The sequence below is a fragment of the Molossus molossus genome, unplaced genomic scaffold (genome assembly GCF_014108415.1).
Source record: "Molossus molossus isolate mMolMol1 unplaced genomic scaffold, mMolMol1.p scaffold_m16_p_15, whole genome shotgun sequence".
Taxonomy (NCBI): Eukaryota; Metazoa; Chordata; class Mammalia; order Chiroptera; family Molossidae; genus Molossus; species Molossus molossus.
The window spans coordinates 6773426-6845514 of NW_023425350.1; positions in this window are offsets into that span (position 1 = coordinate 6773426).

The window sequence follows — 72089 nt, forward strand, 5'->3', positions numbered from 1 at the left end:
CCAGCCCGCAAATGTTTACTTTGGGAAAAAATCTGACTAGTTAATGCCCATCGTGTGTGTGTGCTGATAACCTCTGGCCGTGCACTTGAGCCAGGAAGGAGCTCCAACTGCTTTTCTGGGAGGCTGTTATTTGAGGTTAATCTTCCCTCCTGTATGTTCTTCCCCTGTTTTCTATTACCTGGAAATTCTTCTGAAAATACCTGGAGAAATCATCATTTCCATGACAAATTATTCCCCATAAAAGGGAGCATAATTCCTCGTTCACGTGTCCATATTTACAATGTGGTTTCATAGCAGAACACACATATTATTTCTCAACAAAAATCTGTCTGCTTTGCATTTGTACAATTAGCAAGGGCTGAAAAGAACCCGGATAATTTCTTACTTCTGCGGATTTTGAATTATGAGCATATCAGTATTTTATTATCCTCTTCTGTAACATTGACAGCAGGTTCGAAAAGCATGGCTGCGTAGAGCCCATTCTAGGATGTTCTTACTCAGCAAGTATACGCTTTTCCCCAGGGCTCCTTCCCCGGGTGATTTACAATTACAATTTGAAAATACTACCAACAACTTTTTAGCTCTTAAATAATACTTTTTTTTTTGAAAGAAAGAATAAGATGGTCAACTGCCATAAATATCTTTGGTCCAAAATGCTAAGAAAAAGAGTAGTGGTGGAAATGATAGCTCATCATTTTTTAATGACGAGGTCAGTTTCTAACTTACATGAGAATAAAGAATAATAAGCATAGTTTTATAACCCGCTTCATTTTCAATCCAAGAAGAACTGTTACTTCTGCATTTTAATCAAGCAAAGCTCCCAAATATGCATTTGTCTTAGGAAACTTTGAATGACAGAGCTAGAAAATCAACTCAAATGAGGTTTTCATTAATTTATTTTTTGTTTTAATTTTTTTTCTTTATTGATATTAGAGAGAGAGATGGAAACATTGATGAGACAGAACATTGACTGGGCACCTCCTGCATGCCCCCACTGGGGATTTGGCCCACAACCTGGGCATGTGCCCTGACTGGGAATTGAACCAGGGACCTATTGGTGCAGGGGTCGACGCTCCACCACTGAGCTACACTGGTCAGGCCTCATTTATTTATTTTTAAAATGGGAATTGGGCTACTCGAGCCTGGATTTCAGACTCCACATCACCCTTTCCCCCGAAAGGACCCAGGACTGTGGTTCGGGGTGGGATGAAACCTAGACCATCTTATTATTTCAGGAGCTGTCAGACAGAGGGAGTTCATGCCAAAAAGATTTAGGAACCAGTTCCCGGAAAATAAAACAGTAAGAAAGAAATAAAATGGAATGAAATAGAAAACATAACATTTTAAATAAATGAATCCATGATGATAGTGTTCAATAAATGGCTGGTCACCTTTTGAGTTTGCAAAAAAGGTAACTTGTATTTTTAAAAAGAGAAAAAGGGACAAAGTTCCCTTCTCCTCATTCAAGTCTAAACTTCAGCTCCTCTCCTACAGAAGCCTGGCCTAACATACCAGGTTGAATTTACTTCGCCTTTTATATGCTTTCATCGAATCTTGAAACACTTCTATTATAGCACAAGAAAGACTCGTGTATCCTGTTGTATATGTGACTATTTATTCATTAAAGCATGAGTGATTTGAGAGTGAGAACTGTGTTTTCTTCTACATTTTTAAGGCCTGGCACCATGAAATCCAGTATGTTTTCAATGTATAAATCAAAGAATAAATCAAGGAGTCTATGACTCAGTCGGGGGAGATGAGCTATAGATACAAAAATGAATCTTTCATTTATTTATTCATGTATTTATTTAATACCTTTCTCTCCGTGCAGAACGTTGTACATGGCAAAGAGAATGCAAGAATGTGTAGCACAGCCCAGGCCAGGTAGCTCAGTGGGTTGGAGCATCATCCCATAGAACAAAAATGTTGTGGGTTCAATTCCCACTCAGGGCACATCCCTGGGATTTGGGTTCAGTTCCCTGTTGGAACACTTATAGGAGGCAACCATTGATGTTTCTCTCTCACATCAATGTTTCTCTCTCGCTCGCTTTCCCTTCTTCTCTCTAAAAATCAATAAATATAACATTGTGTGAGAATTAAACAAAAAGAATGAGTATCTTATGGTGCCTGACCAGAGGAGTTCACTTTTTTTGGAGTTGCCGATACTTGAAGACTGTATTTCAGATCCTAAGACAATATTGATCTTATCACTTGCCATTGTGCTACATGCAACTAAGTAATATAAAATACTGCCAATACTGACACATCGCACTTATTTTATAGAATTCTTACTTTATTCTCCTTCAGTTTTTTTTAGACATTCAAAACTAATTTGGATAAATTACCATTAAAATGTCTTTACATTTGAAGTTTAATTCTTTTGAATCCCTTTTCAACTCCTAGTTGTCCATCCTGTTTATTCAATCAGCATCCTCCTCTGTGCTCAACAGGAGTATTGACTGGTGTTGCTGAATTTCTTGAAATAATTCATAAAGAACGAAAGGCCGTTCAGCCAGACCTGCAATGCTTACTCCTGTTTTTTTAACATTGTCCAAAACGTTTGATGTGCTGCCTCCCTCATCCCCTCTTGCAGGCAATGTGGTCAGTTTAGTGCTGGGGGTAAAAACCTCTCTACATTGCGGTTCTGACAGTACCCTTTAACCCTCGACACGCTGTTAAAGTGAGGCACGCACATGTTACAGTACTTACACCATGGTGATGTCTACTTAACAGCAAGCGGGCCGTTGATTAAAAGACACAGCTGGAGTTCAGAGATGGTAAAATGCAAAAATAAGTCAATAAAGAGATTTCATGTTAGAATTGACAAAATACAATACAGTCTATCACAAGGTGAGCTACAGTCATCGTAAGCACAGTGCATTGCAGGAACACAGAGGATCACTTCAGTAGCTTTGCTACATGAACCCAGGAAGCCTGCACAGAAGCAATGCAATGGTGACGGTTAGAGCTGAATTTTTGAAGTTTGAATAAAAAGGAATGTGGTTGATTGGGACTTAATAGATGCTGTCATAACGATGCCAGCCCTAGAAATAGATGACAACTCCAGTGTCCAGGCCTCTCGTGAAGTTCACACAGAACAGGTAAAACTTATAAACATTTTATGAAAATAATCTCATCTTTAGGTAGGATGTGCATATATTAAATATTGACTACTGAAGATATTAAGAATTAATGTTATTTTTCACAAAATGAATGTTTTATGACTAAGAATATTGTACCAAGGTGCATAGTTGTTTGAAAAATATATTTAATAGTTAATGGTATCAGTGAAAGTAACTGTTCAAATTAGAAACAAATTCTAGTTGGAAATGTATAAAAAAACAAGCTTTAAAAATGTTTCAGTGGAGCCCGGCCAGTGTGGTTGAGCATCGACCCTGCACCAAGAGGTTGCCAGTTCGATTCCCGGTCAGGGCACATGCCCAGGTTGTGGGCCAAATCCCTGGTGGGGGGCATGCAGGAGGTAGCCAATTGATGTTCTCTCTCATCAATGTTTCTCTCTCTCTCTCCCTCTCCCTTCCTCTCTCTCTAAAAGTCAATAAAGAACATTTTATAAAGTTTTTAATGGAAAATAATTATTAGAGATCTTATTTGGTGAATATAATTAAAGGCAAAATTGATCTTCAAATGCATATATATATAATTCACACTGCTACTGGTTCTGCAAAATAATAATAATAGTAATAATACTAATAATAGCAATAACAATACTAACAGCAATGACCATTTATTGGATGTTTCATACATGCCAGGCACTGTTGCAAGAATTTACATGTATTTAGCTCATTCAGTCCTCACAGAAACCCTGTGTGGCAGCCACTCCTCCTACCCTGATAGTAAGATGGAGAACTGGGGTGGAGCCAGCTTGTCGAACCCCAGAGAAGAGTTTCTTCGACACCACTGCACTACTTGTTTAGGAAGCTGGAGGTCAGGCAACTGACCGATGGGCAGAACAACAGGCTCTGACAGGGGCAGCATGCATGACCCAAGGTAAACATGGACTTTCATGTCAGGTGACTATGTAAAAATTGTGGCTCATCACCTATATTTACATGATTTGGGGCAATTCCCCTAATCTGGTAGAACCTTGGGCAATTTCCTTAACCTAATGGAATCTTAGTTTCTTCATATAAAATATAGGGTATAACGTCTGTCTTGCAGAAATATTTGGATCACTGGAAACAATGTTTCTATGAAGTGTGTAAGGAGAAAAATCAAATGATCGCTGGTAAGTTGTGATAAATTCCCCAAAGAAGGAGAATCCACACTTGAGGTTAGCCGAGGAGCAGTTGGAGGGAACACAACAGAAGAAACAGTTGCCAAAAAGATGTAGGTTTTATCCGGACTCTACCACGCCCTCATCTATGTGACCTTGAGCAAGGTTCTCCAACAACTTGAGTCAGTTTTGTCCTCTTTAAATTGAGATAATAATGCCTGCCTCTGAATCGTAGGATGAATAAGGGAACCTGAATAAAACACCAAGCACAGAAAACTACAACTATGAATATCAGTCACTGTTCTAATTTTCCACTGTTCTTCCCAGTAAATTTAGTCCAGGAGATTACAATTAAGACTTTCCACTACCGCCCAGCCTGTATGGCTCAGTGGACTGAGCATCATCCCATGGACTGAGGGGTCCTGGTTTGAGTCCTGACTGGGGCACATGCCCAGGTTGTAGGCTCGATCCCCAGTAGGGGGCATGCAGGAGGCAGCCGATGCTTCTCTCTGACATCGATGTCTCTGTCTCTCTCTCTGAAAAACAATATAAACATATTTTAAAAAAAGAAGACTTTCCACTGCTGAATACCAACCAATTTGAAGGAATGGTGGTATTGTTCATGGATATGAGTCAAAGTTGTTCGTGGATTTGACCTTCAGCAAAGATGAGCGATTTCGAGGAAGTGTACACCGCCTTGTGTCACCAGGGTAGGGAGGCGTGTGCAGAGACACGCCTCTACCTGTGAGGACAGGGGCCCAACTCCCAGTGGAGGCATCTGTCCATCACTTCTGGACAACGTTAGAGTACCTGTCTGAACAGGAACAGTATCCCTGTGCTTCCAGTTACGTGTGATACAAAACCAGTAAAGGAATTACGACAGTATGACCCCACTCAATGATATTAACATTTTCTCTTAGAGTGTTCTTTTATTTCAAATATTTTTCACATTTTAATAAATGTAAGCCTCAAACCTGCCCTATAGATTACACATGCGAAGGATCATGACAATTCTTGGACCAAAGACCAAACTGCCTTCCAGTAATTAAAGACGGTCCCCAAGCTGGAACATCCATTCCGGGGCAGGGATTGAACCCCTGAAGTAGGCTGTTTGTCCCCCACAGTCCAGGTCTCAGTACCCAGCCCGAGGAAGGTTTGTTCACTTCAAAAACACAGAATGTATTAACATACAACTTTTCTATCTCTTTAACATTCTTGAGCTGTCTCTCTGGGAGAAACTTTTGCTAAAATCTTGCCTAGCACTTTAATTAATAAATGACTTAATAGAAAGCAAAAATGCATCTGTTTGCACATCTTCAATTTAGGAAACTTCTAACAAGAAAAACATGAAAGGTCGAAGACTCAGTCTCAGAGAACAAGGGACTTTCAGTCTCCGGGGGCGTCTGGGATAGGGGAATAAACACGTCAATTTGCCAAATCCTTTACACTGTTCCAATTCTTCACATGAGGAAGAAAACCAGGGACCCTTGCCGTCAGTACATCCCTTTGATTTTGTTTGAAATGTGCACAATCCCTGGTGGCAGTGCCACTTATATAGTCAGGAGAGAATAAATCCCACAGAGCTCATTGCTTATAGTTTATGACTTGTCCCCCAAGAACAGCAGCAAAGGAAGTCACAAGTGCATGCACACACACACACACACACACACACACACACACACAATGTGTTTGGTAAAAAAACATGCTGTGTGCTTTATGGGCAACAGAAATATTTGGAAGGGAGGGCTGAGTGGGAGTAAACTAATAAAAACAGAAACAACCAATTGTCACAAACCACAGACCAGCGAGAACTTCAAGAGAAGTTCAAATTCTCGTCGGGGTAAAGCTTGACTCCGTCAAGGAATAACGGGGGTTGGATGTGAGGACGAGTTAGAAGTGTATAAAGATCCTACCTCAAGGTGAAGTTTCTAGCCTTTTAGAAGATACCAAGATAAAGGCATTGCCCCAGTTCGTGCTCATTTCACACGATGGCAAGCCCTGGTTGCTGTCTGCGTATCCCAACGTGAAAGGTGCCTTCTCAGTTGGAATGAACAGTGGACTGGCCAGGAAGGAGGAGGCTCGTGGACCTGGGGCCAGTGCAGAGCACAGAGCACCCTGCTCAGAGGGGGCCCACACCCAGGGACCAGTGCTCTGTGGTGGCCATCTGGAAATGGTGGATACTTTTGTCTTTGACTTTGTATTTTGTAAAGTCAAGTCTGATAACACAATGAGCAACGTACTGGGAGTGTGGATCCTACACTCCCGTAAGGTCCCAGGTCTCCTCACATCCCTGCTTCCTATGCTCGGGTCCTCTGACCCCAGCAGGAGCCTCGGCACAGGCACTAGGGGGGTGAGGGTCAAGTACATGCATCGGGGGCCGGCCTATGGCCACCAGTGATCACCTGTGCTCACATAACAGGTCCCTGTACCCAAGGGGGTGCAACATTGAAGAGCAAATGAAAGTTTCTATGCTGTACGAAGAAGATTGAAGATGAAAGGGAGAAAACTTTTTTCTTGCATTCTGAATAAGATCCCTGCACGTTCATTTGGTACTAAGCCCCCCCAATCGTGGAGCTGATCCGGGGCCCACCCCATCCTACTGGCAGGAGGAAAGGGGAAGTCTGGCTCCAGCCTCCTCCAAACACATTTCTGTGTGATTTCCACCACTTTCTCTCCTCCCTTCGACGCCATAATGTCCTGATGCGTCTCTGAGGCCCAAGAGTCAGGGCATTACATCTCCTAATGTAGTTTGCTTCTGGAATTTTACATCTATGATATTTTGCTCTTGTCCAAAATTCCATTTTTATATTCTGTTAAAAAATGTGACTTTCTTGCCCTGGCCGGTTTGGCTCAGCGGTTAGAGCGTCAGCCTGCGGTCCTGAGAGACCCGGGTTCGGTTCCCGCTAAGGGCGCGTACCTTGGTTGCAGTTTGTCCCCGGCCCTGGTTGGTTGTGCGGGTGGCAGCCACTCGATGTGTCCCTTCACGTCGATGTTTCTCTCTCTCTCCCCCCCTCCTCTCTCTCCCTCCCACTCTATCTGTACAAAAAATGGAAAAATATCCTCGGGTGAGGATTAAAAAAAAAAAAAAAAAAAAAATGTGACTTTCTTTTCTGTCTTCAACATGTTTTATTCTTTTTTTTCTTTTATCCTTACTCGAGGACATTTTTTGTTCAGGTAGAGTGGGAGGGAGAGAATGGAAGAGAGAGAGAGAGAGAGAGAGAGAGAGAGAGAGAGAGAGAGAGAGAAACATCGACACGAAAGGGACACATTGAGTGGCTGCCTCCCGCAAGACCAACCAGGGTCGGGGACAATCTGCAACCGACGTAAGCACCCTTAGCGGGAACCGAACCCGGGCCTCTCTGAACCACAGGCCGACGCTCTAACTGCTGAGCCAAACCGGCCAGGGCAACATGTTTTATTCTTCAGCTCAACTCCTCACCAGGGAGAACAGTAGTTTTGTTTTTAACTGCTTTTGGTATATTAGAAGTTGAAGCCCTGTCTTGAAAAAATTACATTGAGAATTATCAATGTTTGTTACTGTTTTCAAAGAAAACCAAACATGGTAACAGTGAAGAAGTCCTAACTCCGGGCCGGGCTCCGTCCTGGGTGCATTCTGAACTTGGACTCCACAGACTCACAATGTCTTAATGAGGTAGGTACTGTTATTAACTCTGTTTTGTAGATGAGGAATTTGAGGCAGAAGGAAGCTGATTAGTAGCCCTCAGCCAACAAATTGACAAGTAATCCAGCCAGAATTCAGATCCAAACACCTTGGGACCCAGCTCCACGCACTTACCACCTGGCACGTTACAGTGGCAAGTACTGGAGTTACTGCTCATAGGGTCTTTATCACCCCTGCTTCATGAAAACTGACAGTCACAATATTCACTTTTCTACTGAGGGCTCACTGTGCCAAGCACTGGGCCATGGGGTTGGTGTTTGATGATTTAAGTTTCAAAACAACTCGCTGAGGAAGGTATCATCCCTAGGGCAACATGGGTACGTTGAAGTTTGAAAGGGATGAGGACTCGGACTCATCCATGAGGCTACCCAGTGTGGCAGCGTCTACGTCAAGTCCAAGTCTGCACGAGGCAATGCCCGGGTGCTGAAGAGGATGGCACCTGCCACCGCACCCGGCAGGCATCCGGACCGCACACGGTGCCCACCCGCTCGCTCCTGGAGCCCATGGTGCGCCTCTCTGCCCAGGTCCACACTCTGTGATGTCACGCTGTTACCTTAAAATTAAAGTCACAGGCACATTCACACGACAATCAACAAAGGCTACAAATCCTGGCTTTTGCTCCTTCCTCTTTGCTGACCTCCAGCAAATTATTTAAGCATTTCCCGATGTACTGTTTTATTTCTGCTTCGTAAGCCGCTCCCCACTGGACAACGAGGTTGATCTCCATCGACTTCTCGGCTGACCTGTCGGGGCGACCCTGCACCTCCACTGCCCCCCATTTCTGTCTACTCTCCACACGTCAGCCAGGACCATACGTTTCCTGGTTTATTTCAGTTTGAAAGTTAAAAATAAAGTGTACTGGAGTGCAGCGTTTAATGTGAAACATCCATGTGGTTATCCCCTAGCACGGAGATTCTTAAGAAATGCTGATCGTGGAAGTGCCCCCGATAAACCCTGCAGTGCCTCTCCGTCCCCCCAAGTGGGAAGAGGCTCAGTGTGGCGGCGAGTCTCCTGGGCACCAGCCTCATCTCCTGGCCAGATCCTCCCCTCTGGCCTTCTGCACCAGGGCAGCCAAGAGGTCAGAGCTCGGGTCTGCAGCCCGACGGGGCACATGGGCCGGAAGTCTTAGCTCTGCTGGGGTTCAGATGTGCGACTTGCCTTTGTGATCTCAATCGTTCAATCTCTCCCCACTCAGAAGCGGGGAAGAGCTTCGAAGGCGGCTGGGAAGCGTAAATAAACAAATGCCTGTGACTGGACCTAAAGCGAGGCCCCTAGGGAAAGCTATGCACATGTAAGCCACTGTCACTGCGGCCTTTAATATGATTAGCACTGTCACTGAAAATGGCTTTTCTTCCTTTGTTTCATCATTGAGAACTGGGGGGGGAGGAATAATCACATACCCTCTGAAAGGCATATGGTTCTAGCAAAATGAGTTAATTACCAGGCTTTTGAAAGACAGGAGACCTATTTCTTGGACATAATAGAAACGAAGACCGCGGCACAAATGTCCTGCTTCCCTGTCCGTCTCCCACGTCTGCTGCCAGGCCGGTGATGTGTCGGGGTGGGAGGGTGTCCAGAGAAACAAAGGAAAACCGACCTTCACGAAACAACATCATGTCACGGATGTAACCCTCGGGATCCCATACTAGTGCACGCCTTTGGACCCCAGCTCTGAGCAGAACACCCTGTATTCCTGCCTTCAGCTTACAATTCGGAAGTAGGTGGGTCAACCAGAAGGCTAAGAATGCCAAGCCAGAGGGCGAAAGGCAAAGTCAGCCCTGGCCAGTTTGGCCCAGCAGTTAGAGCACCGGCCCAAGAACCCAAGGGTCAAGGGTTCTTCCATTCCCAGCACGTACCTGGTTACCTGGATTGCAGGTGCAATCCCAGGCCCTGGTCAGTGTGGAAGGCAACCAATCAATGTGTCTCTCCCACATTGATGTTTTTCTCTTTCTCTCTCCCTCCACCTCCCTTCCATGTTGTCTAACAATCAGTGGAAAAATATCCTCAGGTGAGGATTAACAGAGAGACAGAGAGAGAGAGAGAGAGAGAGAGACAGAGAGAGACAGAGAGAGAGAGACAGAGAGAGAGGAAGGAAGGAAGGAAGGAAGGAAGGAAGGAAGGAAGGAAGGAAGGAAGGAAGGAAGGAAGGAAGGAAAGAAGGAAAGAAAGAAGGAAAGAAAGAAGGAAAGAAAGAAGGAAAGAAAGAAAGAAAGAAAGAAAGAAAGAAAGAAAGAAAGAAAGAAAGAAAGAAAGAAAGGCAAAGTCATAGTACAGAATGTCTCAAAAAACTTACTTTTCTGTATAAGGAGGAGATTTAATTTTTCTTACCTACTTAGAGTATTTTACTCAAAGACCACATATTATTAGTATGTAAAAACAGCATATTTAAAACTTTCAAAAACTTTATGTAGTGTTATCACATTGTTTTTTCAAAAATGTGATTATTTATAGGTAGTTTGTAGTTGGAAATACAAAATATGACCTTATTTCTCTTCTATAAAAAATAACTACAAGCTTTTGGAGACATGTTTTAAATAGAAAATAATTGGTTTCAATGAGCATTTGACATACTTTGGCAATTTTTTCAAATATTAATATTCAAACATAAACTAAGACTTGTCAGAAGACATGGCATATGAGTGTTGTAATTATCTTTAAGATTTTTTTTTAATCCTCACTTGAGGACATTTTTCCATTTTTTGTTCAGAGTGGGAGGAAGAGAGAGGAAGAGAGAGAGAAACATCAACGTGAAAGGGACACATCGAGTGGTTGCCACCCGCATGACTCGACCAGGGCCGGGGACAAACTGCAACCGAAGTACATGCCCTTAGTGGGAACCGAACCCTCATCTCTCTGGACTGCAGGCTGATGCTCTAACCACTGAGCCAAACTGGCCAGGGCCATCTTTAAGATTTTTTTTTTTTTTTTTTTATCCTCATCCGAGGACATTTTTTCATTTTTTGTACAGATAGAGTGGGAGGGAGAGAGAGGAAGAGAGAGAGAGAGAAACATCGACGTGAAAGGGACACATCGAGTGGCTGCCACCCGCACAACCCAACCAGGGCCGGGGACAAACTGCAACCGAGGTACATGCCCTTAGCGGGAACCGAACCCGGGTCTCTCCGGACCGCAGGCGGACGCTCTAACCGCTGAGCCAAACCGGCCAGGGCCATCTTTAAGATTTTAATTGAACTATTTAACATCAATAACTGAATGTTTTTCTATATTTGTAGGGTAATTTGATTATAAACTCTGAAGACAATCAAATAGGTTTGCCCTCTGGCTCTCTTCTTACTGGTCAAGTAGGATTGCTCCCACCTTGTCAATTGACCACACCTTTCCCTGAGAATTGATTTGTTTTGGAGTGCACTGAGTTTCTTCCAAGCAGAAAAATATATTCTCTCAAACTTTTGTGAGGCTAGTTAAATATTATTTATTTATTTATTTATTTATTTATTTGTTGTTTTACTTTTGTTGTTTATTTACTAGCTCTGCATTCAGATTATGATCTCTTTCTAAAGGAATTGTCAAAGTTAGATAGCTGATTAACATGAGCAGACAGACAGGGCCAGTGCGCAGTCAACGCTGTGTGCAGAGTATTCCACGTGGCAGAAGGGAGCCATTTCTAACGTAACTGATGGTGAGGATGAGGGCCTTCAGGTCGACGGTCTTCTTCAAACAACGCCGCCTTTGGAAAATCACTTAGACATTAGCATTGGTTTTCTTATCTATTTCATGGATATTCATTCTGCCCTTACTCTGCCTGGATACAGACGCATCATTACTCCCTCTTCTTTCAGTTATTCAAGTGTCATATTGAATCTGATGCCACGAAGGAGTCTCTAGGATACTGGGTTGAATTATACACGCCAACATGAGAATGCATTTAGTTGTCATCTAGTTGATTCCCTATGGAGAAACTGAGGTGCAGAAATAATTGTGATTGGCCAAAGGCTCTCAGCAAATTGCGGCCAAAACTATGACCAGAGCACCAGATCTCTTTACCAGGAAGAAGCAAAGCTGCAAAGATTGTGCTGTATTGAAATGGATCTTTTCAAATTGTAGGATTTGGGATGAATTGCCAATTACACTAGTCAAAGAAGTAACTAGGTAGCAGTATGTAAGCGACACTTTGAAAGTGATACCCAAGTGACAATGAAATGCCTTCCGAACTCTTAAGTTAGTGTGCTGTTGGATCTCATACACAGTGAAGGACACACTAGAGCTCCCACATCTCCCCAAAACTGGAAGAGACACATTAGCTCAATCACAAAGCTAAATAAATCAATCAATACTTATATATATCTTAATCAGTTTTAAGAAAGCTGAACAAATAACGTATCTACACAAAAGAGGATCTTTAGCAGAGGACATAAAATGAGGGAGAGAAAACACTCACGTTGGGCATTCAGCACTGTCCTGATGAAGAGCCCTCATTTACTTGGTTTCTACAGTAGTCGGGCTGAGTTGTAGAACTGAATGATGCAACAGGTCATTTGATTGGCCTGCCTTGAGCCATTAACCCCATCCATTTGTTTCTTCTTGATCTACTTCTGTACTCATCCAACATCCTTGTGATCATCCTTGTTCAGGTTTGGCATCCTGCGTAGCTTTTCTACATGGTGAGGTTCTTCTAAGAACGGTGATTACTTCCTCAGTGGGAACTAGTAAGTGTCCTCTGGTTAAATAAATTATGAATCTGGTTTAGCAGGAGTCTGACTGTTTCAATCCAATTACTGAGAAAAGTTGGCTTCTAGAGATGTTTTACTAGCTGAGTATGTCACAGAGTAAAGGCATAAGATCAGGCCAGAGAAAACCAAAGATCTTCTCAGGATAATTATAATAATGACCTAAGAATGATGTCTGAGATTGCTCTCCTGAGCAGCAAGGACAGAGGTGGTGTGGACCAGGAACTCATAGAAAAATGTGCCCCTCACCCATGACATAAAGTTTTGGAGCAGAATTTAGGAAAACAACATTCCAGGAGAAATAAAGGTCAGAATCAAGAAAATGAGTTAAAAAAAGAAAAGAAAAAAGAAACAAAAGATAAGAGCAGGTGAAAAGAAGCAGAGCCTCTGTTTAAAAATAAATTATAGAAAATCAAATGTAGTATAAAAAAGAACATATACATAGTGGTTAAGAATATAGACACGTGTTTAACTAAGTCAAAGTGGAGCAGATGGCAGCCGAGAAACACCAGACTACAAACAAGCACAGATACAAAACTGGGTCAGTAGGAAATTGTACCCATTTGAAAGGATTACAATATAACCCAAGAAACCGGTTTCGGGCCTCAAGGCTGGGACTCAGCAAAGCGATGATCAGTGAAGAGGATGAATGACAGACATGGCATTGTTTTGTGTTCAGCTGGGTCTTGGAAGCTTCTGCTGTTCAAATCGCCATTTCACAGAAGAAGGGTCCAACCAAGAGACAGGAAATAATTTGCCCAATGTCAAGGAAATGGTTTGAGGAATGTAAAAAAATTGGATGTGTTAGAGAAATACTAAAGAGTAATTCATCCATTCATTCCACACATAGAAAAAAGAAAACAATAGTATGACGGATCAAGTCCCTCCCTCCCAAACAATGTTTTCCCAGTGTGATGACAGGGAAAACAAAGATGTAGTCATTTGAAGAAGTAATATGACTTACTTATTATGAAATCTAGATGCCATTTATTGGGGTGGGGTGAGGTTGGGATGGAGCACAGCTCTGTCATTTCCCTTGCTTTTTTGTCATGCGTTACCATTCATACCATCATCAGCAAACGGGTCTCGGAGCTGCCTGGAGTCGAAAGCCTGCGAAGGTGAGATTGGGTGATACCACGTGGTTTCAGCAACAGAAAATTCTGGTGGAAATACCGCGTGCGTGTTCTGTGAGGCAGGCAGGCTGCTTCTGAAGGTGCTGAAGGGTTTGGAGGACGTAAGTGACAAGCTTGAGACTTTAAACTTTTTGTTCTCAGCATGGATTGAAAAACAGACCCTTCCTGTGACAATTCTGCTATAGGGCAAATAGTTCAAGGAAGCCAATCCAAAGTCTTACCTAGCAAGTGGCTGAATCACAAGGGAAGGCGAATGCGTAATGTCCCCCCAGGTCTCTTGTGCTATGACTAGGAATAAGTGGAACTGAAGATCAGTACTGGGATTGTGAATACTCAGATCCTAGGAGGAAACAAACACAAACACACACACAAAAGGAGCCCCTGCACACACACCTCCTCCCACATCTAAATAGATTTGCTCCCCTTGTCTAAGGATCCCAACAATGATCTGACCAGAGGTGAGTGTCTCATACAGGCAAGTTAAATCTCCTTAAGACCCAGCTACCCACCTCCTATTGCTTTATTATTATTTTTTTTCTTTATTGATTTTACAGAGAGAGGAAGGGAGAGGTAGAGAGAGAGATGGAAACATCGATGAGAGAGAACATCGATTGGCTGCCTCCTGCATGCCCCCCACTGGAGATTTGGCCCACAACCTGGGCATGTGCCCTGACTGGGAATTGAACTGGTAACCTCTGGTGCAGGGGTCGACACTCAACCACTGTGCCACACTGGCTGGGCCTTCCTATTGCTTTAAAACCCACGTGAGGCTCAAATCCCAGCAGATTTCAAGGAGCGTAAATAGTCTGAGAAGAGTGATCATCTATAGAAAAAATATTGCAAAATGCTGCAAACTCATACAGGTAGAAGAAACCGAGTAATATCCGTCTGAATGGATTCTAAGGGTATTTGATGACGGAGAAATATAAATTTGGACCATGTGAGCATATTAATAAAGGCCAACTAACCAGACATTCTGTATTCAAAGTTAATGAAGGCAGCTTGAACAAGACTGAGATTCAACGGCGACCTTGCTTCCTTAATGTTAATTTAAGCCCTGGAATAGAGAGGGTAATAACTATTTATGGTATCAGATGGGTACTACATTTATCAGGGTGATCATTTTGTAAGTTACACAAATGTCTAATCACTGGGTTGTACCCCTGAAACTAAAATACTATTGAATGTCAACTGTAATTAAAAAATAAAAATATTAAAAAAAAATCTATTTTAAAAAAAGAGTAGTTTGTAGTTCTTCTTCCAACTGAGCTAGACCAATGCATCATCCTTAGTCCCAGTCACCTATAGCAGCCTCAGGCAGTCAGAAGACGACCTTGGGAAATGTGGGTGCCATTGTTCTAATCATAGCTTTCCTACCTCTGGATTGTTTTAGGAGTATTCTGCTCTCTTTGCAAATTGTGTTGAATTTTGGACAACCTTGCTCTAGACAGATGCTTACTAGATCAACATTCCCTGATGAAGAGGCTTAATTTTATTAACATCCATATTCTACCAGAGGTCTGAGAAATATTTGTTTTCTCTCGGCGAGTTTCCCCATGTTGAGGAAATTATTACAGAAATTTGCAGACATGATTGATCATCTGTGGTATGGATTTAGGAGATTGTCATTTATTATATTTATTATCTTACGTTTTGTTTTGGGTGTGTTTTAATTATGCCGAATACAGTAATGATGGATTTATTCCACAATCTTTAATTCCATGATGTTTTAATAGTACAACTAAGGCTCAATGAGATTAAATAGTTTGGCCAAATTCATAGGGTAAAATAAAAGGTAAACTGCAATTAAAAACATGCCTGTCTAAATTCATAGCATTTTTTATTAAATCACATACTTTCCCTCTTCTAGGAGGGGAACAAGGGTTTATAAGCCAATATTTGACAAGGCCGGGGAGGGGCACAAAACTGTGCAATGGAAAAGAAAACCCTCCAGTTATCACTAGACTTGCATTAGGGGTGTGACTTAAATCTTCATGGAATAGGGTTCAGAAGAAGGGAAGTATTTGGAAGTAAAGTAATGCTAATGACGCCTTGAAATAGAATATAATTACTTTTAATATTAAACTCTGGCTTACTTGCTTATTTGTTTGGTGACATGCTTCTATGCTTCATGCTCTCTCTTTTGTTCCGAACAGAATTGCACAAGGAAGCAATCAACTCTCAAAGCGATCAGCTACATATGCAAGTCCACATTCATTAGTGACTACCGTCTGCATGACGTGCAATCAACTCTCAAAGCGATCAGCTACATATGCAAGTCCACATTCATTAGTGACTACCGTCTGCATGACGTGCAATCTTCTCTCAAAGCGATCAGCTACATATGCAAGTCCACATTCATTAGTGACGACTGTCTGCGTGACGTGAGGCAGCGTGGAGGTGAAGGGAAATGGTGCCACGGGAGACCAGCGGACCACCTTCTAGCTCCGCGGACCACAGGCAAGTGGAACATTCTAAAACGTCTCTTTTGTTGTCTGTGAAACGAACATCACCCTCTGCGGGGTTGTGGCGATGAATCACGTTTGGTGTGCAGCCTTAACACAACATTCATCTAAGAGTGAGCTAAATGTACAATTTGGGGCAATCCAACCTTTTGGAACCAGTTTCGTCACCAGCAAAACAGGAACGATTCCATTCGTTCGTCGAGCATTGTTGTGACAGCTAGAAGCAGTACAGCCAGTACCCCACGGACCAAGGGTTCGTGTGTGAAACTGATGAAACTGCTCATCACGGTCTCATCCCACTCACACATCTTTAGCAGAAAGTAAGTAGAACAAGATATAAATTCAACTGAGAGTCTTGCTTTTGTATCAAGTACATTTTCTAAAGATGAGGCTTAAATGCGCTTCCCAAAGCAGTTCAGACAGACAGAGGTCTTGCTGAGGATAAACGCGAAATGTATCACGCATTAGATGAGAAAGGATTCAGTTGTCCATGTCCCCACAATGTGAAAAGTTCTGAGATACGTCTGTACGGGTACAGAGAATGAGAAGGCCCTTCTTTGCCTTTTATAAATCGCTGGGAGATGTTTTCCATGTAAAAGGGACATTTTTATAACATTGATGACAGGCAATATGGCAAAATAAATCAAAAGCCTGTACCTTTACACCTAACAATCTTTAGTTAATCAGTAAGAAAATAATCAAGGCTTTATGTACAGATTCCCTTCAGGGTTACTCACTAAAATTATTATAAAATTTAAAATGGTATAAACCAAAGAACAAAACGAATACAAATGAGTCCATACAGAGATAAACAAAAGATTGAATTAACAAGTAAGTGGGGAGAACAGAAAGAATCCCTATGTAGGAGAATCCCAAATAATTTATGTAGGCAATCTGTTCTAAGAAAGTAGAGTTTAATCCCCACAATGTAAGTGTGGGCTGTACGGTGAGAGTGATTGTTTTCCAGAAATGTAATATGGGAAGGGAAGAAAAAAAAGGTCACTTTACAATTAAAAACCCTGACTAACAGTTTCTCAAGAATGATGCTAAAGGTTCACCAAGCAGTGATAAAGCATATGGCTAGTTATGTCCCCTTGACATAAAGTGATAAGAATAACACTTTAGGACTTCCGGTGGCGTAGGTAAACGGTATCGTGTCTCCCACAACCACAGCACAGTTACAACTAGACTCCAGCACCACCAGCACTCAGGGCCGCCTGCCGCCCAGCTGAGCGGAAGGCCCGCGGCCACGGATTAGAGCAGCAGCCGCATGGGGACTGGGGGGGGGAGGGGACGGGCTGGGCCCACACCCACGGGTGGCGGATAAAATCAGGGGATACCTCGGCTGGGAAGGTCCTCCCTGAGGACTGAGGGGTCCCTGTCCCACACCACGTGCCCCGCTCAGGGTCCCAGTGCCAGGAAGAGAGTCCCCATCACTTCTGGCTGGAAAACCAGCGGGAACTGAGGCTCAGGGAGGCTGAGGCGGCTGGAGCCCCAGGCAGCTCCCTAAAGGGCCCACGCACGGACTTATCGGACTCTCTCCCTCTGAGCTTGGAGGGGAGGCAGCTCGAGGGGCGCCAGAGACATACAGGGAAGAACTGAGCTGTTTGGCACTGGATCGAGAGCTGGAGAGGGGGCTTTCTCGGGGACAGACGTGCTGTCAGAGGCCTTTGTTCCTTTGGTGAGCCCTTCCAGGGGGCGGCAGACAGTCACCATATCTGGGACTCCAGCAACCTGGCTCACACTGGTAGCCCCGCCCTGGTGACTCCCTGAGGCCCCGCCCCACCCAACTTTCAGGCCCACCCAAGCTGTTGCCACTTGCTTAAACATAGGATTGGCCGGTCTTGGATCCTGCTTCAGGTTTTCCTAAATTCTTTCATACAAGCAGCATCTGGTCTCAGCGAGCTTCATACCTCTTGTTAAGTAATACACAGAAACAAACACAGGGATGCAGCCAAAATGAGGAGACAAAGAAACAGGTCCCAAATGAAAGAACAGAACAAAACCCCAAGAAAAGAACTAAGCGAAATGGAGATAAGCAACCTAACAGATGCTGAGTTCAAAATATGGCTTATAAGGATGCTCATTGAACTTAGTGAGAACCTCGTGAACTTAGTGAGAGCCTCAAGAGCATAAAAAAGGACCAGTCAGAAATCATAGATGCAGAGTTAGAGTTGAAGGAGGCATTAACTGAAATAAAGAATAATTTACACAGCTTCAATAATAGAGTACGTAAATCCAAGGAGCAAACCATCGATTTGGAATATAAGGAAGCAAAAAATGCCCAATCAGAACAGCAAAAAGAAAAAAGAATTAAAAAAAATGAGGATAGTGTAAGGAGCCTCTGGGACAACTTAAGGTGTGCCAACATTCGCATCTTGGGGGTGCCAGAAGGAGAAGAGCGAGAACAAGAAATCGAAAACCTGTTTGAAACAATATTGGCAGAAAACTTTCCTAACTTGGTGAAAGAAACAGACATACAAGTCCAAGAAGCACAGAGAGTCCCAAACAAGATGAACCCCAAGAGGCCCACACCAAGACACATCATCATCAAAATGCAAAAGTTTCAAGACAAAGAGAGAATCTTAAAAGCAGCAAGAGAAAGGCAGCTAGTTACCTACAAGGGAGTTCCCATAAGGCTGTCAGCTGATTTCTCAAAAGAAACTTTGTAGGCCAGAAGGGAGTGGCAAGAAATATTCAGAGTGATGAAAAGCAAGAACCTACAACCAAGATTACTCTATCCTGCAAAGCTGTCATTTAGAATCGATGAACATATAAAGACTTTCCCAGACAAGGAAAAGTTAAAGAAGTTCATAACCACCAAACCATTATTATATGAAAAGATGAAGGGTCTTTTTGAAGAAAAAGATAAAATATATGAACAAACAAAATGGCAATGAATACATATCTATCAACAATGGAATCTACAAACAAAATGAACAGGTAGAACAGAAACATTCTCATAGATACAGAGAACATTTTGTTGGTTGCCAGATGGGAGGGGGGTTGGGGGAATGGGTGAAAAAGGTGAAGGGATTAAGAAGTACAAATTCATTGCTACACTGATGAACCTCAAAGGGAAAGGGGTTGGGGGGTGGGAAGAAATAAACCAAAGAACTTATATGCATAACCAATGGACACAGACAACAGTGTGGGAAAAGGCGGGAGGGGGGCAGGAGTGGGGAGGAGGGGGTCAATGGGGGAAAAATGTGGAATATCTGTAATACATTTTACATTCAACAATAAAGATTTAAAAAAAAAAAAGAATAACACTTTACCTCTGAAATCTGCCTCCTCAAAGCACAGTACTCCAGTATACCATAAGAAAAACACTAGACAAATCTCATCTGAGGGGCAGTTTACAAAATATGTCGCCAATATTTCTCAGCATTGTCAAGGTCATTAAAAACATGACAAGTCTCTACTTCTGTGAATTCAACATTTTAGATTAAGGTAGACAGATATTAAATGATCATGCTGTACATCTTATAGAGCTGGAGAAAAACTAAGTCCAGGAAAAACATACAAGTATATTGACTATTTGATATGTGTTCCAAAATCCCAAGCTAAAGGTCCACACCTTGTTGTTTTTTTAAATATTTTTTCTTTATTGATTTTAGAGAGAGAGGAAGGGAGAGGGAGAGAAAAATAGAAACATGGATGAGAGAGAACATCGATTGGTAGCCTCCTACATGCCCCTCACTGGGGATCGGGCCCACAACCTGAGCATTGCCCTGATTAGGAATCAAACTGGCGACCTCTTTATGCATGGGTTGATGCTCAACCACTGAGCCACACCGGCTGGGCACACTTTGTTGGCTTTACAGAGGATTCATATTTCTCTCATACCAATTTTTGTTAAAGTGAAGAACAAAGTGTTTCATGCAATTGAGCACAAACACATTCAGTTGCTTTTCCTAATTATGCCAGTTTTCAGAATTGTAAACCTAGAAGGCATCTTACAAATGGCTCAGACTTCTCTCTTCTTTTTTTTATAGGAAGAGTTTGAACATCATAATTAGTGAGTTGGTCAAGATTGCAAATTATTAGAAGATTCAGAACTAGTCCTTCCCAATCTGTGTTGCTAATATGGATCTCTGTCTTCTTATTCTAATAATATTACCTCATATTATACAAGTTTTGTTTATTTAAAAATTTAGAAATAAAAATACTCAAACATATTTTTTCTTCTTTACTGATTTCTGGAGGGAGAGAGAGAAACACTGATGAGAGAGAACATCGATTGGCTGCCTCCTGCATGCCCCCTACTGGGGATCAGGCCCACAACCTGCGCATGTGCCCTGACCCAGAACTGAACCAGTGACCTCTTGGTGCATGGGTTGATGCTCAGCTACTGAGCCACACCAGCCAGGCAAGATTATAGAAATACTTTAGAAAAATAAAATAAAAGATAACTTGGTGATCATTGTGTCTCTCAGAAATAAATATTTTGGTATTAAAACAAAAAGTCTAAGAAAATGTGACAAAGAAGAAAGCTCAAAGAGAAAGGGCTGCTAAATTGATGTAGTTTGGTAGATGGGATCATGGAACCATAAAGAGACAGTAGGTAAAAATCTAAGAAAATTTGAATGAAATGTGGACTTGACTTAATAATAGTGATAAAAAAGCATTATATACAAGAAATGTACTATACTAATGTCAGAAGTTACTAATAGGAGAAACTTTGTATGGGTAATCTGTACTATCTTCTCAATAATTCTGTAAATGCAATACTGTTCTAAAATAAAGAAGGTTATTGAAAAATAAAATCTCAAAAAATTGAAAGTTATGAACAAGAAAGTTTTTTCATTAACAGAAAAATGCTGAATTATTAAATGTTTAAGAAGGATACCATGTGAATTAGGAGGTTATGGGTAATTTTAATTTTTATTATATTTTCTGATACAGAGAGAGAATTTTAGTCCATCAGAGACTTGACAATATACACAAACTTTGACCCACCAACCCACTTACAGGAATTCATCCTAAGGAAAAATAAAATGTACCTATAAATGACATGCTCATCTGTATATTTTCTATAGCCTTACAAATCAGAAAAAATAATTGTTCAAAACCTTGGTCATTGTATTTTTTTAGGGTGATACATTAAGAAAAGACAACCATTAAAAATACATTTTTCAGAAAAATGAATTATGATAGAGGAGACTATGTTGACAAAGATGTGTAAATATTTGTATTTTTAAAAGCATAGAACAAAGGCAATGGTGCGCCAGCCCATGGAATTATGGGACTTCCCGGCCCTGCTCCCACATCAGCGTCTGGGAAGAGGGAGACTCACTCTGTAGACTGTCTTTCCAAGGCTTCGAGATGGGTTTGGCCAATGGGACATGCTGGTGGGAGAAAGGACCGTGGGAGGAGGGGTAATGCAGAGTTTTCATCCCCTCCTAATCTGCTTTGCAAAGCACCTCAAGTAGCCAGTAGGCTCCCTCTATAGCTTCCAGATGTGTCAGACTCCTGGTCTCAGAGATAAGAGCCCCTTCCCTGATCCTACCAATGTAAGAGTGGCTGTGTCTGCTGCTGCTGCTGATCTCTGGGGACTTTAAGATCTCCTGTTTACAGCTCTTATATCTCCTGGATAATTCATGCTGTGCTTTAAATCCCCTCTCTTTAAATTCTCGGGGCAAGTTCTCTCTGCCTGATTACACCTTGACTTAAGTAGAAAAAGACAAACATATTAGAACTTGTTCATTCTGGCTTGCATGTTTACTAGATAAGTTCAACACTTTTACAATATTCAAGATCTGTCATATTTACCAATCTTCCATCTCTCAAGAAGATATCGGAGTAGTTCTCCCATAAAAATTGTAGGTTTGTTCTATCTATATATATACATAGGTTTTGTGAATGTTTTTTTTCTTTTCATCGGTAGTTCTAACTAGTTATTATTTATATATAGAAAATCAATTGATTTGTTTTGTCTGTCCATGCCAAAGCACGCCTTCTTTTGCAACACATTTTTATTTTATAGTCTGGAATTCTGAAAAATTTCCGAAAAGGGCGATCATCACTTCCCCACCCCACATTTTTCAGTATAGGATGTAAGAATATCAGTTTGGAATCAGAGAGACATAGATTTAAATGTCAGCAGAATCTAAAAGGAAAGACTATACAGAGGCAATGTTCCAATAGATAATTACAATATTCCATAGTTGATAAATATGTGCAGTCCTAGGATTCATTAATTCAAATAAATTTTAAGCAAGATAAACAGAAATTTATGACTAGGAAAATTACTATCCTTGTAGGAGTAAAGACTAAAATTCTATCAATACTGATATAAAATTTATGGATTTGAGAGATGTTTAAAAATGTAAAGTTCACATGACTACATGATGAATGGAATAGAGGGTGTGCGGGAAAGTGAGGTGTCAGTGATCGAACTAGGTTTGTAACTTGCACCACTGAGTGGATGATGAAACCATGCTCTGAGATATGAAAAAAACATAAGTGGATCAAATCTGATGTGCAGAGTAGAAGTGGAGGTCATACGGATAGTTGGGGCTAAGGAGATTGTGTTTTATGTGCAGAGTAGAAGTGGAGGGCATACGGATAGTTGGGGCTAAGGAGATTGTGTTTTATGTGCAGAGTAGAAGTGAAGGGCATACGGATAGTTGGGGCTAAGGAGATTGTGTTTTATGTGCAGAGTAGAAGTGGAGGGCATACGGATAGTTGGGGCTAAGGAGATTGTGTTTTAGGGTGCTTATGGTTATTCAAATTGAGATACATATAAGGAATAAAAAATGGGAGCTTAAGTGGGTAAATCGGAGAGCGCTCAGCATGAAGGTGGTAATTAAAACCTCGGAAAAGCATGGGATTGTCTGGAAAGAGATTATTGATAAGAAGACTTGAAGGCTTGTGGGAAAATTAGAAGGAACTCTAAAATCAAATGGCTAAAGGTAAAGGAAGCCTTCAAAAATAATCACAAAGAGGGAACCAAGAAGGATGTGTAAATCAGTGATGTGTTCCCATGGGTTACACCAGGAGAGCATGGTGTGAGAGAAAGCACGTGTGTTTCAAGAAAGAAAAACTAGAAAAAGCAGTATGAGAAATGTAAAACAATGGCCTTTTCATTTAGCAAGCTAGAGGTATTTGATGAATTTACCAAGATGTATTTCAGTTAAGTGGACTGAAGAATGAGTCCATTGGAATGAGTTGAGTGCTAAGAGGGCTATAAATGAATAAATGTGGACATTATGTTGAACAAGTCTTTCAAGATATTTAGCTAGGAAAAGGAGAGGTATGAAGGGTTTTGGTTCTCAGAAAAAAATTTTTTTTCAAACTTTAGCATGTATATATATGTATACATATATATTTTCTGGGGTTGGAAACAATGAGACTATTTGAATAGTATTCTAATAATATTAATAATGGGCAATAGTGGAGCCCAGGGCTCAGTCGGAGGAATTTGCATCACAAATAAGGAATATACTCTCTATCAGAGTGGATCTCAAGTGGCTTGCAGACTAGGGACATCCTTATCACTTGGAAATATTTCAATTAGACACCCCGAGGGCAAGGAGTAGCAATCAGTAATTTCAGAAGCCCTTCGAGTAATTCTGATACATGCTAAAGTTCAAGAATCACTATCTATCACAACAAGACAGAAAATGAGTGGATGGGTCTCATTGTGCAGCTTGGCTTCTATTCCCAGTGAGTGGAAGTTGAGAGGTTTCCCTTCCGACTGGTCATATGTCCTTGGTTAAGAAGGAAACAGCATCAAATTACAGTGAAAGAAGATAGGAGTTGGTCAGATTTGGAAGAGAGGAGAAAACGTTTCATTTAGGCGATGAATTAAGTAGACTAGTATAACGTCTTGGGGGAAATTAAAATCCTTTATGACACAGGCAATCATGAGTTGTGAAATTCACATGCCCTCATGTGTGAACTTTTCAGCACTGCAAGAAGTTCACTTGGAAGTGTGCAGAACACAGATGGCACTATTTGTTGATGCAAAACTTGGACGCCAGAGACGCTAAAGTATGTCCAAGAGAGGTATTCAAACAACAGACCGTGAAATTTAAGTTGAAGAAGAAGAAATTAGAGTGTGTCGGGCTGGCAAGTGAGTACATATCTTTTTACTATGAGTAGCTGATCAGGAAAACCACAAGGAGAGCTGATTGGAACGGACAGGTGGTCGGAGGTGTAAGTGATCTTGCTGTGGGAGTTTTCTGAGTTGTTGCACTGTGACTGTAAGGGTGGGTGCATGAGATGAAGTGAAGGTGGCTAGGAAGCCAGAAGAGGTATTTGTGGTAGCAAGCCACCAACATGGAGCCCAGGGGTCCTCGGTTTCGGGTTTCACAGCTTTGTATAATCCCTCCCATATTAAACTCCGCTGGCCTTTCTGACCCCTCCAATCCCAGGGCAGTGGTGGCTGTAACTGGGGAGGCATGGTTGCGCTTACACCCTTCTCTCTCTGAGATAGTATCATGTTGACAAGCTGCTCCTGTGTGAGGACAGTCAAGCTGCCCTCTGGAGAAGTCTACGTGGTAAGAAGCTGATGCCCAGACTACAGCAGGCCCCGACTTGCCAACCATTTGAGAAAATCACTTTGGAAGTGAATCCCCCGGCCCCAGTTAAGCCTTCAGATGACAACACCCCAGCTGACATCTGATCGAACAGCATGAGAGGCCCTGAGCCCGGACCACCCACCCAAGTGACTCCGTGACTCCTGACCTATGGCGAATGTGTGAGGGAGTAGGCTTCCTATTATTTTAGGCCACTAGCTTTTGGAATAATTTGCTGTACAATAATAGGCAACCGATGCAACCTTTCTGAGAGTATCGTCGTCACCTAATCTGCTCACGAGACAGAGTGTGGAACGAAAGACTCTGAACCAGGTCCCAAACCTTAGGAAACAGCACACCTCTCCCAGAATGATTACAGAGGTAAAGGGAGTGGTTCTTGCTTCCTGTGAAGACAAGTTAATTTTAAAAAGTCGGGGATGACAATGCTGAATCTTTCTGTTTCCTTGGGTTAACATGTAGTTTAGAGACTACGAAATAAACAGCATTCCCGTCGGCTCTGGCTGACCAGATGAAGACAATTATATTTGCTTTCTTTCAATAATAGTCATTAAAAATCAGCAAACCTGTGTTTTTCTCTTATTTCTGAAGGCAAGGTAAGAGCAAAGAATCGCCTGTATAGAAAGTGTTGATAGTGAAGCCCTTTGGATCATGACAGTCCCCTCTGTGCCACGAGAAACAGGTGCTTGTTCAGGCTCGAGTCGGGAAGAAGGCGAGAGGGGCCGCGTGTTTGCCCCGCCGCGCGGCTGCCTGTGGGACCCGCTGCATCTGCAAGTCCAGGGGGCCGTGCGAGTCCTGGGGAGGGACTGATGGAATGGAAGCCACGGTCATGCTACCATCGCTCCACCGAGGGTGGACCTGCCTGCAAACACTTATTTCACTTCCTGGGCTGTATTTTTAAAAATAAAGAATAGCGGTGAGATTTTATTTGTAAAACCGTTGACCATTTTTGTCAATTTGGTTAATAAAAGCACCCTCTTATCCTGGCACGGTAAATATTTTCCACAACCTTTGGAAGATAACTGAACTTCAAAATTAATATGCTGAAGAGTTTGGTGAATTTATAGCCCCAAATTCCCAATACCCCAGTGAAAGCCAGAAACTATTCAGAGTAAAGGGAAGTGCTGGTCAAACGGTGTTTATTTCCACAATTGTTTTTGTGACTTCTAAAATAAATTATGATGATAGCTCTTCTCCCAAAATAATTACCCACTGAAAAGTTGAAAATATAAGTATTTACTTTCATAAAATCGTAGCTCTGTGCAAAAAGAAGGTCAGAAATTAGTCTCATAATCAATGTAATGACAGTAGAATAAATGAGGATAAAAAATGTCTCTGATCCTTGCGATTAATATTTATGTTGCGGCTATGTTCACGGGCAATGTGGGCATGATGAATTCAACCTGCAGACCTCAACCATATGGACAGGAGAGATGGGGAATCTCCTGAGCATTTGCGAAGGAGACCTTGCTAGAACTGGTAGACCTTGTCAGAACTGGTAGACTATTGAGCTATGGCTCATTATTATGTCAGAAAAATATTTATGAAGATAAGTAATTTAAAAATATCATTTAAAAAAGTGTGCCTATTAAACAAAGTTTAAGCCCCAAAATGGAGGCAACATTTTTGTGGTTGTTACATGAACTAAACAAATAGTCTTTGAATTTTCATTCGCAATAAAACACTCAATGGTATCTGAGGAGAGGTTATATACAATTTCTTCCAGGAGACCTGATAGGAAGGGAGCATGTATTTAATAAGTGCCTACTAAGGCTTGTTTGAAGGTCCAGCATGTATTCTAACCTATTGAAAAATAAGCTTGTAGAGAATGTGCATAATGTAATTGCTGGGTTTAGAGACCAATAGCTACTAATTACAACGTGATGGATAGCACATACTTAAGCTTCTGTATCTTTATTATTTCCTATTCGTTCTATCATTTTCCTAAGCGGAAGATGTTAAAATATTAATGTGCTGCTAAAGTACAAAGAAGTGTCTCATGAACAATATATAGTTGGACCTAGCTCTTAAAATACATTCTGACAATATTCTCATTTTTATTGGTATATTTAATCTAATAGAGCAATGTTTGCTTTAATTATTGATATGGTTGTGCTTGGGTCTACCCTTTTAAACTTTTCTACAAGTATTTTTGTTGTTATGTTACTTCTTTCATGTCATTTTTGGAAATTTTAATTTTAAAAAATCCTTTCTTTCTCCTGTTGGCTTTTTAGATCTATGTCTTTGTGTAGTTTTAGTGTGTATTCGAGGAATTATAGCATACACCCTAATTTTTCATAGCCCATTAATAAAGTGGTAAAGTATATATTTGTTTTATTTTTTTTTTCCTTTATTGATTTTAGAGAGAGAGGAAAGGAGAGGGAGAGAGATAGAAACATCGATGAGAGAGAACATCAATTGGCTGCCCCCTGCATGCCCTCCACTAGGAATCGGGCCCACAACCTGGGCATGTGCCCTGACTGGGAATCGAACCAGAGACCTCTTGGTGCATGGGTGGATGCTCAACCACTGAGCCACACCGGCCAGGCTACAGATATATGTCAATGAGAGACTCAAGACTCTTCATTCTTTATTCCACGAGTCAGCAAACGTTTTCTATAAGGGGCCTAATGTTAAATATTTTTAAAATTTTAGGTCACATGTGGTCTCCGTAACTCTTTTTATTCTTTTTTTTTCCTTCTGCTTCTCTCTTCTTAACAACCCTTTAAAAATGTAAATTAAATTGAGATATGAGAGGAAAGAGGTCAGAAGGTAATCACTCAGCACTTAATTAATTCACTCATCTAATATTTATGGAGTATCTCGTCTTTATTAGGTACGGGTATTCATGGGAGATTTTTTAAAAAATAAAAATGGCCCTTTCCCACTTTAACATAACTTTTTTTTTTTGAGGAACCTTCATACCATTTTCCACAGTGGGTACACCGTTATACATTTCCACCAACAATATATAAGGGTTCCGATTTCTCTGTATCTTTGCCAGCGCTATTTTTCGTTTGTTTGTTTGAAAAGAGCCATGGTGACAGAAGTGCCTTGGGGTACACATGCCACAGAGTTAAAGCCGGGGTCCTGAAGAGCTGTCCTCTCGTGTGCTCATCGCAGCAGTACCCGTACGAGCCCAGGCACGGGACACCGTGAATGTCACTGACCATGGGAAAGAGAATGTGGTGTAGACATATAATTGAATATTATCCCAACTTTAAAAAGAATAAAATTCTGTCATATGGGATAACTGGATGAATCTAGAAGACATTGTGTTAAAATAAGCCAGTAACAGCCCAGCCAGTGTAGCTCAGTGGTTGAGCATCGACCCCAGCACCAAGAGGTCGTCAGTCCAATTCCCGGTCAGGGCACATGCCCAGGTTGTGGGCCAAATCCCCGGGCGGGGGGAGGGGGGCATGCAGGAGGCACCCAATTGATGTTCTCTCTCATCGATGTTTCTATCTCTCTCCCCCTCTCTCTTCCTCTCCCTCTAAAATCAATAAAGAAAAAAAGAAATGAGCCAGTAACAGAAAGATAAATACTGCATAATTCCACTTATATGAGGAATCTAAAATAGTCAAACCCACTGAAAAACAGTAGAAAAGTGACTGTCAGGTGTTGGGGGAAGTGGAAATGGGGAGTCACTAATTAGTGGGTATAAAACATAATTTATTTAAAGCAAATAAACAAATGTCTAGAGATCTGCAGTACCACATAGCACCTGCAGTTAACAGTACTGTATGTGCACAAACTTTTTTTAAAGGTAGAGTCCATGTAACATTTCTTTACCGCTATTTTTTCTAAATGATAACATTTGAGTGGGAAAATAAGACATTACTCAAGAAAACGACATAGGTATATGTTTAATGATTTCCTATAAAAATAGATGTCGAGGAAGTCTCAGACTTTGATAACTCGATTCAAGTAGATCACTGACTGACGCAAGGGAATGTGAGATGCTGCCCTTGGACAACTGTGCTGAGATCTGGAGGTGGCCAGTTAGTGGAGCACAGCAGGCCGAGGGAAGAGCAGGTGCGAACCTCCAACAGGGGGGGGGTGCCCTGAGCTTTCCCACAATGTCAGAGAACCGAGACCTCAGAACGAAACTCGAAGGACGGCTGTGGACAGAGGCAGGGGCCCGTTACATGGAACTTTTTGTCCACTTTATGTTGATACCTTGATCCTTAGGGCAAGAGGCGCTTTAGCAGGATATGAACCCCATGTTCACATTCTCCCAGTCTCATTTCAAATGGATCTCTGTTTGCACTGCAGGTTACATACTGGGAGGGAAAACTCTAGACCCTAGGAGAGCAATCAGGATTGGGGGGCACTAAGAAGAAAATAACAGATCGTGGAAATGAACAAGCCGAAAAATGGATGAACCTAAAAGACATTTAGCAGATAAAATCATAGGATGGTGCATTTGGTGCCTACAGAAATCTGGGAAGACGTGGCAAAGAACACACTGGTTAGGGGTTGGATGCTCACCGGCCCGGGATACTGCAAAGAGGTAAACTCATACACACAAAAGCAGTGTGGTGGCTACCAGAAGGAAGGGGTGATGGTGGGGAGATGAAGGGTGAAGGGAGTCAAATACACGGTGATGGAAGAAACAGGACTCTGGGTGGTGGATACACACTGCAATATACAGATGATACATCACAGAACTGTACACTTGAAACCTATAATATCTTATCAACCAATGTCACCCCAATACATTTAATTAAAACATAAAAAGTAAGTTTATAAAAGAGGGAGAGGAGGTTTCCAAATCTAGAAACAACCCGAGATTGTTCTTAGTGCCTCCGCTGAATATAGATCAACGATATCTGATGTGATGTTCTTAACATGGAAATGTGTACCCGACGCCAATAGAAACCATGCTTCGCAGAGTAACGGCCAAGGCCACGGGAGAGGGGGTGACATTCTACAACGATGTAAAACTGAAACCCTACATCCTGACTCTCCGGGCAGTAGTTGACCCTGATACTATGTGAGTTCAGTGAACAATGAGTCATTTAGCAAAAGCAAGGCTGGAGGGGCTCAAACGGTACCTTATTTAGCTACAAAGTGCTGAGGGTAATTTACATAAAAGATAACTGGCTGTCAACTTCAAGACAGTGACCCGGGAGGCCCCGCTGCACGGAAGCCAGACCTGGGCTAGAATCAGTGACAGGCAGCTTTGAGAGGCTCTGGGTTTCAGGCCCTGGAGGAGAAGGTCACAGAGAGCTGGCACTTACCGTGAGTGACAGGACTGAGACTTTTTTCTTTTTTAAGGTGAAAGTGCAGATATTAAGGAGCCAGGGAACTTCAAGCACCGAAGAAGAAGAGTTCTTCATAATGGAGCAGAAGTCTTGAGTACAGGAGCAAATGGCCTCTGAGAAAATTAACAGTGCTCATTGTAGAGACAGGAGGATTTCTCAGTTGTTAGCAGAGACAAGGATGGGACCCAACAGGCAGAAATGGCAGGGCTCCGAAGAGGACCCACAGGTAAAAACACAGCAGGAGAATCCACTCTTGTGTGACAGGCCGTGTGCAAAAATAACTGCGGGTCAGAGGGCGGGCTACCCTGGTCCAGGTTAGAGAGGAATGCTCTCTCCACACCCCTCAGCACGGTGACGTCTTTGCCTAGATGTGCAGAGGCCCCAGACTGGTATGTACACGCCATTCTGATATTTTAAAGATACAGATGTTCATTTGTTCATCCCTAAACATAGGGAGCATGGAAGGAAGGCACTGACAGGTGACAACACAATACTCCCCAGAAGAACAGATCAGGTGTTGCAGGAAACTTATGAGATGTAGCCTCCGGGTGGTGTCGGAAAGGTTTCACGGGTACGCAGCAGTGGGAAGCCCAACAGCAGATATTGAGACAGGCAAAAAGAACAATCGAGTAAAAGAATATTCTGGTAATGCCCTGGCCAGTTTGGCTCAGTGGTTAGAGCACCAGCTTGCTGACCGAAGAATCTTCGGTTCAATTCCCAGTCAAGGGCAGGTGCCTCTGTTGCAAGTTTGATCCCTCGTCCTGCAAGAGGCAACCAATAGATGTGTCTCTCTTACATCAATGTCTCTCCCCCTCCCCCCTTGGTGGGCAAAATTGGATTTCAATACATATTTAGAGAATAAAGACTTTAGGGGATAACAGAAAAAAATTACTGAAAGATACAGAAAAAAATTATTTCAAAGATGAATTATGGTGAACTGAAAACCTTTCAGCAGGCTAGGAATGGAAGGGACACAGAGCTTGACCAATTAATTTTAGAAATTTGAAAACTGGACTAGAAAAGGGATCTGATTTAGCCAAGATTAGAAAGTCCCAAGCCAGACTATATTATTGACTTCATGGCCAGTGTGCATGCACGCACGCGCGCGTGTGTGTGTGTGTATGTGTGTATGTGTGTGTTGCATCACACACTGAAAAATCTTTAAATATAGAAAGATTGATATAAAACTCATATCAAAATTAGGAATTTTTATTTTTTTAGATCATCTATGATGCCAGGGGGAATGCCAGCAGACAGTCCTCGGCGTCTGGGAAAAGCTTTCTCCAGCAAACCAGTGTCCCTGGTAGTCACTCATAAGGCGTCACCACCAGCAAAGCTGTGCAGACGCTCAGGCAAGTGAGCTATGAGCTGTCACAGGACCGGCCGCACCCTTGCTGTCCTCAGCCCTAACAAGCGTATTTATTTTGACCACAGGCCTGTCAACATACGTTTCATGGTGGAATCTCTTGTCTGAAATGAGCACAGATGCACCGGCTTGTTGAAAACAACAGTTTTCAGAACTCTGCTCTAAGAAGAGGGTGTGCAGGTGGGTGAAAAATGTGTCATTACTATCATTGGGACTGTTGCCCACGTCTGTGAGGTACGTAGCCTCGGGAGATTACTGCCCAGAGTTCAGAGGAGCTGAAGAGTTCCCCTTGCTGGACAAACCTCTCCATTATCTGCTCCTCTACAATGTCCACTTTTTATGGTTCTTCAAGCCTTTGAACCTATGAAAAGACAGTTAACCCCAGGTAATGTCCCACTTTCAGCATTATTAACCAGGGTCTCCTTCCAAAAAAAATAATTGTAGCCCAGCCGGTGTGGCTCAGTGGTTGAGCATTGACTCATGCGCCGAAACGTCACTGGTTTGATTCCCGGTCAGGGCACATGCCCAGGTTGCGGGCCCGGTCCCCAGTGGGGGGCATGCAGGAGGCGGCCAATCAGTGTTCTCTCTCATCCATGTTTCTATCCCTCTCCCTCTTTTTTCCTCTCTCTCTAAAAATTACTAAAGAGAAATAAAAAATAAATAAAAGAAAAAAATGGTGACAAGCAATCAGCAGAGTCTTTTATACCCAGAATTTCGGAGTCACTGGGATAATATTCAATTCCCAACATTTAATCTCAAACTTAGCATTTGATCAATAATCTGTCCTGATAATCTATCTGCTTCGGATTTATCCCATCTGACGTGACTCCAGTCCACTGATCTGAGCTCTGGCTTAACTAAAAAAAGTCATGTCTCCTAATAATACAGAGGGTGGGGTACAGATATAAGTGACAGAGAGGTTTGGGGCACTAAAAGGGCCAAAATATATCACCTATCTTCAAAACTTTTACGTGGAACTTTATTGTTTCACATCATTCAGGTTAATTAATACAGCCTAGTATTCATGAATGTATAGGTATTTATGACATACTAACGGTACTTTGTTAAAAAAAAAAAAACAGCCCCTTTAAGTTGGTAAATTTCAAATATATTACAGTTTCAGAGACGTTGTCTCTCCCCATTCTGCCTAGCAACATTCTACTCTGTCTCAGAGCAGTGTCTCTCTACATGCTCATCGCTGGGAGGGCAACTCCTGAGAACGCTTCTCTAGGTCAAGTTCATTAATGCCTCCTCCATTAAGTATTTCCTGCCATCATATTACAATATTACCTAAATAATTTTTACTTTTCTGAGTTTCCAAAGGACCCAATGTGGAATTCTATTATTCCATTTAAACATATTTCTAGAATGTGGGTGTGTTTTCTTTCTTGGCTGTGATCTCCTTAAAGGACTCTTGTGTTGTGGTCATTTCCTGTCATCCATGTTGCTTTCTCTAACTCACCTTAATCTTTCAACATCTCCATTAAATACGTGCATAAGCCCCGAGTCAGGGAGAAAAAATAGGTCAGGGCGAAAAAAAAAAACAAAAACAAAAAATCAGAACACAAAAACATACCACTCATGTGAAACAAGGTTAAAGTTCCCATCCTTTTTAAATGCATGCACAAAGTTTATATCCAAACAATGACCAGAGCAAAGCAATATAGAGAACAGCATTAGCCAATGGCTCTAACCCGATTCCATGAGCCAGTGGGCGATCTGTGGGGTGTGGCATAACACAGCAATGCAGATGAAGGCTCTGAAACGGTGTGTCCCGCATTTGGTCACAAGGTCAAACAGGGCACTGGTTTCGTTTCTCAGAAGTTCACACACTGAGTTGTCATATGACCCAGAAATGTTACTCCTAGGTATATGCCTTAGAAACACACATTTACACACTAAATCTTGTACATAAATGTTCCTAGCAGCATTTAGCCAAAGCAAATGAAATCAACCTAAATGGAAAAATAAAATGTAGTATAATCAAAAAGTGGAATAGTATTTGGCAGAGAAAAATGAATGAAGTACTGATATGTGCTACAACATGGGTAAGATTAAAAAACATTAGAGTAAGTATAAGAAACAACTCACAGAAGACCATATATTACATTATTTCATTTATAAGGAACCTTCAGAATTGCCAATTATATATAGCTGTACCATCTCTGTCCATATACTAAAAAATTTAATTGTATAATTTAAGTGGATAAACTTTTTCTTACATAAATTTTATCTCAATAAAGCTGTTTTCAAACTATGTCTTTGGTGACTACTAATTTTTTAACAAAAATTTATCTTTTCTGTCTCAGCCAATGAAATTATTATTCATTAAATTATGCAAAATCAGTAACATAGAATTTTCTACCTTTCTTCCATTTTAATTACCACTTTGTTGGCTTTACATTCTATCACTTTGTTAGTCTTGCCTTCTTTTCTCTACGTCCATTCCTCCCAGCAGAATTAATATTTTCCTACTTTGAATCTGTGCTTGCAAGACTTATTTCTGTGTAAAACAATCACCACAGGGTTAAGTTTGACTCAAGCTAAAATATCTAAAATAGTTTTATTCCCCTTGTTGGCAACACAGCTGGAGGGCTGGAATGACTGGGGTGTGTGGGGGTGGCGGGACCTCCTTCTCTGGCCACCTAGCCAGACATGCTAGGTGACTCAGGGTTCCAGGAATGAAAATGGAAGCAGCCAGGTTTCTTTAAAAAATTGACCTGGAACTGTGTACACAATGCCTAGGAGAGTAACTAACACCTAGTAGGTACTCAATACATACTTGTCTACATGCATTTTAATAAGTGCTGTTTGGGGAGCACTGATCTATGTTCTAAAGACACATGGTACCTACTTCACAGAGCAAATATTTTAAATGAAAAGATGGAAAATAAACCTGTAATAAAATATAGTGTAATAAACGCTAAGATAGAAGATGTACCAGAAGCTAGCATAGTAAATGAAACTATAAATTAAGATGATCTAGTAAGTGTTAGGGGACTTTCCCAGAAGACGTCAAGACTAAGCATAAACCACAAAGCTACATGCAATTAGGATGATACTGTAGGTGCCCCCTGCCTGGCTGATCTGGGGACTTCTAATCTACATTTTTTACTTTGTTCTAGCCCCATAAATCTGTACCTAATTTGGCTCATTTTCTCCTATATGGTCTTGATATGTTTTTCTCTTCACCTTTAGAATGTGTTCGGTTTTGCTGCTTTGAGAAAAATCCTGAAAAACAATCTAGTTTATGGTTATTACCTAACTTGGGTGAGGTGACCAGACTTTTGGTTCCTAAAAATGCAGTACAGATTGGAGCTTAGGAAAAATAATGAAAGTTGAGAAAAAAGAGATGTATGCATTTGAAGGTAAATCTCTGGAGAAGGGAGCTTTATGGTTTCATTCAACTAGTATATATGTAAAATCAAAAAAGAGCTAGTTTTCTCATCTTTTTTTTTGTAAGAAAATCAATAATTTTTGTGATAAATTTCCTAGAGCCTTGGTGAATAAAAATATTTTTTCTATCCCATGAAGTTGTTATTTTTGATATTTATTGTGAAATGTCAGACTAAATTCATGTTTCATATGTTTCAGAAATATCTAGCTGCCTCATTGAAGTACAGGAGAAAAGGTTATCAGTTATTTGTCCAGATTTTTAAGGGAATGTGTGTGTGTGTGTGTGTGTGTGTGTGTGTGTGCAGTTGCTTCTTATATGGGAAACTGAAAACATTGAAACTAAAGCTAAACCCTTTCGAGAATTTGGAAGGATATGTAGTTGATTAGCTTATGATTTAACATTTTTAGAAAGTTAAATGTTTATGTCTTTGAATAACAGATGTGCTATTTGTATTTTGAATAATTTATGAGTTTGTTTTAGTTATATCATAATTGTAGACTATTCAAGCACAGAGTCTGGTTTAAAAAAAAAGCCCACACAACAAAAACAATACACCACCATCAAATTTTAACAGCTAGCAACATGTTGCCTCTTTGTATCATATTGTTTTTCAATAAAAGACTACAAAGGAAGGTTAAACCATACATTTCCTCCTTAATTTGCTGAGAGTAACAGCTATTTTAAGCATGGTCACTCCAAAATGTACTCTATTTTCAATGACACCAAATATGGTATTTATCCAAAAACAACATGAAAATATTGTTTGGTTACATTAAAATTTTGTATACGTTGTATACAGAGAAAACTACAATTACATAGTAAACATGCAGATGAAAATGTTTAATATGTTAAACAAAGGAAACAGGACACAGGGACTAGATCATGATTAGAGAATGTGGTCTATAAGATGTGTCTTTGAAGGTGAAGCCTCGAATCGCACAGTAAGAAGCTCGCAAGTTCTCTACCCAACAATACAAAACTGTACGGAGTTATTTAAAATCACCCAAATTCTAAACTGCACAGTACACTCAAAATTCTGAGTAGTGAATAAAGACATGTAACTTGATATACATTTATGGAAGAAATTTATGGATATAAACAGTGGAAACCTACAGTGTTTTCACTTGTGTAGGTTCAAATCCTCCTTTCCATCCCAGCTCAGTCAAAGCAATTTTGTTACCGGTGCAAAGCCAAAGAGAAAAGCAACTGAGCTTAGGGTGGTGGATAAAAAGACAGTCAGAGAAACCCCTGGATAACTGTGCTCACACCTGAGGCTATGCCTGCTGAGCAGCGAAACCACAGGAAGCAAACACAAGCCCTGAATGATCCTGGGGAAGCACTATTCAGACATTATTTTTAATGTCCTCCTTTCCACAAATTGCACTGACATGAAAGGAAAGAGAAAAGTGTGAACCTATACACAGGAAAACAAAAATAGGCAACCAAAGTGCCTGGGACAGACCCCAGATGCCAGAAATAATAAAGACTCCAAAGCAACCACTGAAAATCTATTTAGGAACTAAAGAAAACTATACTTATAAAAGTGAAGAAAGTTTGATGTCAATGTTAATCCAAATAGAGGATAACAGTAACAACATATACATTATTTTAATCAAGAACTAAGTAGAAATTTTGGAGTTTAAAAAGTAATAAAAATGGCGCTAGAGGAACTCCACCGCATAATGAATCGATAGAATAAAGAATCAGGACATCTGCCAAAACACTGAAAGAGGTTATGCAATCCAAAAAGGGGAGAAAAACAAAATGAAGAAAAACGAAGACATCAGAGAAAGATGGACACCATTAACATCACCAATATAAGCATAACGTGAGTCCCAGAGTACAAGCAGAGAAAGAAAGGAGCAGAAACAATCCAAATCAATTATGGCTGGATATTTACTAGATGCAATTAGAAAAAAACAACATTGTTGTACATCCAGCAAGCTCAACATAGTCCAAGCAGGATAAACAGAAAGATCCGTATGCACACACGTCATAGTACAATTGCTGAAAGAAAAAGACACAGAGAAAATCTTGGACATCTATGAATGAATGCCCCGGCCGGATGGCTCTCTGTGCACCAGAAAGTATCTGATTCAACCCCCAGTAGGGGTGAATACAGGAGGCATCAATGTTTGTCTCTCACATAGATATTTCTCTCTCTCTCTCATTCTTCCTTCTTCTCTCTCGAAAAATCATATCCTTGGGTGTAGATTTTTTGAAACAAGGAAAGAAAAGATCAATTGATTGTCATGAATAAGGAACCTTAACAAGATGAAAACTGGCTTCTCATGAGAGAAAATGCAGACCGGAAAGCAGTGGATGGCATTCAAACTGCTGAGAGAAAAAAAATCAATGATTGTCGATCACAAAATAAAAATAAAAATATTTCTTGATAAATGAAATTCAAGATAATTTTTGGCTAGCAGACCAACTATAAAAGGAATACTACAGCACACTATTAGGCAAAAGCATTTGACCCCAAACAGTAATTACAATAATTAAAATTCACATTAAAAAAACATTGCTAAAGCTAATTGTGTTATTAGCAATGACAAAGAAAATGCATATTTCTTTTTTGCTTTAATTGATTTAAAAAGCAAGTGTATAAAATATGTATAGAATTCATTATTTTATTTATTTATTTTTAAATATGTTTTTATTGATATTTTTTTAGAAAGAGAGGAAGGGAGAGAGAAAGAAGCTTTGATGTGAGAGAGAAACATGGATTGGCTGCCTCCTTGTACGCCCTCTACTGGGCATCTAGCCTGCAACCCAGGCATGTGCCCTGACCAGGCATCAGACCGGGACCTCTAAGTCCATGTGCCAATGCTCAACCCACTGAGCCACACAGGCTGGGCTATAATTTATTAGAGTTAGAGGACTCATATTTCCCCATTCCAAACTTGCTAACATTGTACAGCAATAGACAGTGAGATAGTGACATAATGATAGCACTATAGGTCAACGAGATAGAATTGATAGGACAGAAATAAACATACATCTGGGACCAACTGATTTCAACAAGGGTACTAAGAAAATTCAAAGGGAAAGGTAGTCTTTTGACAGAATTGCATTGTGACAACTCAATATCTACATACAGTGGAATGAAGTTCGATGCCTACCTCATACCGTACACAAAATATAACTCCAATTTGATCCAATATGTCATTATTAGAGCTAAAAATAAGACTCTAAGAAAAAATATAGACATAAATTGTTATGACCCTAGAAAAGGCAGTTGATTTTTATGTGACACCAAGACACAAACAACAACTAAAAAATATAGATTAGTTGGACTTCACCAAAATTAAGCACTTCTGATTTTGCTGTGGAATTCATTAATAAACCCCTCACAAGCAAAGAATCAGGGAGGTAACTGAACATATTAGTTACTAATTACTGGTAACGGAGTCATGAGGGAAACCCAAGAGATAAAGTGGTCTGTACAAAAATGCAGCATCCGAAGTTCTACAAACTTCGTGAAAATAATTTAAATAAAAATAAAAAATTTACAGAAAAAAAGTTAAAGGATTTGAGAATAAAATTTAACTCCGACGTTTAAAAAGTCAAAAGTATATGCTCCCTGTAGCTTAATAACAAGTAATTAAAGTTCAATAGGAGTATTAGAAGTGTTCTACAGCCCTGGCTGGTTTGGCTCAGCAGTTAGAGCATCGGCCTGCAGACCACAGAGTCCCGGGTTCGATTCCCACTAGGGGCACATATCAAAAAAATAAAAAAAAAGAAGAAGAAGAAGAAGTGTTCTATAAACAGTTTTCGCAGACCAGATGCAGTCGAGGAGTTCAACTCTCAGGAAGCAGAGCACTGCCCCTCAATGCTTTAAAAATACCGATGTACTTCAACATGAAATTGAGAAAAACAGAAACCTAGCTTCTATCTGGGGAAAGCAGGTATTTTAATTATAATCTGTCCTTGGAGGCTTCCTTTGAAGCTGAAATCCCGAAGGAAATATCAGTTCTGCCAGGTCTCCTTTATACACCGGTGAACTCTCTCCTTTTAATTGGTGTTTTAATAGGATCATTCTGAGCTTGGAGAAAATCAGTGTTGAACGCATGAAGCTCGTACAAACGGGATCCTGAGTTTTCTGTGTGACATGAATTTTATTCTCTAGAGGAAGTGGCTTCTTAAAATATAAGAAAACCCATTTCTTCGGAAAAGTGGAGCATTACCCTCATGTTTGCAGTTGTGCGTGTCGTGTACGTGAAGATGAACGGATTAGTTCCAAACGGTTTTCCAATCAGGATAGAGAATAATGATCCATGAACTTCATCCATGAACCTTTTCTGATCTGAGTGAGATTTAAAGTTATGAATGATTTATCCTGAGGCAAATTACTCCAGCTGTGAGCCTGTGACATCAAATATGTTCTGTGTTTCCCAAATACGGTCCCGTGGCGGGCACAGAGCACACATTTCCATGACATCAGGGAGAAAGGGACAGGAGAGAAGAAGGTGTGTACAGGTCCCACGTAAGTCTCAGCCACAAGAGAACTCTATGAGGTGCAGTTTTGTCCCCACAGTCTTTCCAGGCAGGGATTGGGCCCCTACTCCAACAGCTTTGGATACTATAGCACTTCCCATCCAGAGGAGACTGGGGGTAACCCTAAATTCACATATCTGGTTTGCATCTGCAGTAGGCATCTTTTGTTTTATCCTGCCCATCTTTTGTGGTCCCTGTGCGTAATCCCAAATTTCCAACTCTGTATTTCTGCTAGAGATGATGTCACCTTCTGGCCTCATACATGGCTAATTATATATAGGGACTAGCTGTGAGAAGTTCAAATGGTCAAATTATCAATGCCATGCTCAGGTATTGGCTGCACTTCTTAAGGAAATGGGTGTTCCATTTTCTAAGCTGATGTAATATGTCTGAAGATGTCAGTGATCACCTTTGTCCCAACATAAGCAGAAGCTGACTGTTAGGGAAACCAAACCCGGAAAAGCTAGTCAAAATAAATGTTTGTGGCATCCTTTCTAATGCCACTTCACACTTGTAGGAAACCAGTCTATCACTAGACTTTGAATGTCTTATGGAGGAGCCAATAATCCATTTCATTTTGCTTAAGGAAATTTCTGTTTGTTTTCTGTCACTTGCATTAAGAGTCCTTACCTCTTAACAATGTCAAATCAACACTAAAACCCAAGCACTTTGATGATGCCCAGATTCTTAATGCTGTTTTTCTTCTACATGGTACTCGGACTACTTCCTTTATCATGATGGCCAGAAGGAGATAGAGTCAGGATAACACTGAACACCTTTGAACATTGTTCGTCCCAGCAACATGTCCAACCCTTGCATCCCATCAAGGGTTCTTCGCAGGGAATCCATGACAACAAACACAACCTGTTGCACATGAAAACACCCCCAAACACAAAGGCGGAGCTCCCCTCTCTTTGCCTTCTTGAGCAAGTGAATTGAGCACAAGACTGATTCCTTTTCTTACTCTCAGCCCCTCCTCCACTGCCTTTTCCTCTCTCTCCTTGTTCTTTATTTATATAGTGACCATAATTGACAGTCATAAAAAAAACAACAAAAAAAACAATTGCTTTCTTTTAAGCACTTATCTAAAATAAAAAGTTTGACTAAGAAACCAAGTAAAAAGTGTTGTAAGAGACTTTTCATTTAGATAGGACCAAGAATCAGGATACAATCTGTTGTAAGAAAGTTTCATAATAGAATGACCACCGATGTGTTCCATTTCAAGATACAATCTTTTTAATTAAAAAAAAAATTCTTTATTGATTTTAGAGAGAGAGGAAGGGAGAGGGAGAGATAGGTAGAAACATCCACGAGAGAGAATATCCATTGGCCGCCTCCTATACTCCCCACACTGGGGATCAGGCCCACAACCTGGGCATGTGCCCTGACCGGTAATGGAACCAGTGATCTGGTGCAGGGTCGATGTTCAACCACTGAGCCACACCGGCTGAGCTATCATCATTTGATCGAATCAATTTATATTTATTGCTGTATAATGCAACATCATATCAACTATGTGATAACAAAACATTCAAATAATTTTTGCACTATATCCAGCAATGCCCATGCAACCGAACTTATCAAACAAAGAAATAAAAAAAATTCCCAATAGAAAATGAACAAGATAATAATAGGTAACTTATAAAATAAAAATTAAAAATAATAAAGGCACAAAAACAGAAATTAAAAGTTAATAATAAGAATCTAATTTTTATGTTATATTCTAATTCAACATGGATTTTCATTATCCTTATCACTATTTTCTATTTTTATAATTCTTCAACAATTATGTGCATTAATTTTACATTCAGAAATTTATTATTTAAAATTACTTTGAGAAATATATCTGAAAAATAAAGAGATGTAGAAATTCAAGAAAACATAAAATCTTTAGTGTTTTCTTCATTCAAGTTGTGTTTCTTTTTACTAATCAATAACAATAAGCAGAAGACTTAAGATTAAAGTAGTATAATAATATTTTATTTTGTATGTGTTCATTACATAAATTAGTTCTTTTGTAGTGGATTCTAAATTTTTTCTGACCATTTGATTAATCAGCACAAGGAAAAAGAGTGACGTTTTATTACTTAAGAAAAAAAAATTATAGTACAAATGTTAGGAAAAGAAATCTACCTTGTCTAGAATTTCTCAAAAATAAAACAAATGAAAAAAAAATGTGTATATTTTTTCTTGTCTTTGTTAGGAACCTTCAAAAAGTCCATTAAACTCCAGCATTATTTTAATGAGTCATCAATGCAGTTCAACAGTGCGTAATAAATGCCAAAAATATCTGTGCCTCCTACATCCCTATCTACAGGTGGGCTGCATATCTAATTCCCTGGGTTCTGACACAATCCTTCTATTTTTAATGTGCACAGTTCCACATTCAAATGAGATACAAGGATCTAAAATACAAAGCTTGGAAAATAAGATTTAAGGATCTATAAAAATCAGAGGTGCTAATTTTAACTGGAATTATTATTTTCATCTAAAATGCTCATTTAATCAGGTTTAATTTGCTACAAAGTACATAGCCATTAAAGTATATTAAGATGAGTCATAAGACTCTCCAGACTAATGGACGTTTTAGAGATAATGTTGCAGAAGTAGGGAAAAAACCCTTGGAAAGTGGAGTGAGACCAACACTATTATATTAAGATTATTCCTGAAATTTAATCTTCCACGAAAAAAAGATATTCTTTTTTTTTTTTTTTTTATGTTTTTAATGATGTTTTAGAGAGAGGGGGAGGGACAGCTAGAAACATTGATGTGAGAGGGATACATTGTTGGGCTGCCTGCCACACGCCCCCTACTGGGGATGGAGCCCGCAACCTGGGCATGTGCCCTGACCAGGAATTGAACCGGGACCTCTCATTCCATTGGATGAGACTCAATCCACTGACCCACACTGGCCAGGCAAAAATCATATTTATATAAAGTTCAGACGGTGTTCAATTTTTTTTTAAATGGAAATGTATTTAAACATAAATTTTAGAGAAAATAATTCCTTGATATGGTAAAGAAGTTCCCATATTCAACATAAGACTTTAATCCTGAAAGAAGTAAGATGTTTCTGAAAACTATATCTAGTTATTAATTTATATTTATCCCATCTCTTCTATAATGAATTTGAATCAAATTGAATATGATATTAGCAATGTTTCCTTTAAAAAATGGAAAAAGTGCAAAAAAGTAAAGATGATACGGAAATCCCCAAATCCCCATTGAAAGGAGATACGGAAACTAACATTAAACTAATTCCTTTAATTGAACGTATTATCTCCAGAAGGTACATTTCAGAAATTTAATGTATTCTCTAAGGGTGTGAATGAGGATAAAATTAAAGGTGGAATATAGATGTTGCTAATTTCATCAAGATGTTTTATTTTTAGATAAAAGAGGATTCAAAAAAAGGGAGTAATACCTAAGTAAAAGTTTAACAGGGACATTAGGGGACACATTGGAGGATGTCTCTACCATGGAAGATGATCATCCAGTTCCTAAGCTCTGAAAAGCCTTGGCCACCATGATTTTACTCATTCTGTGAACAACTCATTGGACAGCCTGACGCTAGGAAACGTGAGCAGGTGATACATAAATGTCTCTGGGACGTAGCCCTTTCTTTCATGTTCACGGTGTACTAGGAATAACAAAGAGTTAAATAACTACATACAACGGAAAATGACTGAACTTATATTATATATATATGTGACATTCTAAAAACAAAGAAAACAAGCATATTCTACTATTGAAAATGGGAAAGCAAAAGTCTTATAATTCTACAGAGTTGAAACAGGAGTACTCCTTTTTTTCCTTTCTTTTTTTAAAATTTTTAATTGATTTTTTTAGAGAGAGAGAAATATCGATGAGAGAGATATATCAATCAGCTGCCTCCTGTCCACCCCCACAACCCAGGCATGTGCCCTGACTGGGAATCTAACTGTCACCTCTCAGACTATGGGACGATGCTCAATCCACTGAGCCACACCAGCCAGGCTGAAACAGAAGTTTTCAAATGTATTTGACAGCAGTGTTATTTTTCCTCATTATTTCTGTTAACTATGGACAAAAAGTGTTTTTCAGACACATGTTAGAAAAAGATGCTTGAGAATTGTGGTTGACCAGCAGAAACACCCAGGGAATTTCACACCCTGCCATGGATATCTTGATTTAGTGTTTTAGCGTGTCTTTGGTAGAAACATTGCATTTGTTATTTTTAAATAAAAGGAAAGGAAAGGAGGAGGGGGGAAAAGTATATTGGCAATTTTATTCTACTGATAAGCCATGTCTATATTTAGGAACTAAGATAAATTAAAAATTACATAAAGAAGAATCACATGTAATCAGATTTTAAGACTGGTTGAGTTCAAATCTTGAAGAGTCTTAGATATCTAAAGCATACTATTTAATCAGTAAGCAATTGAAAAAAACATGATTTAGCAAGGTGCAATATGACTATATCGGTCCTTCAGATGACTGCTCAGGTGATGAGATATAGGTGGGGGAAACCTATTTTAATAATCTAGGTATGTAGCCCTTGGACCTGGGTTGATCCTGTAGTAACTAAAAAAAGGTGTGAATGTCAGAAGCCATTCTGAGAAGGGATTATTAAGAGGGATATTTTGGATTTGAGGGGTCATGGTAGAGGAGACTCAAATGATCATGGGACTCTAGCATGGGCAAAATATACATACATACATACATACATATAATCTATATATTATGGTAAAGATGTTAAATGAAGAAAATGAAAGAGGTAAACATTCTCACTTTCTGTGAATGATAATAGTTATTAACATTAATGGAGAGCTTAGTGTACGTCCATTACTTTTCTATTCGCTTCAAACATATTCAATCATTTAAATCATCCTCACTGTGATTCTGTGATTTAAGTACTGTTATTTCCAATACATCATGAAGAAATTGAGCACAAAGGGGCTTAGTAACTTAGCCCATGTCAGAGGTCAGGAAGTGGCAGGAGCTGGAACTCCTGGTCTAACCCTCCACGGGCTGTGTCTGCACTGATGCTAAAGCAGCGGCCATGGGCCTGATAGGAGTTAGCATTCGGTCTCTATGGCAACAGCTTTGAAGTACCACGATCATGTAAAGTAATCATTGTAACTATGTATTCTGGGATTTGTAATATATGTAGATACAACATTTTTATTTTATTTATTTTTACTTTCTGTGAATCCTCACCTGAGGATATTTTTCCATCAATTCTTAGAGTGGAAGAGAAGGAGGGGGAGAGAGAGAAACATTGATACAAGAGAAACACATCGATTGGTTGCCTCCCTCATGACCCTGACCGTACCGGGGATCCAACCTCAATCCAGATACGTGCTTTTGACAGGGAATCGAATCCGTGACCCTTCAGTCTGCTGGCCAACACTCTAACCCTGGAGCCAAACTGACCAGGCGATATAACATTTTAAAAATAATACTTCAAATTTGGCAAGAAGGGAATAGAAATATACAGGAATAATGTTTACATATTTTACTGGAACTAATTCAGTATAAAACTAAAGTAGATGATCCCTTAAGATGCACACTGTAAGGTCTAGAGAAGTTTAAAACTACAGTAAGAATTTTATTTTATTTTATTTATTTTTATTTTTTTATTAATTTATTTTTGTTACAGATGTTTCTCCTTTTTCCCTCCATTAACACCCTCCTTCCTATCCCCCCCGCCCGCCCCGTCCCCAGCTTTGTTGTCCATGTCCACCGATTATGCACACATGCATATAAGTTCTGTGGTTTATCCCCCCACCTTCTGAAGATTGTCAGTCTGTACCCTACTTCCATGACTCCGGGTCTATTTTGTTCATCAGTTTGTTTAGTTCATTATATTCCAGAAATAAGAACAGAATTTTAAAATATATAATTAATTGGTCAAAAGGTACTAACTTCCAGTTATAAGATAAGTAATTCCTGGGCATATACATGTACAGCATGGTGATTATACTTAACAATATTATACTGCATATTTGAATGTCACTGAGAGAGTAAATTTTAAAAGTTCTCATCACAAGAAAAAAAATTTAACTGTATGTCGTGAGAATGTTAATTAAACTTACTGTGTTGATCATTTCACAATATATACATACATTATGTCACTAAGTCGTTCACCTAAAATTAATACATGTCTATTATATCCCAATAAAAATAAACAAAAGTAAATGTTACAATGTAAAATATTCACAATATTTTTATAAGGATTTTTTCACACAATCAGGTAGGCTGTCCAGTCCAGACTTGGCGGAGCCGATGTCCCTGTTCCGGTCCAGAGGCGTGTAGTTCGCTGTAGGACCAGGATGAACTCATGCCCGGTTTAAATGCCAGGAGGAGAGAATGCTCTTGTATTTGGGAGAGAATCAGTCTTTTGTTCCATTCAATCCTTCCACTGATTGGAATTGAAGTATATTTGTAAATCTCTGGGATAAACACACGTTTCATTACATAGCACCTTTATGATTTATTGCTGGATTTGACTTGGTCAAATAAAGGTTTGTTTTTCATAGCATATTCTTAAGAAGTATTAGTCTATACTTTTGTCGTCTGTGAGATCTGGTAGCAGGGTGATACTAATCACAACACCTCTAAATCACAGAACAAGCATGTACTTGTACTTACTTCTGTGCATGAATACTGTGCATGCACACGTAAGCACGCATGCACTCTATGAACATGCCAGTCTTGTTTGTGTGTGTATGTATGCCTGTGTTGGGTATGACTCCATGCATTTGTGTGAGTGTTTTTGTGAAGTTCGAGTACATGACTTTATATCATCCATACCAGTCAATGCGAATAGAGCACACGTTCCCTGTCTGTGTCCATGTCTCCACTCTGGGAGAATGCACGAGTGTGTACACGGGCATTCACATGTGGGTGCTCATCTGGTGACCACGTGTGTGCATTAGGCATGTTTATTGTATGTATGAACTTCCATGGGATTTGAAAGTTAGGTCCGGTGCACCACCCACCTCTCAGAGAGAAAATTCATTAATTGGAAAATTTGCATTATACGTATGATTCTGAATATAAACTGTGAGCTGCCCCCTTGCTCACTGGCCTCTGCATGCCGAATACTTCAGTGCTTTACATAACGTGATTCTGCCAGGACTGGAGAATTCTTGCTTGGAATTCCTTCCAGCGGTCCATCAAAAATCCATACCCAACTTTTGCAAAGGCCAAATTCCACCAAATATTTTGCTAGGCAGGAGGTGGCAACTCTGTCCTGACGTGCACCTGGTCCTGAGTCGGCTCTAAACACAGGGAAAACGTTCCCGAACATTCCCATTTTAATTCTTCGGGAGATCCCAGTTTCCAGCTGAGAAACATGAACCCGCCTTCAGTCCACGGAGAAATGATTTCTTCCCTCCAGTTTCCCACTGTTTTAAGTTTTACAAGGATCTTTCAAGTTTTAATGTCAGAGTTTTAAAATTATTTTCAAAGATTATCTATTTGATCATGTGTGACCTTGGTAAGTCATTTCATTTCTATGACTTTCAGTTCCTATTCATTTTCTGTAATAATAGTCACTGCCCGAACTGGACACAGTGGCCGTGAGGATACAAAGGACGTAATGAATTCAAGAGCCTGAAAACAGTAAGAGTAATACAAATGTGCAAAACTATAACATTCTTATCATTGCCATTATTATTCCTCTCAACAAAACTATAGAGAATAAAAGGCAGCTCAAGTACTTAGTTCATAGACTCAAAAACCAATTGCATATTCTCTATTGATATACTTGGAAGGCAGAAAAATAAGCTATTTTTCTTTTTACAAAAGAAAGACGACCACAAGATAACATATTCTGCCCATTATATTTACAATACTGAACTGAATTAACAATCAGTGTTAGCAAGAGTGTGGGTGGATGGCATTCTAATACATTGTTGACACCGCTGATGTATGTATGCTATTTTGAAAATTGTTTAGCTATATTTATCAAAGTGTAAATTCTACCAAATCTTCAGCCCATTCATACTCATTCTTGGCATCTAAACTAATGGCAAAAAATCATACATATAAACACACTCATATGCAGAAATGTGCATGCACATAAATGCATAGTTATACAGGGATTTCAATTTAATATAAATTGTATATGTATACGAATACGGGTGCTGGTGCATGTATTTGTAAACACACACATGATGAAAGTATTATAAGATCTACACGTTTGTTAAAATTTCAATAGTTAATCATTGAAAACCAACTCAATGTCCATCTGTAAGTCAAGGTTAAATAAAATGGGCTATAGGCCTAACACAGGATTTTATGAGCCATAAAAAGAATAGATTAGATCTAGTACTAACATAAAAAATAACGATACAATAGTATTGCATTAAGAAAGAAAGTTGCAGGAAATTATGCCTGGTATAAACCCACTCATTAAAAATATATTTATAAATATAAATATATTGTTTTAACAACAAAAGTGGGCTTTACCTCTACATAATTCTGCATTGTTTGAATTTTTATAACCAAGTCTTAGTTTTATTTTATTTTTATTTCTTTGTTTTTGTTGTCAATCCTCACCGGAGGATCTTTCTTCCATTGATTTTTAAAGAGACAAGGGAGGGAAGGGGAGAGGGAGAGAGAGAACCATCAATGTGAGAGAGACACATAGATCGTTTGCCTCCCAATGCACCTCATGTGGGGGATCAAACCTGCAATCCAGGTATGTGCCCTTGACCAGGAATTGAACCTGCAGACCTTTGGCTGACACTCTAACCACTGAACCACAATGCCAGGGCCCAAGTCTTATTTTTATAATTAATCACCATATCAATAATGAAAAAGAGTATGCTAAGAGCATTTACATTTTTAAGAGAAAAAAGTTTAAGTATATTAGAAGTCTTTAGAGACCATTACATTGTACCGCCAACTAAAAGCAACTGTGACCCCACAGTTGGAAACGAGTCTCTAGCAGCTGGGTTCTAATTCTGGCTCACTCAGTGCCGTCCTGGGAAGCCCCTGGGGGCAACTGTTTCCCTGCGGTCTTTCTTTGGAGCAGATTGAGGGGTTGTGATAGCTGTACCTTCCCTACTTCTCTGGATTTCTCTTCTGAATTAAAACAGTTTCCTTGATTGGAAACAGTCTCTTTTCAAATGAGGGAAACCTAAGTCCAGGGAGTTTAATTTACTTAGCTATTATGCTTTTTATTATTATTTATATTACAATTCAAGGAGTAAAAAAGGTGATTAATAGGGGAAGTCAGACTCAAACTACTGTGTCTAGACTCCAAGGCCAAATCTCTGTCCAACGTTATCTATAGTACATTTTGGGGTTCTTTTGAAAACTCTTTATTTTGAGGTAATTTCAGACTTCAGAGGAGTTTCAAAATAGTACGGAGTTCTCATCCACCTATCACTCTGCCTCCCCTAATGTCAAATGAACAAAATTAAGAAATTAACATTAATCTAATGCAGCTACTAAACTACACATTTAAAGATGTCCAGAACAGGCGAATGAGTAGAGATGAAAAGTAGATCAATTACCAGGGGCTGATGGGAGCAGAGAAGGCGCATGGCTGCTTGGTGGATTCGGGGTGTCCTTTTAGGGTGATGATAATGTCTTGAACTACAGAGAAACCATTGTTGCACAACACTGGAAATGCACCGAATACCACTGGCCTGCACACTTCACAATGGTTCATTCTCATTTACGTGACTTTTACCACGATTATAATAATTATTTAGAGGGAAACTGTTTTAATAGGCTCTTATAGTGGTTCAGATGAGAGACCAGCCCGGCCTAGACTATCCAGGGAGAGAAAAGATGGAGAGATTTGAGATGTAAGGTTTGCTTAGGAAGAAAATTTGGTAAGATTGTTGATGACTTAGGTATGGGGGTACAGGAAGATATGGGTTATTTATAATATGAAGATTTGCCCAACCCATACTAGTTATTCCCTTCTGGATACTCTTCTATCATTATGACATTTTTCTAGTGAAACATGTATCACAGGAAATTATAATGGATTGCAGATTTGTTTACCTTGATATAACTACGCGGTTTCAAAGCATATATTAATCTATAAATTTTTTTATCCTTATTTCTGGTCTCAGTGTGTGTTACATCCTAGGCATAAAGAAGTAAATGCATATAGAAAAGATCTTTGCCCTTGTGATGATTTAATGAGTGAAACATATTTACACCAAATTGTAATTTTTGCATTTCTGTAAAATATCCTGATTCTTCATTTGCTAGAGGGCTAAGGCTAAGTGGCTTGTTAGAAATGGGAAGTTGTAATTTTGTACATGTCTCATCTCCTTTGAAATTAGTCTGCAAATGCAATCTTAATCAAATCTTGAAATACCGTTTTGAATATAGACAAAATAATTTTAAATATGTCTGTAAGAACAACGGTATTCTAGTAACTAGGCTATCAACGTATTTCTGAGATTAATTATACTGAAGAGTCATAGTAATTTACTTTGCCCATGGCCACGTGGGAATAGACACACACAGCAATGAAACAGAAGAGGAAATTCTTAAAATGACATTATATAGAGAATATAACAAATTTCAAAATGTCATTTAAAGCTGGTAGTCAAGTAATGAATTATTCAAAATTGATGCTGGGACACCTAATTCTCAGTAGAAAAAGGATTTAACAAACCATATATATATTTAATATTTATGCTAAAATAAATTAAATATAGTTTATATTTTGAAAGGCATAAAAGAAGCAAAGGAAAGTATAATGAATATTCTTATTCTGGTCGTGGTATACATGTGGCTTTCTAAACACATCAGTAAAAGCAGAAACCATAACCATGAAAAAATAGCTAGTTAGACTCTATAGGTAATCTTTCAAAATAAACAGATAAATCTGCCAAACTGAGTAAGTTAAGAAAATATTGCAACATATTTAAGATAAAAACGGTAGTTACCTTTCAAATCGCAAGTTATCATAAATTAGTAATAGAGTTGTTTTGAAGGATAACTTGAAACCATATCTTAGACTCTATGTCACGGGGATATTATTTCATTTATAATTCAACTTACAGGCATTTTTTCTTAATAAGTTATCTGATAAGGGAAAGAAATATAGTACTCATATTTTCATATCACAATGTTTGTAAGAGTAGCAAAGTAAATTGAAATCAGCATAAATGTTCAACAGAATATTACAGATTACATGAATTAAATTATATAAGCATAAAGTAAGAAATTATGAAAAATGAAATAGGAAATAATAGTGTTGATATATACTGATACATATAAAATGTACCATTAATATTGAAAAGCAGATTTTAATGTGTGTTGTATTATCTACATGTATGTAAATGTGTAGATATAATAAATGAAAAGGTCTAGACCAATATTGAAAATAATCTATATATGCATGTATATACTGATGTTCAGTGTGTATAGCAACAGATTTATGGAGAGTTATAGCCTAATATCATAAACTAAATTTTAACCATGCTTAATTTTGAGTGATGGGTTTAGAAGTGATTTTGTTTTTTTGTTTTTTACTTTTGTAGAACTCTTATTGGTTTGTCTGTAGCAACCTTTAATAATTCAGTATTGACAGTGGAAGGATATGCTTTTGTTTGTGAGTTTGAATTTTAGAGGTAGTTCCCAAATCAGGACCCATACTCCAGGAATAACGAGTTAGCCTGCCAGTAGAAGCCAGCAATCTTAAAGCAGCTGCTACAAGACCTTTTGTTATCTTTAGTTCTGAAAAAAACCCTGAAGACTTAATTTAAAACAATGTTGTTTATGGGTAATTGTAACTTTCAAGACATATAGATTAGCCCCAGAGTCATACACAGGAGTTCTCAACCTCGTGTCAACATGGTGCAAGAACTGAGTGTCCGCATGAGCCTATGCACTTGAGCGTAGCACCTGAGCCTTGGTTCCGACACCGTCATTGTCCAGATACTGACTCAGAGAATTTTTGTTGCCTGAGCCCAACTAAGGTTAACTAAACGATGGTACTAAAAGAGTGTCATATTTGCTTCGGGAGAGCCTTCATGCAAGAAGCTGGTGCATTTAAAATATGATGGCACCAGAGCCTCACTAAGCTTACAGCGCGCCGTGAAATTGTGCAGTGGTCCCCACCACCTCGCGCTTCGTCCTTGGCTTCATCTATCGCGGTTTTTTCAAACATATTCATTAAAGAGGTGATCGAGACTGAAAATGATACAGTGCACACTCGGTTGTCTGAGTCAATTATACACCTCTGTATTACAATTACAATTAAAATGACTGTACGTATGCACTGGAGGCCTGTGTATTCGAGCACCCCAGGAATCCTTCATCCCCAGGGGCAGCCGCTAGAGTCTGGGCCGGATTAACCGTGATAAACGAGGGACCACTGTACGTGTCAACACGCAGAGGGGCAAATGTAACGGGGAAATTTTACCCCGCAACAGCTGTTGGAGGTTTGTGACTAAGTATGCCAGGCTATGCATCCTACAGTGAAACAGTTTTGAGGCTAAACCCACAAACTTGGAAAATATTTATTCCCAAAGATATATGCACCCTATGTTCATGGCAGCATTATTCATGGTGGCCAAGACATGGAAACAACTGAAGTGTCTTCTGAGTGATGATTGCATGAAGAAGATGTGGTCCATATACACAATGGGATACTCCTTAGCCGTAGAAAGATGCAATACTGCCATTTGCAACAACATGGATGGAACTTGACAATATTGTACTCAGCTAAGTCAGTCAGACAGAAAAAGTCAAGAACCATATGATTTCACTCATAGGTGGGATATAAAACTGAAAGCAACAAATAAATGAGCAAGAAAAACAAACAAAACCCACAGACAACAGTATGGTGGTTAGAGAGGGAAGGGGGGTTGGTGGGTATTGAAGGGAAGGGGGGCAAATATCTGGTGATGAAAGATGATTTGACTTTGGGTGGTGAGCACACAATACATAGACCATATATCACAGACATGTACATTTGAAACCTATATGACCTTATTAACTAATGTCACCCCAATAAATTTAATAAAAAAGACGCAGAACAATTGCTTGTCCCTATCCACAGCAATTCTTTGGCGACTGAAAAACAATTTTTAAAGAACTGTATGCTCTAAACTGAGAGTTGATTCCTAACAAGAGACATTTCATTGTGTATTTTTATTTTAAGAAAAATAGTTGTGGATTTGGGCATGGGGTATTATGCATTGTAATTGTCCCATTTTAATAAGTAGAAATTATCATGCCAGGATATACTATTACAAATAAAAACTAATTTTCAGAAAAATATTGCTGATGGTAGCTGGGAGTTATCTATATAAAAAGAAATTAAGCAAAGTGTAAAATGGACCACATAATGACAAAGGAGTAGATATTGCAGAAATGGAATAACTATCAGAAAATATATTAATGTAAGTTACACACTAACAGATTAAAGAAAAATGAACAATTTGGATGTTTTCATAGATGCTAAAAAGATATTCAAAATAGAAATAATTTTTAGAAAAAAAGAATTGTAAAACCAGAAATAAGTCGAGTATCTGATATACATACAAAAATCTAACATGTGGAAAAATGACATGCTCATGAAAAAAAATCTCAATTTCTTAATATCACAATATCTGATATGCCTATCTATATATTTGCTATAAATTTGTCAAACAGAACTTGGTCATTTAATCCTGAGTTCAAAATAAAAAGCAAATGGCCAGAAACAATAACTGAGTAACAATGACAATAACAAAACAATAACAAAAAAGCGTGGTGTTCCACAGGTATGCCCCTGACCTATCCTGTTCAATTTTTCCCTTCTTCACTAATAGCTCGGTGGAGGATATGACATGGGTGGACGTGTTGTCAGCCTCAGCCTCAGTGTATAGATCTGATTGTCAGGTTATGTGCCGTACCACAGAACCCAGACCCGAAGTGATTTTGACAAGTCTGAAGAGGTTATAGTTCCTTAAAATGTAACACGGAAAATGAAAAATCGTACACGTGAGTCTAAAAATTCGACTCAACACTGTATAATAGACCAATTTGACGGCTTTCCCGGTGCTTGGGATCAGACCTAAAGGTCATGTTAGATGCTGTTTCTCATCATTCTGCACGCAGTTCACCTCGACGTTCCCTGGAGACAAGGCACATCAAAGGTCCAGGCAGGTTCGTGCAACTTATTTCTTATTTTTACCACTTTTCCTGTCATCGGGAACTGAGACATACAACCCAGATAAAAATTATGACAGTTCTCTTCATCATACTCTCCCCTGAAAAAGACCTCAGACTCACCCCCAAGACCATGCTTCCTGCCGGTATTATACATGGCCCCTTGCTCAAGGAGTGAGGAAAACCAAACCCAAGAGAGGAGAATGAGGGGGGAAAGGGAAGACAGATTAACAAAGCTTAGGTAGCCCCTAAAGTCCCCTGGACTGAGCCAAAGGAAGCTCTGAGCCCAGCCTGCCCCCAGATCTCCTAGCTCCTGGGACTGTTATTTCCTTCTCCAAGACGGTGCTAGGTGTCCACTTCTACCTGTCCACCATGAGAAGAGGGAAGAAAGGCGGGGCCTGAGCCTTGCTCTGGGATGTCAGGAGACCTGATTGCTGCATTTTGCTAGAAAACAAGTCACTGGCCAGCTTTAGGACAGAGCCAAACACTGACCGTTTTCTTGCAGGAAATAGATAGGCTGGTGGCTTCTTAACTAGAACAGATCGGGAATCACATTCATTTTCAGAACGATGGTGCGTGGCCGTTTGCAGACAGTGGTTTCTCTGCTCCCCACAAAACTGGGAAGTTCAGCTCGGAGGCAGAGAGTGTTTGGTTTGTAAGAGCACAAGACATTGCTCCATTTTCGTGTCGGTAATTCCCACGCAGGTCTGTTCCCACAACGCCAGCGCTACCTTTCTGGCGTGGTGATGCTCTGTGTGGCTTATTAAACACGACTCTGGAAGGGCGATCAGCACAGGGGGACGTCCTATTAAGTGAGGTATAATTCTTCCCCACGTTACCGAAAGCTTATTCAATTAAACTGCTTTCGACTTGGATGATGCCATGTAACGCCTCAATAGTAACGGGTGCGAGCACTGGACGGCGTGTACGCGTTTACAAGGACATCTTTGCCTTACCTGCCCACACTCCCAAACTAAACCCAGGGAGAAGGCGGGCTGGCTGCTGACGATGCCAGATACTCCTCGCTCCCACTATGTGTTCCGACAGCACACTGGTGAGAAAAGTTTATGGGTCTCATAGTGATTAGACGTTTATATAACTTACGAAGTGAACCCCTCGATGATTCTGGTACCCTCCTAATATCATACAAAGTTATCCAAATATTATTGACTCTATGTATTCCTGTATGCTACACTTAACATCCCCATGACTTTTTATTTTTAATCCTCACCCAAGAACATTTTTTCATCTTTGTTCAGATAGAGTGGGAGGGGGAGAGAGAGAGAGAAACATCGATGTGAAAGGGACACATCGAGTGGCTTCCTCCTACACTATCCCAATCAGGGCTGGGGATGGATTGAACCCAGAACTTCTTGGTCTGTGGGTCCATGCTCTAACCACTAAGCAAACTGGCTAGGGCCCCTGACTATTCTGTAACTACTAATTTGTACCACTATGCTGTACACCTGAAACTAATATACTACTGAATGTTAACTGTACTTAAAAAATTAAAAATAACAAAAATTATTGTATCATATTCTTAAATAGATGTTTAAATTATACCAAAATTTAAAATACTGTATGTTGTTAAAAATTAGTACCAAAGATTCATGTTTTACTTACCAGAAAAAAATACCTTCTAGATATCACTTTAATAATAGGAATTAAGTGTGTGTACACTTTAAACTGTTACCATCTACGTCAACCTGATATTTTAAAATCATTCAATGTTTATTTAAGGTTCTTTGTATGTGAAATAGTCAATTGGATTTATCAATTCATTTCTATGAATTTTTTTTTTTAATTGCTTTTTAGTGAGAGAGGAAGGGAGAGGGAGAGAGAGACAGAAACATGGATGAGAGAGAACATCGATTGGCTGCCTCCTGCATGCCCCCCACTGGGGATCGGCCCACAACCTGGGCATAGCCCTGACCAGGAATTGAACCGGCGACCTCTTGGTGCAGGGTCGACACTCAACCACTGAGCAACACCAGATGGGCTATTTCTACAAATTTTTAAGCTCCAATTATACATGCCTAGATAGTAAATATTAAGAAAGTGGATATGTGGAAGCCATTAACTAAATTCTACACAAAAACGATTTCACTGATTGTTACTTAATACTAAACCCTATGTTGTTAAGAGTCAAGTAGCCCTGGATTTGAACCCAGACTTGAACTTGTCAAGGTATCATCTCTTGGGAATTTAACTTACCCTTTGTATGTCTTTATTAATTCAACTGTAACATTTCAAAAACAGTATATAGGTCACCCACATCGTGGTAAGGATTAGGTAAAATGATATAGCTAAAGTTCAAAGCACAATGTATAGTACATCATATGCTCTTAGGGGTATGAATTTCATTCTAGGAAGGATTGCTGTAGGAAAAGAGCATTTGAAAAATACCTATCTCAGCCTGGCCAGTGTAGCTCAGAGGTTGAGTGTCGACCCACACACCAAGAGGTTGCCAGTTTGATTCCCCGTCAGGGCACATGCCCAGGTTGTGGGCCGATCCCCAGTGGGGGGCATGCAGGAGGCGGCCAATCGATGTTCTCTCTCATTGATGTTTCTATCTCTCTCTCCTTCTTTCTTCCTCTCTCTCTCAAATCAATAAAGAAAAAATATTTAGTAAAAAAAAACCTCTCTATCTTTGCAAACCTACAATAGAGGACACCTTTATGTTACTCACTGTCTTTTGTAATTCGTTCTAGCAGTCAGTCAGTCATTTTATTCCATTTTTCAGATAACAGAAACCTACAAATCCATTTGTTATTGTTTTCCTTCTGGTTGTGCTGGTGGTGGTTTTCGTTTATTTCTCGAGAGATCCAGGAAACTCAGAACCAAAAGTCACGCTTCACCCTACCACACCTCTCATCACAAATTCTTTGCAGATTTTCCCTCCTTCTCAAGATTCCTTTATTCTTCACTCCTTGTTGCATATGTGTTCATACTTGTAACAAACCTCATTTTGTTCTAGTTGCATCTTGGCATTATTAGAAGTGGTATGATTGATAACTATCAAAAGAAATGTCCTCACTCACAGATGATACAAGTCCCGATGGAGACAGAGACCAAGTGGGAAAAGCAACAGTTATATTGGGTGCTGACTAGATTAAGGAGAAAACAGAAAAACGTGGGTCATTGTATAGTGAGTCCTCACTGAATGTCATAGGTTTTCAAAATCTGTGACTTTTAGCTAAACATCCTTTAATGAACCAGTGTTACCATATACTAATCGATACAAACAAGAGTTCAGTTCCTATGGTATATTTCTGGTCACAAAAATACCACCAATCTTCTCCATAAAGACCAAACACCTCTAATACTAAACATTGAAATCAGTGTGAGCTACGCATACATTTAAGAAAGAGCAGCATGAACAAATAAGGTCATTTTTTTTTCCAACCCCCATTCCAGTCCAGGGTGGCGATGCAGAGCTTATCCTGGTAGCTCAGAGCACCGGTGGGGCTGCATCCTGGACAGGACACCTTCCGCTGCAGGACCACGCCCACAGCCCACCCTCACTTGTGCTGGGACCCCTGGGATACACCAGTGAACCTCACTTGCACATCTCTGGGGTGTGGGAGGAAAGCCAAGTCCTCAGAGAAAACCCACACAGACGTGGGAACCCAGAGATCACGCACACACCACACAGGCAGTGGCCCTGGCCAGGAATCGACTTTTCTCCTCATCAATGTTAGGATGAACCAACATTGACCTGGAATGATGTTACTCTAGGTCCTGCATTGTTGCAATGTCTGAACAAAATTCCATGTGTCCTTTGATATCTCAGAGTGTCACAGGGGTCCCATGAGTCCTCTTGCTTCTCCAGATGTGCCCCTCACCCCACAGGAAAGGGTTCCCTCATGCAGATTGGACCAGTGACACCCAGTCTGGGCCTGGCTCTAATGGATTCCATCCCCTTGACAGCGTGAGAAAGTAATTAAACAAACACACCGTCTTCCTACAAAAGCAAACATGGCCTCCCCTGCGGTCCCGAGTGCAGCCCCTTGTGGTCCTGCATGACGAGTCAAGCCTCCTACCCCAGACTGAGTCCGCGCAACTAACAGATCACCCTCGGCCGCATCTGTCTGGTGTTAAGTGCCATGTACTGGGCTGTCTGTGCTATTTAGAACAAGGACCCCTCCTTCATCAGTGAGGTGAAAGGGGGCAGGGAGAAAAGTCATGGATGCTGGTGGGTTGGATGCAGGAAGAAAATGAACCAAGAGAGAAACCTCTGTTAGTATTTTATTATTTTATTTTACTGTTGATGGAAAAGATTAACCTGTGTTGGTATTATTTTTAAAATATTTTTTATTGATTTTTTAGAGAGAGAGGAAGGGAGAAATGGAAACATCGATGTGTAAGAGAGAAACAGATCGGCTGCCTCCTGCACACCCCCTACTGGGGATCGAGCCTGTAACCCGGGCATGTGGCCTGACCTGGAATCGAACCGGGACCTCTCAGTCCAAAGGACGACGCTCAATGCACGGAGCCACACTGGCCGGGCTCTGCTGGTATTTTTAATGTAGCATTTTATAGCCTCTTTCAAACAAACACTGTTGGTTTGGTGAGGCCAGTTTGGGGTCACCTTATTATTTCCTCTGCTGGTTTGGAACTTACGGTGTGCAATTTTATGACCACAGTGACTGCTCTGAAATACATCTGAACACACCTAAGGTCATATCATAACCTAGATTTTTTGCCCATTTTCTGGGGGGAAAAAATAGATATATTATTATTATACAGTTTATGTAAAAAAAGTATAATGTCCACTTTATTCACATATGATTTCACATCTGCAATATAATTTATGAATAAGTTACTCATAACTGATGGGTAATTTTATCATAATTTGTTATTTTTTCATAAATTCATTGCTCCCACCTTTGCTTTTCTGTCCTCGTCCTGAGTCGCGGCCGTCTGACCCGGGTGGCCGCTGAGCTCAGGCCCCCGGCCCCACCCCCGCCCCCGCCAGGCTCCCTGGTCGGCTGATGATGGTTCGGCACCCATTCCCAAGAGAGTCTCCATGATTCCTCATCTGAGAGCAATTTTTTAAATTATCATTCTCATTATAGTTTCTCTTTTATCATGGCTCTGTTGCTTTATCATTTCAATTGACTGTAATATTTTTTCCAGAAGCGTTTTTTGTCGTTGTTGTTTTTTTGTTTGTTAACTTCTGGGCCTAAAAGACTGATCCAGCAGAAATTAACAAAGCCATCATAAGAGAAAATCAACACCAGAAATTGGGTGACAACCCTGATTTTTTTTTTCTTTATTGATTTTAGAGAGAGAGGAAGGGAGAGGGAGAAAGAGAAACATCAATGAGAGAGAACACTGACTGGCTGACTGGCCGACTCCTGCACGCCCCCCAATGGGGACCGGGCCCACAACCTGGGCATGTGCCCCGACCGGGAATTGAACCGTTGATCTCTTGGTGCAGGGTCAACACTCAACTAGTGAGCCACACCGGCTGGGCGACAAGCCTGATTTAAATGCCACCCTGGAGTCGTCCCTAGAGGAGGTTACCGCCACTCCCTGAAGCGACGCCTCCCGTCGTCTTTTATGTGCCGAGTGCTGTTTGAAAGGTTAAGGAGAAGGGGAAGCTTCTCATGATGAGTCACACTCAGCCCCCATCCAACTAGCCCATGAACTGACTGAGGCATAGACATAGTCACATGTAACATTCTATTCCACCACAATTAACCCTGTGACAGAAGCATAGGCCACATGTCACCCGTGTGTTTTGAATATGTGAGAATAAGTGATTATCTCTTCCTGGGTGGTAGAAAGCTGAGAAAAGCTTCATCATGAAGTTAATCTTTGAACTGAGAGGGAAAGACTAAGCAAAGACAAAGGGCATGGCCATCCATCACTCACTCACTCATTGATTGATCAGTTGATTGATTCAATAAATATTAACCTAGGACTTCTTTTGGGCTGAATCAGTACAAGGCAGCTACCGGACAGATAAACCCTCCTGTGGCGTGGGGAGGGCGCGTGACCAGGAGAGGGATGATAAGACAGTCAAGGTGCAGCCAGTTGCATGCAAGGTGCAAACACCAGCCAGCCAGGGGTCTGTGTGATGGGAAGCCATCCCCTGGAGCACCCCTTGTTTAAATCATCACTTTTTCCAGGGATGAAAGTACAGGGATGCTCACAAGAGTCAGACAAAGTCAGTCTTTCCAACCCCTGACTTCCCAAGGCCTCGCTCCAGTTTACCTCCTGCGTGGGCCCACATGAACAGTGCATTTTGTTGACCCTGATTCATTTCATCACCGCCGTCCCGCGAACCCCGCACTCGTCATGCATGCCTTTGCCGCTGGCCCCCAGCTCACCTTCAGTCCTGAGTGACAGGTCTGTGAAAGAATCCAATCAGGACCCATTAATGAGCCCTCTGTGGGCTCCTCTAATAGCCGAATGACTGTTTGTGTTCATCTTTTGAATTAAGAAAGAGACTGCACATGTGGGGAGAGTTTAGACTCCAGAAGCACTAATTGAATCAGAAAAGCACCTGTGCTCCTGAACCTATATTTATTTACGTGCCTTAATCTGATGTTGCTGAAAAAGCACAGAGTGTTTGAAACATGGGAATTATGTGCTGCGAGAAAACAGGCCCTCAGTCAAAACTGAGAACTAATGGCATCAAGAAAAGCAAAAATCCAGGAGCAAAGGACTTGTGTTGCCTTTAACCCCAGAGTACTTTTCATCTGAAGCTACCCTGTGAAATATTCTTTTTAAAATTGCATCTGTTATAAATCTATAGTAAAAGCGAGATAGACTCTGAGGGTGTTATTTGCAAATGTTTGCATGTTTGAGTGAAAAATCTGACCCAGTAAGTGGAAAACGCTGAATTGTCATTGAAAAGTCATAAAGCGTGTCTACAGTGAGCCTTTTTTCTTTTCTAGTTCCAGAGAAGCAGCTGGTAGGGGCTACTTTGATGGTACACTCGCTGGCTGCAGGACAGGCCACTGGGACTCCAAGGTGACAATCTTCTTAGTTTAATTGTTTCTAAATGTGCAATGACGGCAGGACTCTCTCACAATGTGAGTACGCAATAACCCATGATTACCGTGTGCCCCTCTGCCTTTTATCCTCATCGGAAACACAGACGCCAGCTGTCTCCTTTTCATAAGAGATCTCATTATTGTGAATGAATCAGCTGTCGTTGGTAACGTGATCATTCAAATGGAATAACAGAGTCACTTCCTACACATAAGACCACAGAATCTTTTGGATTTGACCTAGGTGAGAAAGCGAAAAAATAAAACAAACTCAATATTTCACCCTCTGGGGTACACCTGTTTAGACACTTCGTTCCCACCACAGCAGTACCCTCTCCCATTGTGGGGCTGTAGATTTACAAAAACTGGGGTCAACGGTGACCATGCAAATACTTTCTCGCTTCTGTTAGCCCAACTGAATTTCTGATAGCTAACTAATTTCTAGCCATGGGGTTCAGAAAGCTTTAGGGCACTGATATTGATCCCTCCTCTTCTTCACCCCTGAGGTATCTTTACTTCCAGTGATTGCCTTTCTTTGCATTGTGGATGCCAATCTTTGATTCCACCACCAGGCATGCTGGCTGACTTTGATATGTTTCTGAAACATCTTTCCACAGATCCCAACCATGCCATAATCAGCATTGCCATCTGTAGAGTGGACATGCAGGCTAATGATTCCAGAAACACTCAGAGTCAATGGGACAGGCGCCCATGGTTGTATTGCCCAGTGAAAAGAATGTCATCTAAACACAATTAGTTTGGGCTTATATAGAGATCCTAGAATGTCAGGGTCTTCATTGTAAACAGCAATGAAATACTGGATTCCAGGTGTATTCCCAAGGCATACAAAATGCTCAAGGCAGACAAAAGTGCGTATTTCATGAAAAATATTAAAGTCATGGATTAAAATCATGGATTGTCTCCATTTTACTCAGCACGGCATTCTCCAAAAAAGAGTTCACCCCAATGGAAACATCACCCGAAATAAGAAAGAGCCTGATGAGTTTCAGCATAAAATATGCATGTAAATAACTCAGGAACTGAAACAAGCAAAGGGACTGTTACAAGACAGTGACCATATGTCAGAATGAAATTAAACAAAATGTAGAGTTCACGCAAAGTGTTTTATATGGTCTCACAGGCATTAAAAAGGAGATCATTTATCTGAGGGGGAAAAGTCAAGGACTACTGTAAGAGAAAGGCAAGCGATATTTTGGTGGCAGAGTTCAAGACACTGAACAGAAAAAAATACCACAAATATAGACATGAGCCACATTAGAACAATACATTAAAGTAAAGCCCACCCCCATCGATCAAGAAGACAGGGTACAAGATGAAGAATACACAGCAAGAATAGTAACGATGAGGCTGATGATACAGTACATCACGCTACATGGATGTGTGTCAGACTGTCAGGGATCAAACCATGTTTCTGCTACTTCAGCCAAGTGTCCTTGACCAAGTTACTTGACCCTCTTGTGTCTTAAGATCTTCATCTATAAAGTGGGAATCGTGATAAATGTACCTCTTGGTAGACTTGTTTACCAAGACTGGCTCTACACACAACCTAGGAGATAAATATATAGAATTCAACACCAGGCCTGCCCTGCAGCGAGAGCCTTACAAAAATGTTAGTTATTAGACAAAAATGAAAATAAGATAACAGGAGGTCCACAACATACATAAGAAAAATAACAAATGTAACTGGGGGAAAATGCTTACATTAAGGTATTTGACTCTGCGGTATACAAAGATACATCTTATTCTAGGGAATTCTGATGCAAAATTCTCAATTCCACAGCTTATCCTGAGGAAGATACTGAATTTTCATAATAAAAAAAAGAACATTTTAAAAGCAATGCATAAGGCTAAAAAAATCAGACAGAACAAAGAAAGTATAACCCCAAAACAGTAGAACCTGTGGGGAGATCCTCCAAATGTAAAAACCACACACAGAAGGAATACTTTTACAGATAGCCTGTCTTGGTTCTTTTGCATTAAATTGACCCATTATAATTTTTTAATATAAATATACATTTTAATATAAATTATACATTTAATATAAATATACATGTTCGTTTCATAACAAACGAACATATTTCCACCTAGAAAAGAAGACCGTTTTCTTTGGACCTGGGGTCCAAAATGCGGTGACTTGTGCCTCAAATTTCACAAGACATATACGATCACAGCTTCTTCTTCATAAGGTGAAGGCTATTCAGTTTAATTATTTCTGCTCAAATAGTGAGCAATGAAATAGAGCAATATGCCAAATTATTTCTTCCCTCAAAGAAATCACATCAGGATAAAAGACCATCTGCAAATAAATGGAAAATCTTGGGTTCTGCACAATACGATACATTTCACCAGAACCTTTTGTCACATAGATCGATCCCTATTCTCTGGGAAGACATTTCTTCCTACAAGTTCCGCTCTTCAAAATTTGACACCCTGAGCCCTTTTCTTCCACACCAAACATCAAGAATAGTCTCACCATCTACATTTATATGGCATACAGACACTTTACAATGAAGACATCCAAGTTTTTGGTTTCTTAGGTGCAGTTACCAAAAGCGCAGAAACAGATGAGAGTCCAAACCCTCGGGAACAGGGGCCCCTTTAAAATAACAGAATGAACTACCCACCAAAGAAGGGAATTCCAGCTCCATAGGCCCTTTCATTTCCTTCTGCTCAATTTCCTATAACTGCCTCCACTGAACTGCCAACCTACATCGCCACTCTCATTCCAGACCGGAGACCGCTCTCAAGATGGGGCAGACGACGCTGAGAACGAATCAGCCCGCCCTGCCCAAGTAGGTCATTGGAGAAGGAAGAGTAAGGCCCCGCTTATTGAATGGCTGCTAAAGGACGGTCACTGCTACCTACCCGATCACTAGCCCTGGCAGGCAGTTTCCGTGTCCATCACCCCCCTGATGCTGCACCTGAAAGTCAGTGACGTGAAGCACCCTGCTGAGCAGTGGGAACTACAGGTCAGTGAAGCTGGGGTCCAACTGCCCCCCTAAGGCCAGCGCCTGCCGCGCTGTTTCACTGCAACTTTGACCGGACACCTGTCCCATCACTCACTCGCTGAGCGAACTTGAAAACAACTTCGAGTCTTTGAGCCTCACTTTCTTCATGTGCACGACAGATCCTATGTCATAGCTGGATTTCCAGCTTTAATGAGGTATAATTGACAAATAAAAATTGCACACATTTATTGACACTTTGGAGGACTGGTAGTTTCTCACAAAATTAAACATACTCTTAGCATATTATCCGGAGATCACATACCAAATCATTTTCCCAAAGAAATAAAAACCTTATGTCCACACAAAACTCTGCACATAAATAGCAGCTGTAGTCATAATTGCCAAAATTTGGGAACAGTCAAGACATCTTTCATTAGGTGAACTGATAAATAAACTGTGGTGTACCCAGACAATAAAATATATTCAGCGCTAAAAAAAAATGAGCCATTAAGCCATGAAAGGTGGAGGAAGCTTCAGTGCAGAGTAAGTGAAAGAAGCCAATCTGCAAAGGCTACACGTGAATGATTCCAACTATGTGACATTTCGGAAAAGGCAAAAGTATGGAGATGGTTAAGATATCAGTGGTTTCCAAGGGTTAGCTGTGGGGTTGGGGTGGTGGGGGAATAGTGCAGCACAGAGAAATTTTAGGGTAGTGAATATTTGGTGTGATGCCATAATGATGGCTACATGTCATCATACATTTTGTCCAAACCCACAGAATGTACAACACCAAGAGTGACCACAACGTAAGCTAAGAATTTGGGTGAGTATCATGTGCCAATGGCGGTTCATCAGCGTGTGACAGAGGTAGTCCTGGGTGCCGCAGGGAGTCCAGTAGACAGATAAGGAGGGAAGCTGTGCAGACCCAGAGCCGGGGAGTATACAGAAAACCTCTACCTTCCTTCCCATTTGTCTGTGAACCTTAAACTGCTTTAAAAGATAGAGTCAACTAAGGAAGTATATTTAAGGTGTACAACATGATGCTTGTATATATGTATACATTGTGGAATAATTACCACAATCAAGCCAATTAACACTTTTATACACATTCATCCCCTACCCCCCCCCCCTTTTCTCAGTGGTGAGAACACTTAAGATTTATTCTTTTAGCAAATTTCAAGTATGCAACACACTATTATTAAATACAGTCATCATGCTGCACATTGGCTCTCCAGAACTTCTTTATCTGACATTACTGAATGTTTATGAAAGGGGTGAATTCATCTAGAGGTGGTAACAATTGTAAATATAGATGCACCTAATATCAGAGCTACAGAAATAAAGCAAAGACATATAATATTAAGCACAGTTTCTAGCCCCTATTAAGAGTTCAACAAACGGTGGCAGGGTTTTTATTTTTTACTATTATTATTCTCGTTACAATTCGATGTGAAAATTGAAGGAGACAATGGTGAGATGTGCCAGCAGAAAGGGAGAGGCACTCAGTGTGTAGCAGGTCCCTGCCCCACGTGGGCACGGTCCACAAATACACACGGGCTTGGCAGCCACTCCTGCAGGGAGACTTTGCTGCTCAGCTCTTCCCCCAGAGCCAGACTTGGTAGCTGTGGCGGGTCAGCCCTAGGCAGTGAACCCCAGACTTCTCCCAGTAGGTGCATGCTGCCACAAATGGCAGAATGGGGTAACCACGAGCTAGAGAATCATCTAGCTTTGGGAGAGGAACCCAGGAAAAGACAAAAAAGAAACTTGTGTGTGATTTTTCTCTCGAGCTAATTGGCAAAGTAGAATAATATTTTCTAGGCTGTTGTTCCAAAACATCTTTTAGAAAACTCATCCGGCTCCAGCTTTGTGGATGATACCATTTCAACTCACTCTGAAATGCCCACATCTGTTAGCTCGTTAGAAACAAAGTTGACTGCTACTTGGAATCAGTGCGGGGCAAATGTTTGGCTGAGACACGCAATCCTTCTGGACTGGTTGCTAAGGCATCTGTGCCCATCTTTGATAGTTTTAGCTCAGCAAACAAGGATACAGTATCTGAGCTGGCGGCTGGGAAAGTCCCAGGAAAGTTTAGTGCTGCAGCTGCCCTTCGGAAGCTCGGCCAGTTGGAGAGGGCGGCCCTGAGCCTGCTCTCCGGAGCGCAGCTGCGTGGGCACAGGGACAGATGCAGATGGCGAGGGGCAGGCTGCAGGAGCGGAGCTTCCAGGACCTCGCTGCTGGGGGTCGGGGGCTGCCAGCTACTGCGCAGCGTGAGCTCTGCAAGCTGGACGCTGGCCTCCTGGGCGCACGCACACCACCCACAAGAGGGAATATATGTATTTTGCAAAGGGTCCAAGGTGCCTTTATTTCTCTAGCCGAAGGAGAGGAGAGGAAAAGTCTGGATGATGGCGAAGCTGAGAAGCTTATCTTTGCTTCTTTAACTTCTTCCCCTTTTCTACTTCTCTCCCTTCTGCCTCCCATTGTCCTTCAGCCCGATCTCAGAAGAAGAGACAGTTTTATTGGAGTTAACTAGTATAATTTAGCCAACTCAGCTTGAAGTGTCCATTGTCCACCAATTTAGGACTTTGAAATCATTAGAAGAAACTGTTTAAAGAAGTAGGTCAAGTTTCAAAACTGTACTAAATGCTGTGTGTGGGTTGGTTGTTTTCCTTTCCAACAAGCAACCATTCACCCGAGCCGCTGATTGATGAGAGCAAGGTATGAAATTAAATAAAAAGTACAGTGTTGGGGTGAGAGAGACATGTGTTTGCATTCTAAACCCAGATGGTGAAGTTGACCTTTCTTGGCAGGAATTTCTTCATCTATAGAATAGAAATGATAAAAATATCCTTACAGAGTCGTACCACTTAAATATAAATTAAGTTGCACACCTACCACATGTAAAATTGAGTTTTTCTGCTACAGAATTTTCAGGCAGGGTTGCTGTTACTTTTTTGTTGTTACTCTGTTGTAGTGAGAGAATGAGAGGCTGTGCCCTTCCTACAGAGATGTCTAAAGAGTGTCAGGGAGAAAGAATTGCACAGAAGATGAGGCGGAGCTTCCTACTTTACCTCACTGATCACAGGCAGGTAGTTATCCACCTGCACACCGGAAGTAGTCCCCCCAAATACTATCATGTCTACTGACCTATCTATCATCTATCTGTCTATCTATCTATCTATCATCTATCTATCTATCTATCTATCTATCTATCTATCTATCTATCTATCTATCATCTATCTGTCTATCTGTCTGTCTATTATCTATCTATCTATCTATCTATCATCTATCTGTCTATCTGTCTGTCTATTATCTATCTATCTATCTATCTATCTATCTATCTATCTATCTATCTATCTATCATCTATCTATCCATTCAGCCGTACCAACAACAGTAATGCCAGCATCGATCCCAGGAAACCCACGCATCCATTCATATTCATTCATGGAAAAACGGAAATCAGGAGTTCAGATGAACGTGGTCCCTCCTGGGGTAATGTTGAAATACTTAGACATCAGTCTTGGACATTAAAAGATGTGAAAATGGTCTGAACAATCTGACACAGCCCTGGTTCTCATTTCTTCCTCCCTCCCCTTCCTCCTCCCACTCCCTCTCTCTCCTCTCTTTCTCTCTTCCTTTTTAAAAATATATATTAAAATATCTTGGTAAAACTCAATAAGAAATAACAGAAGGCAAGTTTTATGCTGAGGTGCGAGCTCGCCTGTGCACACCAGGTGCTCTTTGATTCCACCGTCTGCGACGCTGATATAAACAAACACGGGAGAGGTGAGACGAGACTGTCCCCTGACTGGGGTCTCTGCTGGGTAATGTGCACACGTGTTTAGCCACCAGGACTCATCCCGCAGAGTGAGCTTCATGGTCCAGGGCAAAGGCTGAGGTCTGGGGTGCTGTGCTCTGTGGTGGGAGCTGGGTTCTTACTGCCCAAGGGAGCGCGGAGCAGGCGGGGGCAGGACAGGAGCTGGGCTCAGGCTGGTTGGCTGCGGGGTGGGGAGCTGAGGCTGGGGGCCATGCTCAGGGACACAGAACAATCTGAAGATGGTGGTAGCTCTACCAGAGGGTTCTACAAAAGCCGTGATATCTATAATGAAGGCAACAGAACTCACATTATTATTACTGCAGACCTGAATGGGGAACACAAGTTTGGGGAGAGGCCCTCTGGGCAATGCAATTTCCTTCAAGGTAACCCTTAAAATCATTGTAGAGAGGCATCCTGTGTGGGGTGGGGGGAGGGGCGGGAGAGTTGAAGGCGTTCTTCACACACACCTCTCAAGACTGTCCACACAGCTGTCAGAAGCCACCTAAAATCTCATGAAGGCCTGACTTTTGATTGTGGAAAACCTACTGTTAAGTTATCAGTGTAGCATATGTTTAAAATTAAAAATAAATAGTAGAGATTTGGTGGATGCCATGATATTGGTAATGTCCTTAGAGATCACCTCAATCCCAACCCCCATCATCCAGCATCTGAGCTCAGTGTCTCCCGGAGCTCGCTCCCAGAGCCTGGTTCATGGGGAGAAGTAAGTGCAAATACACTGAATGGACGATTATGAAGCATCACGGCCATATCAGTGCCCCAATAATATCTAATTCACTTATCCCACTCATTTATACCCCAGGCTAGAGATAGGCACAAGAATTAGCCACGGGCATTGCTTGTTCATGTATCTATTCAACCACATGCTATATAATATTTTCCGAGCCAAAGAGAATCAGAGGCCAGTGAATGCAGGAGAGTTTTTTTTTTTTAGATAAGTGAGAAGGAAATGGAAAAGGGTTGCTATTTTCCATCTCTCTCTGGTCCTAGACTAGCCATTTTATAGACTGCAATCCATTGCAAGCGCACAAAGCTGAGCCTGCTAAGGGTTAGCGGACTCCCGGAGGAGCAAGGTCCCGCCTACAGCGTGCACAGCCTCTGAAACCGCCACTCGTACTTTATGCAGTCGGCAGTGGAAAGGAGTTGGTTTGTGGATAATACATTCTTAGAGAGTATATTCTGTTTGCCTTTCATATTAATAATAAAGTGGAATTTTAATTGCATGAAAATTGAAATGGTCCTGAATGCAAACTCTCTTGTAAGTCTTCTGAGTAGAAACGTAGAACCTTAACAGTGTTAGAAGGCTGAAAATCAAGAGATTTTTTTCTAGTTTAGACAACTCCCTGGGGTGGTGTCTACATTTTTAAAATGTAGATAAAGCTAGTGTGGATGAAACATGGAATTGCACATTTTTGGAAGAGCTGAGAGTTCGAGTTGATCTGTCAGTCAAACAGATTTGGGACAAATTGTGACCCAGCTGAAAAACATAGATCCAACCTGTGGAACATAGTCTAATGGGGTGGGGGTCGGGGGTGAAGAATAATTTCAAGAATAACAAGTTAAATCTAACATCAGCAAGCTTGATAGAATGAATAGATCCCAAAATATGTCTCCACTATCAGAAGAAAGCATGGTACTGATTACCAATAAGCTGGGTTATTGAACCACATTTACTACCATCATGTTGCATGACGTGGGTCCAGCTAGCTCTGAGTCTCCTGTTCCTCTCCACTGCCTGTCCCAACAGAGGCCTCCTTATCTGTTAGGCCTTTTGGGGTGTAGGCTCCACATGCTTTTATGCTAGACCCACAGCTAACACTGTAATGAGTATGGCTGGTTTTAAAAGTCTGGAGCTGAGACATAAATTAGGAAACCCTAACTTAAGGCATTCAATTAACTTACACAAACTATGATTTCTTTAATTTTACCATAGTTGCAGGTTGGGTAGTACAGTCTGTACCACCTGTTAATACTTTAGCATGTATCCTCCACAACACATATGTGAGAAGAAAAATATCCAAAGGACCCCATTCAGACATGTGGATCATAATTCAATGTAAAAAAGGAGAAGAGAAACAATAATGAGCAATAAATTCAGCAAAATATGTTTGTGTTTATATATATATCTGTATGTTTGTGTATATAAATATATATGCATAAAATACACACATATGCATATGTAATGTATTAACAGATGATTTCATATACTACTAAATCATTGTTACATTATTGAAGAATAAATTGAGATGTTTTACTTTCTTCAAAGGCAAGATTTTTGTGAAAGTTCACTGATGTATCCACATAACTTAGTATATGAATACCATAACAGGTATTCAGTAAGAATTATTAAATAAAAGAATAAAACACATTATGGAGAATTTCTATTACTAGTCTGATTTATCTCAGCCAAACCAAGAGGTGGGTGTAATACTAAAATATTTAAAAAATCTAGATTAGAATAGTAGCTTTATTGATCCTAATTCTTCACACTTCCCTGAGTCTGCATCCTCCACATGGCTTTATCCAGTGTGAACATACTTTTCTCAATAGTTAAAAGCAACCATTCAGCAGGGAGACATAACAAGTACACATCACTATGTGCCTAATAACAGAGTCCAAAAACATACCAAGCAAAGCTGATAATTTTAAAGGGTGGGATAAACAATTTCATAATCGAGGAAGAGATTTTAACACCCTTCTCTAAGCAATTGTTTAAACAAGCAACCGAACAAACAAAAAAATCATTTAGGCAACACTATCAAGCACCTTGATCTGACTGATGATATATGTAGGTTGCGTCCAACAACCACAAAATGCACATTCTTTTCAATTTCTTGTGGTACATTTGCCAAGATAGGCTACTTATTAAGCCAGGAAAAGCATGCCAATGAATTTTAAAAGATTGAAAAGTTGCCCTGCCGGTGTGGCTCAGTGGATTGAGCGAGGTCCCATGGACTGAGAGGTCCTGGTGGGATTCCTGCTCAGGGCACATGCGCACATTGTGGGCTTGATCCCCAGTAGGGGGCCTGCAGGAGGCAGTCGATAGATCTGTGTCTCTCACATTGATGTTTCTATCTCTCTCTCCCTTCCTCTTTTGCTAAAAAAAAATCAATAAAAACACAGTTTAAAAAATAAAAATAAGAAGACTGCAAAGTTTAAAATATGGAGAACATATTCTCTGACCACAGTGGAACTAAATTATAAGTTAACTGAAATAAGCTATCAAGACAACTCAGATATTTAAACACACTGTCAATAAGTTATGAATCGAAAAGAAAATATATTTCTAACAGAATGATAGCAATAATAAACACAAAAATATCTGTGGAATGCAGCTAAAATGGTGCACAGAAGGAAGCATAGCTTTGCATTATTACATCGGGTCTACAACTAGCAGCCTCAATTTTCTTTTTTCTTTCCCTTGAAATTTTTTCCTTTATTGATTCAAGAGAGACAGAGCGAGGAAGGGAGAGGGAGAGAGAGACAGAAACATCGATGAGAGAGAAGATCTGCTGTCTGCTTCCTGCATGCCCTTGACTGGGGACCTGGCCCACAACCTGGGCATGTGCCCTGACTGGGAATCAAATTGGCGACCTCTTGGTGCAGGGTCCACGCTCAGCCACGGAGCCACACCGGCCGGGCAGTGGCCTCAATTTTCGTGTTTTATAGAGAAAGTGAAAAAAGAAGAGAAAACTGAACTCTAGGTGAGTAAAGCCAAGACAAGTAAACGACAAGGACTAACAGGTAAGACAGGAATCGAAAAATAGAAAAAAAGACAAATTTCAAAATGTAAAGAACCCAAAAGCCGGTTTTTTGAAGTGATCAACTGAACCGTGAAACTCCCCCGGGGGGCTGCCCGCGGCTGTTCTGAGCCCGCCCCAGGGGGGTTCCCTTGCTGTTGACATCCAGAGTACGTTCCCCAGGACGTGCAAGGGTTACCTTCCCACTTGTCGGAGATCTTAAATACCTTCATAGTCCTCTACATTTCACAGACGGTTTCCTTAACAACCCCGTCTAGCAGGACCACTGTCCCCCTAGTCCAGCCCTCCCTGGCTCCATGCTCGGCTTTCCTCGGGGAATCTGCCACTCACGTGACTTATACATTCAGCTGTCCCTGTCACACGTGACCTCCTTTTCTCGTTAGAATCACACCTGAATGTTTACTCACATTTACATCTGTAACACCTGGAAACATAAGTGCTGGTGGGAAACAAATATTTGACAGACTAATTCAATAATGATCATCTCCTAGCTCTATCTAATCACTCAGGGACCGTCATGCCCTATGGGTTTTGTTTTGTTTTGTTTTCCCATGTCTATAATTTTTTTCCTTTGCTTAATCTCTTCAACGTTTCCACCCGGTCTCCCAAAGCCCCTCCCCTCTGACCGCGTCAGTCTGTTCTCTGCATCTAGGAGTCTGTTTCTATTTTGTTTGTTTATTTTGTTTACCAGATTGCACATGTAAGGGGGACCATTCAGTACCTGTCTTTCTCTGACTGGCTTGTTTCACTTGGCATCACGCTCTCCAGACCCATCCATGCTGTCACAGAGGGGAAGATGTCCTTCCTTTCTATGGCCCAGTAGTAGCGTCCACCGTGTACATGTGCCACAGCTTTGCTACCCACTCATCTACTGATGGGCACCTGGGTTACTTCCACAGCCTGGCTACTGTGAACAACGTGCCAATAAACATACGGGCACATTTGTGATTTCTAATTAGTGTTTTGGGTTTCTTCACATATATTCCCAGAAGTGGACTTGCTGGGTCATAAGGCAGTTCCATTTGTAATTTTTTGAGGTAACTCCATACTGCTTCCCACAGTGGCTGCACCAGTCTGCATTCCCACCAACAGTGCACGAGGGTCCCCTTCTCTCCACACCCTCGCC